A 72,089-nucleotide genomic window follows, 5' to 3' on the forward strand; every position below is an offset into this window, starting at 1 on the left:
GAGACGATAGGGATGTTTGAGTTTCAACTAGATACTATCTTAAATCTGAAAATCCACTATTATATGTGTGAGGTTGTCTGCCGCCTTACTTATGTCCCATGCACATATGTTGTATCCACTGAGACTGAATATGGTGTCCCTATGGTACTGCCATATGGTGCCTCATGTCATAAGTGAGGTACCTACTCACAGTTTTTATGACTTTATTTGAAGTCAGGAAAAGCACTTTTTAAACAAACACTATGTACACATTGTACCAAAAGTAGATACCAAATTGATGCCATGTTATCCCAGTCCAGTGTTAGCTTCCATGAAATTGCTGGTGTCCGCTAATAGTAGGTGGGTGGATCCTGAGAAAGTCAAGAGTGCATGACCTTGAAAGCCATCTCCTCCCAATAGTTGCAGAACCACTGACACTCCCAAATTTAGGGAGATCAAGGGTCAGGGATATGTTCTAATTTCAACTCTATCTGGTACCTTAGGACATAGATACAGTTGAACACAATAATAGAACAGGGAACCATCAGATCCATAGTACACCAGTTTTTTTTATAGTTTTTAAAGTTGAAGGGAGACTCTAAGTCCATCTAGTTCAACCCGTAGCCTAACATGTTGATCCAGAGGAAGGCAAAAAACCCCAATGTGTCAAATAAGCTCCAATGGGGAAAAAAATTCCTTCCTGACTCCACATCCGGCAATCAGACTAGTTCCCTGGATCAACACCCTGTCATAAAATCTAATATACATAACTGGTAATATTATATTTTTTAAGAAAGGCATGCAGGCTCTGCTTAAATGTTAGTAGTGAATCACTCATTACAACATCATGCGGCAGAGAGTTCCATAGTCTCACTGCTCGTACAGTAAAGAATCCTCGTCTGTGATTATGATTAAACCTTCTTTCCTCAAGACGTAGCGGATGCTCCCGTGTTCCAGTCGCAGGCCTAGGTGTAAAGAGATCTTTGGAAAGGTCTCTGCACTGTCCCCTCATATGTTTATACATTGTGATTAGATCCCCCCTAAGCCTTTGTTTTTCCAAACTAAATAACCCCAAGTTTAATAACCTGTCTTGGTGTTGCAGCCCACCCATTCCTCTAATAATCTAGGTCGCTCTTCTATCTACCTGTAAGATTATGCTATTTATAACCTTCTATACTGTTGCTTTCTAGAAAAGCATCCATTCCTCTCTTAAATTCATTCAGTGAGTTGGCCATCACCACTTCCTCAGGAAGAGAGTTCCAGAGCCTCACTGCTCTTACCGTGAAGAACCCTCTTCTATGCTGATGTAGGAATTTTCTTTCCTCCAATCGAAGAGAATGCCCCCTTGTTCTTGTCCTTGGTACAAACAGATCATGGGAGAGATCTCTATATGGCCCTCTGATATATTTGTATATATTTATTAGGTCTCCCCTAAGTCTTCTCTTTTCTATAGTAAATAGACCTAATTTTGATAACCTTTCCGTGTATTGTAATGCACCCACTCCATTTATTATTTTAGTAGCCCGCCTCTGAACCCTTTCAAGTTCAGTAATATCTTTCTTGAGCACCGGTGCCCAAAATTGCACACAATACTCCAAGTGTGGTCTGACGAGTGATTTGTACAGAGGGAGAATGAGGTTTTCATCTCGTGCCCCCAGACCTCTTCTAATGCATCCCATCACCCTATTTGCTTTGGTGGCTGCTGCCTGACACTGGGCACTCCAATTTAGATTCTTATTGACTAAGATGCCTAAGTCTTTTTCCATGTCTGATTTCCCCAGCGGTTTCCCAGTTCATCCATGTACAGACTGGAGGATTTTCAGGTCACGTGACATTCACAGGTTGCATGATCGGGCAACATAGGCTATTCCAATTGCTTAGGAGCAGTCATTCAGGCAAGTGGGATGCTTGTGTGAGTATCATTAAGGAGACCTTGCAGACTTTGTACTATGTGTGTGGATGGGGCTGTGGGGCCATTATGCTATGTGGGTATGTAGTGTGGTCATTATATTGTAAGAGATTGATGGTGTGGCCCTGTGGGGGCATTGTGCGTTGCTCTTTTTTGTGGGGGCATCATACTGGTTTGGAGGACTTTGGAGGCATCATACTACATGTAGGATCTTATATCATGTAGGGCTGTAATGGAACATAATGTGTGGGGGGCTGTAGGAGCAGCATAATGTGTGGGGACTTTAGTGACATTTTACTTTGTGGAAGTGCTGTTGGGGCATCATACTTTATGGGGTGCTGTTGCAGTTGTATAATGTCAGTGTGAGGTGGATGGGGGGTAATAGTAGTGTGAAGGGAAGTGGGGCTATCATACTGGATATAGGGGGTCTGTAAGGGCATCATACTTTATGGGGCAAATATACGCACATAAGGCTGTGTGGGGTGCTGTGAAAGCACTGTACGGTGTGGTGCTGATATGGGGGCAGTATTCTGTATGGGGTGGACTATGAGGGCATCACACTGTTGGAAAAGCATTCAGGGGCACCAAACTATGGTATGTGGAAGGGGTTGTTGTGATATCATACTATATTGGGGAACTTTGAAGTCATCATACTGTGTTTGTGATGTTGTGGGGAGGTTCTTACTACGGTATGTGGGACAACAGTAGTAGCATCATTCTATATCCGAGCTTCAACTGTATCTGTGTTTTTAGGACAAAAATAAAGTTGAACACAAAAGGGGAATAGGGGAGTTATCAGGTCCTTATTACACCACTCTATCTATGTAGACACTAAAGGACTTTTAGGTCATGTGACTGGGCTAGCAGAGGTCATCGAAGAGCAGCCATACAGACATGTGGGATACTTGTGTCAATGCCACTATCTGGAGGAGACTATGGTGTTAGTATACAGTGATGGGGTACTGTAGGGGCAGTGTACCTTGCATTCGGGGGCTGTGTGGGAGTTATAATGTGTAGGGGTCTGTGAGGGCATCATACTGTGTGGGGGGCTCTTAGGGGCATTACAATATGTGTGGTCATCATAATCTGTGGGGGGCATCATGCTGTGTGTGTGGGCTTCACACTGTGCGAGGGCATTATACGGTCTGACCTTATGTCTGTATAAAGAGGTCTGGTCTCGGGCCTATATCTTTTTAGCGGGTTTGGTGTGTGGTCTATATTTATTCAGGGGTGGAGATCAGTGAACCAGAGCTCCAGTGTTTGTACTAAGCACAGACTTAAAAAAAGAAAACAGAGTTTGGGTTCGGAGTTTGGGTGCTTTACGTAAGCAAACCGTGTGCATTGTTGTGCTTAGGTACGCTCGATGCTAAGCCCAGTGCGAGATGCTTGCAGTGTTTGAACGGCTTGCCCTGGGGGTAACAACAGCATGATCGGATATAGTGTACACCAAATGAAAAAAAAAGGCAAAAACCCTCCCTCCGGAAGTGATTTGTTCATGGCTGGCTGCATGTGGGTGGAGAACTGCCCAATTGGTGACTTCCATTGGGGTTCAGGTCAAGTCTGGATCCCAACCGAACTTTATCTAAAGTCTGGCTGAACCTACCGAACTGAACTTCCACGGATCCACTCATCTCTATTCAGGGGTCAACTCAACGGTTTGAATATCTTTTATATTTTAGATTTATTATTTTTGTATTTTGTGTGGATTTGTATTATTTGGGTTTAAAAAAAATGGCGATTGTAGGATGTCCTATATAAATAGGTGGAGCATATATCCAAATATTTTGTGCAGGATGTAAATCGGACCACTTTATACATTTCTTTTCAGAATCCACTAATGACTACAAAACTTGACAATTATGTTTAACTTTAAATTTGTCTTTTTGAACTACATTTTTTTCTTTTCTTCTTTTTCCCTCGACGTTTTTCATGGAAAAAATTTTTTATTTGTAAGTGAAATATTAATGTTTGAAATATATATCTATCATCCATCCTTGAATCCTAATGTTTAGGAAAAAAAAAGACCAAAGAAATCTATGTGTTCAGCAATTATTCCTTTTTATCTTTCTTCCATTACATCTTAAGATAAATATGTGTATATGAAAAGAAAACTTTCTTGTGAAGCTTTTTTCCCCCCAATATTTATTTTAAGTACAGATTTGATGTTGGGCAAATTAGTTATGATCTTAGTTATTTCCTTTCTCCTTCAGGGTCTCCTCTTGTGTGACTTTCAGATATAATTGGCTCTTTGTGCCCTAACCTGCTAGAGCTCTGACGAGACTCAATGCTATAAAAAAATCCTTTGGACAGTCTGCTGTGTGATTCCCTAAGGAAAATGTCTCCTTATTCTTTATGTGCAGACTTAATAAGAAGAAGGTGGAATGAACTTCCATACAGATAAAGCAATTAGGGTAATTTTTCAACCATATAGAATGAAGAGGTATACTGTTATATTATTAGTTCCAAATTAAAGGAGGAACACAGATAATTTGAAAAATTTGGTTTGAGATCCTAACCAGGTCAAGGACCAAAGGTCGTATGCACAAACGAGGAGATTGTTGTGGGTTTTGTTTTGTGGAAGCGCCATAGCTGCCAATCGATTCAATTTATTTTAATTGGCACCAATTGTGTTCCAGAGAAAAGCTCAATTCAGTAATCTGTAGGTCCATTTACACTGCAGAATTATCCTAGGAATGTTCATTTCAGGATAATTTTTCAGTCTAAACAGGCTACTGATCATTTAACAAATAAACAAACTGCTCGGTTGTCTGGTGAAATGATTTTTTGTGCTGTGCCCAAAAGATCCTTTCTCGGCAACGCATCATCCAGTGTAAAAAGGATTTGTGCTGCTGAGAATAATGGCAGCCTATGTGCAGTGAATAATCTGTTACTGATGCCCGGTTTACCGATGTAAACAGGCAGTTAAGCAATTGCCGTTTAGTAAACAAGTAGCTAATTGGCAGTTATTTAGTGCCACCGATCAGTTCGATAAACCATCCCTAATACTTAATTGGCAAACTTGTAACAAGACATTTCATATGTTGTCAAAAACAAAAAAATTTGCATCACGCACTATGTAACAATGGAGCAGGGGCTCCTAGGCTGACCCATAACACTGGGGCCCCTTCACTGTCCCTTATCTCGAATGTAGGCTTGATGGTAGCCAGGTAAGAGCCCCCAGTGTGACCCTGTCTCCTGTCTGAGCCCTGATACTCCTCCTCTCCCTCCCAGGGAGTGGGCTGGAAACCCAGCAAAGAAAACCCCACAAATAGGCACAGACTAAGGTAAACGAAAACTCATGCACACTGCACTCAAACACAGAGGAGGGACAGTCTGTGAACTGGGGAGCAACACAAAAAGGGAGAACTCACATATCATGCAGAACTGAAGCTGTAGATCACTATAGGACTGGATAACCACTGGAACCAAGGAAGCAAAGCTATATCTGGCAAACAGACCCAAATCCAGAACCTTATAAAGGCTGGAGATGGTGATCAGCAGCCTGAGCTCCTAGCAGCTGATCACAGGCCAGCAGAAATTAACTCCCTCTATACTGGAGAGCAGTGAAGCCAGAACCAGCCGACACTCATGACAGGCTGTGCAACTAAAGAATCCTAGGCAGTTTGTCGGACTCTGACCAGAGTCCATGACACCCAGTGAGTGCAACACAGAACACAGCACAACATCTAGTTTGCCATGGGGTAGGGTTCCCTCAGGTGTAAGGGCGACTTTCCACGTTGCAACAACGCACGTGCGATGTTGGTGGGGTCAAATTAAAAGGTGATGCACATCCGGCATCACTTTCGACATCGTTGTGTGTAAATTCTAGATGATACGATTAACGAGCGCAAAAGCGTCGTTATCGCATCATCGGTGCAGGCTCCAACTTTTCCATAATTACGCTGCCACGACAGGTACAATGCTGTTCCTCGTTCCTGCGGCAGCACACATCGCTGTGTGTTACGCCGCAGGAGCGAGGAAGATCACCTTACCTGCCGCCGGCGGCTCTACGGAAGGAAGGAGGTGGGCGGGATGTTTACATCCTGCTCATCTCCGCTCCTCCGCCGCTATTGGCCGCCTGCCGTGTGACGTCGCTATGACGCCGCACGACCCGCCCCCTTAGGAAGGAGGCGGGTCGCCGGCCAGAGCGACGGTCGCAGGGCAGGTGAGTGCATGTGAAGCTGGCATAGCGATAATTTTCGCTAAGCCAGCTATCACAAGATATTGTACTTGCGACGGGGGCGGGGACTATCGCGTGCGACATCGCAGCATCGGCTAGCGATGTAGCAACGTGCAAAGCCCGCCTAAGGCTTGTTCACACCACTGTATTTTGTGCCCGAGTGTTATTCAACAAAATAGCTTACACTTGGACCAATATTGGTCTATGGGATGGTTCATATCTCAGATCCAGGGAAAAAAGTCACAACATGCCCAAGTTTGATCCGATGTTTGGATCGCACTTGGCAATGCAAGTCAATGAGTGCATGGAAATCATCGGACTGCACTCGGATGACATTTTAGGTCTGATTTCCATCCACACACACAATGAAAATGATTAAGAAATCTGTTTCTCTATCTTCTCCTCATCCGAGAGAATCGGATCACACTATGTGGACACTTGGATCAAACTCTGATTAGAGTTTGCTCATAGAGTCATTAACAAAATCGACCCAATGCTTTCGGAAGAGAGATTCCATGGTCATGTGACCCTGCATTTAGAATTTATGGGATAAAAGACTTCAATTGCTTCATTTTTTACTCCAATGTTGGAAACATCTATCTCCTGGAAAAATGAAGCAATGGCCTAATTTATAGAAGTTTGGAACGATCCCTTTGAGCGTAATTTCCAACGATGAATTCAAACAGAAATCTTGAAAATGATGAAAAATGTTAACACTGTTGATCATAAAGTTAAAATATATATTTATTTAATATACAATGGTTTATTTTTATTGACCTATTAGAAAGCAAAGCTATGGTCCTGCCTTAAGTAATATTGGGTCTCTAAGGTGCTGGTTGGTTACATTTGTTTTGGCCCAAAATGACTTACCTTTTTCCATAATGAATTCAGTGAATGAATGAATGAATACATAAAAAAGTTAACAATAAATTAAAAATAATAAGTAGTGATGTCGGGAAGGGCTGTTCCATTTACTAAAAAATTATTCCTATCTCTACAGTTTCACAATGATCACCTTGCCCAAGGCCTCGGCTAGGCGACATCTAACCGAAAAAACTAAAGTCTAGCAGGAAACTCCAGATATAGAACTTCCTATACTCGTGGGGCACCTCTCTTCCATAACAAGTCAGTGGGAAATGATTTGTGAAATGAATGAGCTCGGAGGCCCGTGTGATGTTAAGCAGATTCTGCGGCAGTCATTCCTAAAATCTCTTGTTAAAATACTGCACTTTGGGACGATGAGGATTAATTGTCAGTGCCAATATTCTGTGTGATGATGCCAGGAAACAGCGAGTAACTGACAACCAGAAAAGGACTATGGCTAATGAACACTTTATTGCGCTTGACTCTGATTCAAAGTCTTGTTTAGCGGACGCCCTCAGCGAAAATGTGTCTTTTAAGATTTTTCAAGTTGTATTGTTGCATTTCTGTTTCCTGTATATTAGTAGTATTCAGTTATTACTGTTATAGAGTGTTAAAGAACTCCTTGGTAATTACCATTGGATATCATGGTTGTCAGAACTAGATGTTTTTGTTTTTTTTTTCTTTCTCAGTGTTACTATCCATAATTAGAGGGATTGTTCAGCTAATACAAACTTTGTTTAATGGGTTAAAAGTGAAAAGTACGTTCGTTACTCAATCGAGTATCGTTGGTGCTCAAGCGTCATGCTCGTGTCCCCTCAACGTATGTTTTGCAGCTGTTAGACACCCATACAACAAGACGGGATTGAGCCATCGGTGGGATAATAAATGACAGACACCTCTGCCTGTCAACTGAAAATGCTAATCTAAATAGGAGAGAGAAGGCGCAATAGGGTCTTACCCGATATATTGGGTGGGAAAGATCATGTAAAAGTGATGCACTCACCTGATCGAGTTGTGCCAGTCACAACTCCTTTAACAGCATAACGTGAGCGCCAAAAAGGTCCAGCAGCAGCCCTGTTGCACAAGTAGAATATCAAAAGAAGAAAAAAGACAGGTATTTTGCCGCGCTTGAAGACCATAGACTATGATGTCAGGCAAATGATTCTTTTTATTTCATCCTACGCGTTTCGGAGACCACATCTGTCTCCTTCTGTTCCTTTCCCTGAAGAAGGAGACAGATGTGGTCTCCGAAACGCGTAGGATGAAATAAAAAGAATCATTTGCCTGACATCATAGTCTATGGTCTTCAAGCGCGGCAAAATACCTGTCTTTTTTCTTCTTTTGATATTCAACTGAAAATGCTGACAGGCTGATTTTTATCAAATTGACCAAGGCCTGAATTGGCCCAGACCAAATATAAAGCCAAGTCAAGAGTTGCTTTTCTTTTTAGTGTATTCTATGCACCCTTTCTCACCCAAAAAAGGGTATACAGTTCATGGTTTCATCTTTTTTTGAGGTCCTTCTCCTCCTCCACCATATCAGCATTATCATCATGCAGCCCTAGATCTAAAAAACAATAGAGGGTCATCAGGTGGCCTTTGCTGCAAATTTTAAAAGGGTAAACAGGCAGCCCTCACCCATTACTTTTAGAGGGTCATCATGTAACCCTCGTTCTTAATTTTTCCAAGGTTTGTATGATGCCCTCCTTCATAATTTGTTCTCTTTTACATATATATATGTATATCCCCCAGGGATAAATGTTTTTCATCCCTTTCACTTGCATAGGATTTACCAGCCTAGGAGTCCCACTCCTCTATGTATCTTCTGTATTGCAGTTCCTCCTTCTAATCTTTGTCAGCCCTTGCACTTAGGGTATAAGCTTTATGAGTCTTGGAGCCACACTAACTAACAATTTTAACAAAAAGTGTACAAGACCCTTTTTTATGTCTAATTAAGGGTGTATCAGAGTGCCTATTCCTTCTCATTTTTGCCAGTTCTTGCATTGTCTGTATAGGCTTTGTGAGGTTCAGAGTCCCCCTTCATTATTTAAACAGGATGTGTCTGATCCTGTTACACACACTGCATGACCAGATAAAGTAGTAAAATGTCAAAATTACATTCAACGGTGACTACCGGGGGTGTAGTTTTATTCCCTCCTCTACTATGTTTTCTACCGTAGTCATAGGCGAAGGGGAAATATGGTAAGAGATGTCTTGGCTATTAACGGATAGAGGAGGCATTTTTTTCTCTTTTTAATTTTGCCTTATATACAAGTCATTATACAGAAAATAATGTTTTCTAACATTTTTTCCTGTGAAAGCCATTTTATCTTTGGTTTTGTATGTTTTATTGTTAGTCCGTAAGAGTGTCATAATAATCTGACATCACTGTTCCCAGCAGCGACCGGGGAGTCAGAGATGCGTCCAGGCATCTTCCCCATACTGGTCCTATACCATTTGATTGCTGTTTCCATCCATATCAGCAATTTTCCTTCCTACACATCCCTCTTGCTAGGGTTGTCTATAAAAATGTTTGAGTTTCCCATTGGCTTCCATTATACTTGGTACTTGAGTCAAGTCTGTCCGAGAGTCTGACCCACTCGATTCGAGTACCAAGCACTCAAGCATTTTAGTGCTTGCTCATCACTAATTACCTCCTCTTTCTGTGTCGGCGAGGTATGTCAAGATATCTGGCTAATTTAAATTATTGAGCCATCCCATTTATTGCTTAGAATCCTGAATCTCTATTTTCATTTTGACCAGATGAAGAGCCTCTTTAAAAGTATCAAAGGGGTTATTCCCTTATTTATAAATAGGTATTCATGGATAGTGTATGTGACGCGCCCACGGGGTCTGTGGGGGAGGGTTACCCGTCACCGGGCCGGTTTGGGGATTTCACAGCGGTCTGGCTCGGTTCCGTGACCCCATCGGTGTCAATAAAAGATGGGGAGATGGAGATGATGGGAGTTGTAGTTATTCGTGACGCCACCTGTGGTGTGCGGCCATAATATGGGAGCTACTGCTGCAAGGATTTTCCTCTGAGGGCCAGTGGTAGTGCAGCTAGGCTGGTACAGCTCTCCACAGGCAGAGCTCAGGGCCACAAGGAGGTTGGGAGTAGTAGTCCACTCCTGCTGGTGGGCAGCTAAGGAATTGGAAGAAAGGTACAACACAGGGGTTGCAGTTAAGGTTCTTTACTCACTGAGATGTCACCGCCTTTGGACTGCCGGACTCCGCTGTCATGGGCTCCAGCCGTTCCCGGATAGTTCAGAGATCAGAACTGGTGTTTATTTCAGTGAGTCCTTTCTCCCTGCGCCATGTTGTGTGTGAGTCCCTAAAGCTTGAAGCTACACTGGGGCCCAAGTCCTGGGAATGGTTTCTTGCGTATCCGTAGATGGGGCCGCCCTACGGTCCCGACTCCTGGCTCTATATGCTGCAGTGCCCTGGGCACTGTGTGTGGGTCAGAAGACTTGAAATTCTCTGCCCGGCAGATTATGCTGGCGGGACTTGCAGTGCCCACCAGCCTAGGGCTCCGCACCCTGTTCTATGGGCGCTCGGTCCTGAGGGAGCTATGGTGCAGCTCTCCCCTCAGCGACCGTGTTATCCTGCATCTCACTTGTTTCCTGGTTGTTGGCTAACTGACTGTGTGAGTATGTGTCGCCTTCCTCCCCAAGTCTGTACTCACTCCTGGTGCTGGAACAAATTCCTCCAGCCTCTCGTCCCCAGGACTTCTCTCCTGCAGCACTGCTTCCTTCTTCCTCCTCAGACTGTCTGCCCAGAAAAACCTGCTGACTCACCACTTCCCTCTCTGTGTGCTGCTCACCCCTCCCCCCCAGGTTCCCAAACTAGTGAGCAGAAGGTCTAAAATATTAGTGATGGCCACCTTCCAATGTCTCCACCCAAGCCCAGTTCCAGTGAGAGGGCATCTAAGTCTGCATTGTGGTGGATTGTGGTTGTTTACCGACAATGACCTCCTCCTTACCCAGGATGAATACTGCACCTCTGGTGAGGTGCAGTACCCTGCCGTGATTGAAGCCTCAGGGGTGCCACATATGTAAAAACAAGAAGTTTTGCAATTTACTTACTGCTTATATAAAATTTCAGCTGCTTTTTAGATAGTAACTATTCTTTTGTTTATAGCTTGTTGTCTTGGAGACCGACCACCACTGCTAGACAGCAGAACATGTATTGTGCTTACATGCTCTTTTTTATTGAGCTTGTGAGCACTGTTTTGAAGCTGGCAAGAATTACTGCAACAAGCTGTTACCTATTAATTCTGGCCAGCTTCACTGCAGTGCTAAAAAGCTAGACAGCAGCAGTGGTCAGTCTCCAAGGCAACAAGCTGTAAACAGAAGGAGTTGATAATTATTGCTAACTTACATTTATCACAAAAAATTGATTGTATCTGACTAGAGCCCTTGTTTCACATGCCTGTGTAGGGGACAAAAATAGCATGTGGAAAAAAGCGCTCTGGTCAGATGAAACCAAAATTGACTTTTTTTGCTAAATGCAAAATGCTACACAAGAGGACGTGCGACATGGAAGCCAGAAAAGGTGAGTACAATGTTGTTGTTTTTTGCATTAGACAGAACGGATACATATTTACCAGGATGGGACATGTATACCAGGAGGGGGACAGTAGATACCAGGAAGGGGACAGTATATACCAGGAGGGGGACAGTATATACCAGAAGGGTTTCAGCAGCGGGACATTATACACCAGGAGGGCACCGGGAGGGGGACAGTAGATAACAGAAGGGGGACAGTAGATACCAAGAGGGGCCCAGGATGGGGACATATACTGTATACCAGGATGGTGATATATATACCAGGATGGAGACATTTTTACCAGGATGGGGTTATATGTACACCAAACTGTGGGCTTGAATGGGGAACATATATACTAGGATGGGAGACATATATGTAAGGATGGGGGACATACCTACGAGAATAGAGGGCATATATAGCAGGATGGGGAACATAGTTATGAGGAAGGAGCCCAGAATGGGGAACATTAGAACAGGGTTGGGGACATTACTATATAATTGAGGAGGGGGGGCAACTCGTATGTCTTTTAAGGATTTAGAATTCTAAAGGTATACTGTACATCCATTTGTTATTCCAAAAATCGTCACATGGGGTGGGATTGACATTATTTTGGTACATCATGCTACGTGTTGTCATGTGGGGTGTGAGGAAAGAAAATAATGTCACTTTATGCCAAATATGATGACGTTGGGTCTACTGAATGGAAGACCACAAGGAGGATAGAGGAAAGAAAATAGAAGATAGGAGTACAGGCAGCGAGAAAGGTATGGTGGAGGGCAAAAGAGAGGTGAGTGTTAGATTTTATTTTTTCTTTATACCTTCCAGGCTGATTCAGTTTACATTGAATTTGTTTCTCCCTTGAATAGAGCGATTCTGCCCAAATTGAATTTTGGGGGATTTGCTCAACTCCATTGACAACTTATCATAAGAATGAGTTTATGCCTATTGGATATATTGAAGTAACATCATTTGATCTTTATAATTCCCTGTCTAATGAGAGTGTGAAGGGGGCATCTACCCAGACCTTTATACCAGGCTGCAAAATATATATATATAGTTTGGACTAAAGCGGGCTTTACATGCAACGACATCGCTAACGAGATGTCATTGGGGTCACGGAATTTGTGACGCACATCCGGCCTCGTTAGCGATGTTGTTGCGTGTGAAATGCAGAAACGACCGTTGACAATGAAAAATATTCACCATATCGTTGATTGTTGACACATTGTTCTAATCCCAATTATCGTTGCTGTTGCAGGACGCAGGTTGTTCGTCGTTCCTGCGGCAGCACACATCGCTACGTGTGACACCGCAGGAACGAGGAACATCACCGTACCTGCGGCCGCCCGCAATGAGGAAGGAAGAAGGTGGGCGGAATGTTCGGCCCGCTCATCTCCGCCCCTCCGCTTCTATTGGGCGGCCGCTTAGTGATGCCGCTGTGACGCCGAACGAACCGCCCCCTTAGAAAGGAGGCGGTTTGCCGGCCACAGCGACATCGCTAGGCAGGTAAGTCCGTCTGACGGGTGTTAGCGATGTTGTGTGTCACGGGCAGCGATTTGCCCGTGACGCCCAACCGACGGGGGCGGGTGCTTTCACCAGCGACATCGCTAGCGATGTCACTGTGTGTAAAGCCCGCTTTAGTGTCACTGTTTGTTTTAGGAAGAGCCATTGATTGGTGCATTATATAAATGGCACTTCTGAGGAGCACCGTGCAGGAGATACTATGAAAAGAATTTGGAGATTTGCTACCGGATTATGGCTGAGCATCACAGCCTTTCTTTTCTGGGAATAGGTGTAAATATATCTCTCCAATTCCTTACACATAAGCCCAGAAACAAGCCACTTATTAAATATCAGGACTAGTGGATTTACTCTGTGTTATATAGGAAACATTGTGACAAAATCCATTTTGCTGCCTGTATGGCACAATGTTCTCTATGTAATCTCAATTCAATTCCTTCCATTGTACAGTTCAGAACATTATGTGTCATTGTACCGATGTACATAACGATTATTACAAAATGTGTGAGATACGTGGGAAGTATAGAAAAACCTTCCACCTTGCCCTCCATATTTTTATTTATAGTATATTGGTTATGCCAATTAGGATGAACTTGGAGAATCTACAGCCGGGAAACTAACATATGTGAATTGTAAAAGATGGCAATTATATTTCACCTTCTTCGTAAAATGTACATTGGGTTTAGTTTTTCTTTCCCTAATAGTTAGGCCTGTTAAGTGGTTGATGTTCTCAGTAGAGATCATTAAAGGGGTATTCCCATCTCCAAGATCCTATTCTAATATGTAATACGTGTAATAATAATAATAATAATAATAATATTAACAAATACCTCTAATTAGAAATGTAGTATAGTTCTTCAGCTTTAGCCATGTTTCTTACCTCATGTGCAGGGCATTGCAGGACCTTAGGTGTCCATGGTTTTGACCATGAGCAACTAACTGACTAAGTATCTGTCACTGTATAAGTGGTCGCAATCATGGATACCTAAGCTGCAGTGCCTTGCACATGAGATAAGAGACATGGCTATATCAGGAGTAGTGATGGGCGGACCTGGGCTGTAAAAGTCGGGACTTGCGTGGGTTGAAAAGTACCCGAACACCGACCCTGGGCCCGGAGTTATTAGGGAACTCTGGGTAATGATGCAGGTCCGGCAACTCAAATAATTTAAAAAAATAAAGGAAAAATGAAGAAATAAAGGTAAAAGCAAGCACGTTATACTTACCAAGCACTGCTTCCGGGCCACTCATACTACTTCCTGGGCAGCTCATTAACCTCAAACATATGCACTGCTTCACCTGCCAAGCAGCAGTCTTGGCATCTCTGACTGGCTGCAGTCAGACAGAACCCCCACCCTGTCCGCTTTCTGCATCTATATATATATCGGTGTAAAAATCTAATATATAAAGCTGAATGTGTGTGTGTGTGTGTGTGTATGTATGTCCGCTAAAGGAATCCGCACTGTCATATTTACAATCACAAAATTTGGTACAGACACCTTATTTGAATCAGGGAACGTCGTAGACTATGTTTTTAGGGGAAAATGTAGCCATGCACTTTACAGTTATTTCCCAAAAAATTGCTTACATTAAAGTCAATGGAGCTGGGAACAGATCTGTTATTATAGGCTCCTATTATGGCCAGAGAAGAAGACACACAGAGAGACCTACACACACAGTAAAAGACATACACACAGAAAGAGACACAGACAAAGACACACATACACATAGAAAGAGACACACCAAAAGACACACACAGAAAGAGACACACACAGAAACACGCACAGGACAGACATACACAGAAAGACACACAGAAAGAGACTCACAGAAAGAGACACACACATAAAGAAATACAGATACAGAAAGAGACACAGAAAGACATACACACACACACACACACACACTAAGAGACACATATACACAGAAAGACACACATGCAGAAATAGACACACACAGATATATACACACAAAAAGAAACAGACAGAAAGACACACACAAAAAGAAAGAGACACATACACAGAAAGAGACACACAGAAAGAGACACACAGAAACTGTTTGGATTTTTCAGGTAATATATTGACTGTTTTGACAGTTACCTGGATATTTATCAGGTGGCCTATAGCAACTAATCACAGGTATTTTGTTACAGGTCAAGGAGCTCTGGTTGGTTGCTATAGGCAATGAAGAAAACAAAAAGACAACTAACAGAAAAGCGCTTCCACATGAACGTGAGCCCAGCTGATAGTTAATAAAAAATGGAATCTTAATTACTTTAAATAATTTTAATTTTTTTTTATTAATTATCGGCTGGGCTCACATTCATGTGGAAGCGCTTTTCTGGGAATTGTCCTTTTTTTTGTTCATTTTGGCCTGTGGAGATCCAAGGGAGGAATTGATCCACACATCACTCTGCAAAGCTGCATACCACATTACATCAACTTGGACACAGTTCAGGAAGGGATTCAATCAAGTCGCGCAAGGTAACAACATGTTGTGAGCCCCGGGAGAGTGAGGGTAACGCTGTTGGAACGTCACCTCCACCAGAGGGGAAAATAAGTGTCATTATAATGGGGGCAAACAAGAAAATTGAGACGGGGCTGTTTGAGTTGTGGATAACCGCTTTAGAGTCTTTTTAGGAAACCTTTTGCTGTGCCATGCATTGGAAGCAATGAAAATAATAAAAATACAATGATAACCAAAGCAGCAGCAGGTAGCAATTCGCAGCCACTCAGTGCCGAAGCTCCTTTCTGATTCACCACCACAGCCAACGGATCACAGTACCTCGTGGAGCCACCGCCGGACAGAGCCTACAGGCAGGAGACACTGCTCCACATCCCACATGCGGAGTCCTCACTGGAGCCTTCATCCTGTCAGGTGGTAGATATCATAGCAGCATATATGCGGGGATGCCCTGGGACCAACAGCCTGAAGTGACATGGATCCCCTGCCACCAACAGTTAGCATGGTGGATCAGGCACAACCATCATAGGTGAGTGAGTCTCACCTATTGTCTTAATCCAACTGTCTTACCTTTACACACAGAAGCACTCCTGTCCTCTTTTTCTATTGCTTAATTTGGAAGAAGCAATCCTTTAACAAACCTTACCATATGACTTAGGATAAAAGCCAAGCCAGAATCTCAATTTGCAGTCATGGTGTTTCGGGTGTATTTCCCCTCGTCAGTGCAAATTATGAAATCTAATATGGCAGTATGAGAGGCTAAGGCGGGCTTTGCACACTACGACATCGCAGGTGCGATGTCGGTGGGGTCAAATTGAAAATGACGTACTTCCGGCATCGCATGCGACATCGTAGTGTGTAAAGGCTCGATGATACGATTAACGACTGCAAAAGCGTCGTAATCGTATCATCGGTGCAGCGTCGCCGTAATCCATGATTACGCTGACGCGACGGTCTGATGTAGTTCCTCGCTCCTGCGGCAGCACACATCGCTGTGTGTGAAGCCACAGGAGCGAGGAACATCTCCTACCGGCGTCACTGCGGCTTCCATAGGATATGCGGAAGGAAGGAGGTGGGCGGGATGTTTACATCCCGCTCATCTCCGCCCCTCCACTCCTATTGGCCGCCTGCCGTGTGGCGTCGCAGTGACGCTGCACGACCCGCCCCCTTAATAAGGAGGCAGGTCGCCGGCCAGAGCGACGGTCGCAGGACAGGTGAGTCCATGTGAAGCTGCCGTAGCGATAATGTTCGCTACGGCAGCTATCACAAGGATATCGCAGTTGCGGGCGGGGATGGGGGCGGGCACTATCGCGCTCGGCATCGCAGCATCGGCCTGCGATGTCGCAGCGTGCAAAGTGCCCCTAAGGGTTGCTACTTCCAATAGGTGGAAGTAGAGAAAGAGGTCAAGTCCTCTTCCTCTCTAAAGAGGCAATTTGTATATTTAGCTTCCCAAATGAGCACTGCATGGCTCATAAGTCTCCTTACCCAAGAATATTAGACATGTCACACGTCACAAGGAGAAACATTACCCCTTAGATCATAGGAAACCTTTTGAATGGGACAATTGTGTCCTCCATGACAGCCTTGATATAATCTAATAGAAATGGCTTCCTTATAACAGATTTTAATATAAATCATAATTTATGGAGATTATGGTTATTTTATTATGAATACTTTTCCAAATATGGGAAGAATTATTTTCTAAAATATTTAAATATGGCATCTCATTTCCTTAATATTTGGTATTCTTAATTTTTTCTCAAAACTGTTGAGCTTTTTTAGAAACATGATATCACAAACTGAATAGAAAACCTATTCCATAAGTTGGTCTTCTAATGGATAGGTTTCACTGTACGTGTGTTAAGGAGGTCAGAACATAGTCCAGACTTTGTGGGAACCCCCTGATTATAGATGTAATTATATTATTTTGTATGATTAATCTTTCCGCACAAAAAAGGTGAGAGTCAGACCACCACAAGATTGAAGGACAGGATAACTGCTTCATTGCCGATGGTTATCAGCAAAGTGGTGATTTTGCAGGACTGATAGCAGCTCTGGCAGGAGCTAAAAAGGAAGGGGAAGTGAGCAATTAACTGCTGAATGGTTGACACAAGCTATAAAGCTGGGTTTACACACTGCAACATCTCAAACGACATCGCTGTAACGTCACCGGTTTTGTGACGCAATAGCGATGTTGTTTGCGATGTTGCGGTGTGTGAAACCTATCAGCGACCCGGCCCCTGCTGTGAAGTTGTAATCGTTACAAATTGTTCAGGACCATTCCTAGGTCCTTTGTTTCCCGCTGTGCAGCATGAAGTTTCAGTGTGTGAAGACTTTGCAGCGACTTTGTTAGCAACTTCCCTTTCAAAAGGCTGCTTATCAACGTCCCCAACAACCAGCTAGGTCGCTCTGCAGGTCCGGATCGCTGTTGCGTTGTTGGCCAGGTTTGCCTGTTTGAACGCTCACCAGAGACTTAACAGAGACTTAGGGAGGTCGCTATTGCGTCACAAAACCGGTGACGTTACAGCGATGTCCTTTGCGATGTTGCAGTGTGTAAACCCAGCTTAAGACACTTGTTAAGGAAAAGACATGACTTAACCCTTAACTAACCTAATTAAACAAATAGTAGGGGTTCTAAATTTGAATAAAACTTTGCACAGGTGAGGACTGGGTACTGACATTCAACTTCCAAAGTTGTCTTTGACTTAATGTGATACACATTTACTATTCTCAATTCTTTAACTTTTCTTCATTCTTTTTGACAACGTTCTTGAAAATTTCTGATTTGTACCTCTTTAATAAATCTGAAATGGAATGGAATGATTTTATTACCTTCTTTTGCATAATTATAAATAAAAACCCCAAGGGATTAATCAGGTTTAATAACAATTAAAAATGTTGACGTCAGACGTGTACGCCTATGATTTGCGGAACCTGCACCGCTGAGAGCCATTGACATTTCAAGGTCGACATATAACAAAACATTTTCATTAGTAATAAATGCAGTTAAGTTAATAGACAATTTACTTGTTAATTAGAAGATTCTTAATGCCGTCTTATTCCACACTGCAGTGAGCACCAAGTTTTTGAGACAGGTGCTGTCGGAGAACTTTAACAGGGCACCAACCTCCGTATTGAAAAATGATGAATAGTACACCAGGGAGCTCTGTTTTAGATGAGTCTTTGTTTTTGTGGATTTGTTGTAACCAACATATTAACGGAAAATACCAAGGTGATTTTGAAAAGTAGACAGAAAAATTAAATGAAAAATTTGCAAAGTACAGATACTAAGGTCCGATGTTACACCAAACCATAAATTTTAAATTTCTCAGGTCCTTAATACTACAATCAATATGGAACACAGGAAAAATGACTGAATATTATTGAACAAGGTGGAAAAGTTGCAAACTTGAGTTCTCACAACCGGATATCATTTTGTCATGATCCAGGCCGGCTTTTCCCTGCTGCTGGTTAAACCCAGCTCCGGCCTGGTCATGTCAGGGGTTAACTTCCCTTGCCTCGTTCATGATCCCAGGATGCTATATCTTGCAGCTGCACCTATGGTTCAGTGCCAATGATATTTCTGCCTTGCAGTATGTATACTGTCTCTGGTAAGTGTTCTTGATCTGTCCTGCCTCCCTTGTACCCTCCCTTGTTCGTCTGCCTGTTCTAGTTCCTGACTACCCGTTCCTGTCTGCTGTTTTTCCCTGTCCTAACCAGTTTGTCCTCCTCCCTTATCTTTATTTGGACTTCCCGGCCGCTGACCTATATCCTCGCTCCTGACTCCAGCATTCGTCTCTCTCTTTTGGTTTGTACGCTTCTCTTCGGCTCCTGACTCCTTGCTAGCTCCTGATCACGATTTGTCTCTCCCCGGGCTTCAGTCTTAGACCTCTTGCTGCTGACTCGGATTACTGACTACTCTGCTGACCCCCAGTGGTTGCTTGCTAAACTGCACTCTGAAGCTATACTACCTGTGGCTTCAGTAACTTCAGTAGTGCAACGTGACAGATTTCTTATTTGGCAGCTATTAGCTGAAGCTCTATTTCGCAGATGTCCTCTGCTCTGCTCATCACCTTCATCCACTTTGCACATGCTACTTGTAATATTGAAAGTTCTCTGCAACATTTCACTTATTTCCTTTTGAATTTGACCCATAATCAGAGATAAATACTTGAAAGTTAGCATAGACCTATTGGAATTACAAGTATTAATAGTATAAAGTAGTCAATAACTAAGAGGAAAAAGAAATTTCAGACCAAGGTGTATTATTTCTTGTTGTATATCACAATAGCCTATAGACTTTTGTAACTTGCAGTCATTTATATTATTTATTACTATTTCCAGTGCATTTGAGGGTTTGCAAGGGACTTTTGTATAAAAGATGCATAGCCAGGGGCATACGAGTTTACCATGGCACTTTATAGCTAAATTCAAAGGGTTAATTTCAAGTTGAATCTTGAGTGGCACAGTGCTCTCCAGTTGCTTGGGGGAGGGGCAGGATGGACACTCCTCCTTGAGTGACAGTTCCCATCTTTTTCCTTCTTCTGAGTAGAGCAGTTTCGTTGAGGCTCGGTTCGCCAGCAGTAAACAAGCCTAGCTTCATAGGCTTGATGTTGACCCGAACCCCAGATCAAGTCACTGATTGGCAGTTTGAGTCTCCACCAACATACAGCCAGCCATGAGCAGATCACTTCCGGAGGAGGGTGGGCGAGCTTTTTCAAATTTTTTTGTTTGTTGCACACTACATCTGATCACGCTGTTGTTAACCACAGTGTGTGCTGATCAAACACTGCAGCAGTTCGCACAGGGCTGAGCACCGAGAGTACCAGAGCACTCTTCCCAGTGTGAGCCATTTGCAGTGTTTGAACAGTTTGCACTAGGGCTAACCACAGCATTATCAGATGTAGTAGAAAAACTCTGAAAACCCACCTCAAGAGTAATCTACTTAAGGTTGGCTGCCTGTGGCGGAGACCCGAATTGCCCAATTAGTGACTTCCATTGTGGTTCGGGCCAAGTCCAAACCCGTGGAGGTATGGTTCAGCTACATGCACCGAACTGATCTTCCAAGGATTCCTCATCTCTAGTTAAGAGTAGTTGGATGCTTGGATGGGCAAGACTTAGGTTTCCGAGTTTAATGGAAGTCAATGGGGAACTTTTCTAGAAAAATGCTCAAGCTCCCCATTGACCTTCATTTGTGCCTATAAGAGCATTCAACTGCTCTTAATGAGTACTGAGCATCCAAGCATGATAGTGCCCACTCATCACTAGTTACAAGTACTGAGCACCCGATGCCCACTCATCACTAGTTATGATTAACAACCACCCGAGCATAGTAGTGCTCACTCATCACTAGTTACAAGTACTGAGCACCCGAGCATGGTAGTGCCCGCTCATCACTAGTTACGAGTACCGATCACCCGAGCATGGTAGTGCTCGCTCATCACTAGTTATGAGTACCAAGCACCCGTGCATGGTAGTGCTCGCTCATCACTAGTTATGAGTAAAGAACACCCGAGCATGGTAGTGCCTGCTCATCACTAGTTACAAGTACCGAGCACCTGAGCATGGTAGTGCTCGCTCATCACTAGTTACAAGTACTGAGCCCCCAAGCATGGTAGTGCTCGCCCATCACTAGTTACAAGTACAGAGCATCCGAGTATGGTAGTGCTCGCTCATGATTAGTTATGAGTACCGGACCCCAGAGCATGGCAGTGCTCACTCATCACTAGTTATGAGTATTAAGCACCCGAGCATGGCAGTGCTCACTCATCACTAGTTATGAGTACCAAGCACCCGAGTATGGTAGTGCTCACTCATCACTAGTTATGAGTACCAAGCACCCGAGTATGGCAGTGCTCGCTCATCACTAGTTAAGAGTACTGAGCACCTGAGCATGGTAGTGCTCACTCATCACTAGTTATGAGTATCAACCACCCGAGCATGGTAGTGCTCACTCATCACTAGTTATGAGTATCAACCACCCGAGCATGGTAGTGCTCGCTCATCACTAGTTATGAGTATCAACCACACGAGCATGGTAGTGTCCGCTCATCATCACTACCTCTGATCCAAACTCAAAAGTCTTTTAAGTGAGGCGGTCTAGCTCAAATCACAAGACCTGCGGCTGATCATTGTTGTCTATACTTGGAGCAAGAAACACCGATATGTGAATCTGGCCTAAGTGTTAATAGCATTACTAGTATTTTCTTTACTTGTCCCATTTTATTTTGCAACAATAATCATTCCTTTAACATATTGCCGCTTGTACCCAAATTTCAGATAACCTTTCATGTCACCTGGATCCTGGCCAACGCTTACAGTTTTACAGCTGTTCTTATCTGAAATTTTCAGCAGAATGAAAAGTTACTAATACCTCAGCACCTCTTCTGCCTGGAAGCAACTGGTAATATCAGGAGAATCACATTATGACCTTGTCTTGTCAAAACGAATGTGTCTGCGCTCGGCTGTATTCCGCTGTGCGGGTGGGCAGACCAGCTGTCAGATCCGCAGTTAAATATATCTGCAAACTACAGAAATGTTAGTAGAACAAAAAGAGAGTAAGTGGTGCATAGATCAACAGACAACAGGGAATATGTATTCCTGCAAGGAGCGTTGTAGGAACTAAGACACCGACTATTTTTGAGCAAATGTTTATCTCTGGATTAAAGAAAGGGATCCTGAGGGAAGACCCTAACTTCATGACTTCTCTATGGCCTCGAAGAGTTCATGGATAGAGTTGGCTTTATGGAACAACTCCATTAAAGAGTCTAAAGTGACTTGATGACTTTTCATGGAATTTGTGTAGCACCTTGGTTGTTTTCTTAGTGCCCCAGGTCTCTTGGCGCCAAGAATCATTATCTTTACTTGTATGTGCGTTCTTCTCAGTGCTTCATGGTGTCTAAGGTATTGTATGGGTCATCCAACTTCCCAACTACTGTGACCTAACATTGATAGATAAATCCTTGATGAATTACCGTTTCTGAGCAAAATATGTTACCATATATAACAGGATATATTGATAGATAAATACATGATACTCGTAGATATACAGAAATATATAGGATAGAAGAGGCAAAACCCACAAGAGATGATTCTGAGATGATCATATACAGATGTGCAAAATCTGTATTAGGCCGTAATATGCTGGTACACATAACATACCAATATAGGATATGAACTAATGATGACTTTTTCTAAAATGGAAAAATCGTTTTGACATCATAGCAGTTGTGATGTCACGTCAGTTTCAGAATCTAATGGGAATAAAATTGTGGAATAGCATACCTGATAGAAAGGCAACATGTGATGTCACACAAGCTGGCAGCTGAAAAGAGAGGGAAAGAGACAGACAGGGAAAGAGACAGACAGAGACAAACGGTGAAAGAGACAGACAGAGACAGACGGTGAAAAAGAGAGACATACCTGGAAAGAGACAGACCTGGAGACAGACCTGAAAAGAGGCAGATGGGGAAAGACACAGACCTGGAAAGAGACAGACCTGGAAAGAGACAGATGGAGCACATTACTTGGCCAATTTAGTTAAATCTGTGTGGAATATCTGTGGTGTTGAAATATATGTTGTGAAATGCTTTTATTAGCTTAGTTTTTGCCTTTTAATAATTACATTTCTATCTATTTGTTCTGTGTTTTTTGTGTGCAGAATACATTTTTGTCAATACATTCTATTTTGTTAACAGCAGTTATTGACCCGGGCGAAGCGGGGTAGTACAGCTAGTAGCTTATATAAAGTGAATCTTTCTGAAGGTTTTTCCTATCTCATTTGAGAGCAACAAAATGTAGGAAAAGAGACCCTGACTCCAGAGATATATCACTTAGATTACGGGGTGCAACGGTTGTAGCACAATCAAGGTACTTAGATGTAGCATTTAGTAGAGCTCAGAAAGCTACAGTGCATGTGAAAGTATTCACCCCCTTGGCTTTTTATCTATTTTGTTACATCTCAACCCATCCTGTGTTTAAATATTTTTGTATTCCGATTTGTGTGTGATGCATCAGCACTAAATAGTCTAAGTTGGGGAAGTGAAGTGAGGAAAATATAGGCAAAAATTACATTCATAGGATAAAATAAATAAAAATTGCTTTGTGCATAATAATTCACCCCTTTTGCTATGAAGCCCCAAACAATTTCTGGTGCAAACAATTACCTTCCCAAGTCCCATGCTTAGTGAAAGGAAGTCCACTTGTGTACAAACTAAGTGTCCCGGAATCTTTCAGTATATACACACCATTTCTAAAAGGCCACAGAGGCTACACCATTAAGCAAGAGGCACTGCTAACCAAACAACACCATGAAGACTAAGGACATCCCCAAAAATCACCATGAAGACCAAGAAGATCTCCAACAATCACTATGAAGACAAAGTAGATCTCCAAACATCATGATGAAGACCATGAAGATCTCCAACAACACCATGAAGACCAAGGAGATCTCCATACAACACCATGAAGACCAAGGAGATCTCGAAACACCACCATAAAGACCAAGGAGATTTCCAAACAAGTTAAAGACAAAGTTGAATAGAAGTACAAGTTAGGGTTGGGTTCTGAAAAAATATCCTAATCTCTGATGATCACCCATAGCACCATCAAATCTGTTATCATCAAATGGAAAGAATATGGTACTACGACAAACCTGGTAAGAGAGGGCGGCCAACCAAAACTCTCAGCCTGGCCGAGGTGATCCTTAATAAGATGCAGCATAGAGACCAAAGGTAAGCTTCAAAGAGCTGCTTAGTTACCAAGCAGAGACTGGAGTATCTGTCCATATAACCACAATAAGCCGTACACTGCATAGAGCTGGCCTTTATGGAAGAGTGAGCAGAAAAAAGTCTTTACTTACAGACAAAAATTGGAGGCTCATTTTGAGTTTGCTAAATAATATGTAGGAGACTCCATCACTTGACATCATAGGTAGACCACAACTATGAGAGACAAAATGTGAAAACAAATCCAGAAAATCACCTTGTATGACTTGGCAAGATTTTTTTGTAAAATTATAGTGGAAAATAAGTATTTGGTCAATAACAAAAGTTTATCTCAATATTTTATTATATATCCTTTGTTGGCAATGACAGAGGTCAAACGTTTTCTGTAAGTCTTCACAAGGTTGGCACACACTGTTGGTGGTATGTTATCCAAGTCCTCCATGCAGATCTCCTCTAGAGCAGTCCTGTTTTGGGCCTGTCGCTGGGCAACACGGACTTTCAACTCCTTTCAAAGGTTTTCTATGGGGTTGAGATCTGGAAACTAGCTAGGCCACTCTAGGACCTTCATATGCTTCTTACGAAGCCCCTCCTTCATTGCCCTGGCGATGTGCTTGTGATCATTATCATGCTGAAAGACCCAGCCACGTTTCATCTTCAACAGGAAAAGACAAAAATAGAAAGAACGATGAGCACCTCCGTTATGGTAAATATAAACAATTCTTTTTGATATAGTGATGTTATGTCTTATTCAGGAACCAACAATTGGGACATTTAGGGATTATATTCTGGTGGAGACTTTAAAGTTCCTTTTGGCTAACCATGAGTGGGATGTGACTTTCACTGTGGTCACTGGATGTCTTAATACTGTTTTCTTACTTATGTTCTCCACATGTACCTTATCCCAGAATTATTGCTTCCAGTTTTATGTTCGCTGATTATGACCTCTAACATTACATGGATGATTGCCAGTTGCCACCTGCTGTTTTTCCTCCTTCTGGTTTGATTTTTTACTGTGGAATTCATTTTTTATTTTTTTTATTTTACTTGTCAACTACTATGGATTTTATATGCTAAATATTAAAATATATAAGTTATTTACTTTTATTTGTGGGTTCCATGACTCGATATGCTTATAAGATATATTCAGTATTTTGTTTAAAGTTTTCGTCACATATTTTCACGATTTATAAACAAATTTGTTGACCCTCTAATTTTATGATTAATTTGTGTTTAGTTAATCTTACGGTCATTAAAAGAAGAGTCTAAGATGCTGTCAGTTAAGAATCTAAAGAGTGGTTTACACGCTGCGACATCGCTAGCGATCTCATTAGCGATGTGACACGCCAGGTCGCAGATATGATTGCCGAGATCGCACATGCGACCGGCGCTACAAAATGACCTATGTGCAATCTCGGCAAGTCTTATCTGCGATCTGGCGTGTAACATCGCTAACTAGATCGCTAGCGATGTCGCAGCATGTAAAGCACCCTTAAGAGTCTAAAGCAGGCTTTACACGCTACAACATATCTAATGATGTGTTGGTGGGGTCACATCATAAGTGATGCACATCCGGCATCGTTAGTGACGTAGTAGCGTGTGATAGCTACGTGCGATTGCGATTGAACGTAAAACCGCTCATCGCATACATGTCGTTCATTTGCTAAAAATTGCATGTCGGGTTGTTCAATGTTCCCGAGGCAGCACACATCGCAGTGTGTGACACCCCGGGAATGATGAACAGATATTACCTGCGTCCCGCCTGCAATGCGGAAGGAAGGAGGTGGGCGGGATGTTTACGTCCCGTTCATCTCCGCCCCTCCGCTTCTATTGGCCAGCTGCCGTGTGACGTCACTGCGACGCTGAACGTCCCTCCCACTCCAGGAAGTGGATGTTCGCCGCCCACATCGAGGTCGTATGAAACGGTAAGTACGTGTGCTGGCAAATAATCGTTTGTGCTACACGGTCAACAAATTGAACGTGTCGCACATACGATGGAGGCGGGTCACATCGCATACGATATCGTATACTTAATTGTAAGGTGTAAAGCAGGCTTATGTTAAGAATCTAAGATGCCACCAGTTAAGAGTCTAAAGCCTGCTTTACACCTCACAATTAGGTGTGCGATCTCGTGTGCGATGTGCCACGCCCAGGTCGCATATATGATCTGCCGAGATCGTAGATAGGTCGTATATTTGCCGTCACACGTGAGTTATGAAATCTATGCAAAATTGATCAATATGTTGTACGATCTTTTAGATCATGTGTGCTATGACGTCAGCATAGCCCACCCCTTTTTTCCAGAATGGACGAGGCGTTTTTTTTTTCCTCTTGGTTAAACCATTTTTTTTTTCTCTTTATCACGCAAATACAATATTAAAAACAAGTGAAGCAAACTTAGCTAAAAAAAACAGAATCAAAAAGAAAAATATTAAAGAATTAAAACCTACCGTCAAAAACAAAACAAAATCAAATTGCAATGTGTGTCACACCAAAAAAATGCACAAAGGACACAGAAGCGCAGGCAAAAGTGTCAACCACAGGACCAGATACATGCATAAATTCAGTATTTTAACGCAGTAGCGAAAGCCTATTAAAGACAGAACAAGCCGAAACAAAGGTGCGAACAATTAGCTTAGGGGGGGGCCTGAGTCATGTCGTGTCACGACACACGCCCATAGCATATGACGTTGATAATTTCAATTAGGCAAATCATTAGTAGGGTGCCACACGTTACAATATACTCGTTTCGTACAACAAAACGTACAATATTTAGGAACTGAATGACATGTATGCGATCAACGTTTTTGCGTTCAATCTTGATCACACGAAGGTGTCACATGCAACTACGTCACTAACGATGCCAGATGTGCGTCACTTACAACGTGAGCCCGCCGACACATTGTAAGATCTATTGAAGCGTGTAAAGCCCGCTTAAGGGGTACTTTGCACGCTGCGACATCGCTAGCCGGTGCTAGTGATGCTGAGCGAGATAGTCCCCGCCCCAGTCGCAGATGCAATATCTTGTGACAGCTGCCGTTGCAAACTTTATCGCTATGGCAGCTTCACACGGACTTACCTGCCCTGCGACGTCGCTCTGGCCGGCGACCCGCCTCCTTCCTAAGGGCACGGGTCGTGCGGCGTCACAGCGATGTCACACGGCAGGTGGCCAATAGAAGCGGAGGGGCGGAGATGAGCGGGACATAACATCCTGCTCTCCTCCTTCCTTCCGCATAGCCGGTGGAGGCAGGTAAGGAGATGTTCCTTGCTCCTGCGGCTTCACACACAGCGATGTGTGCTGCCGCAGGAACGAGAAACAACATCGTATCTCCTATTGGTGCGCATCTAGGCTTTACACGTTGTGACGTTGTTACCGACGCCAGATGTGCGTCACGTTCGATTTGACCCCGATGATATCGCAGTAGTGATGTCGCAACATACAAAGTACCCCTAAGAGTCTAAGTTAAGAGTCTGTTAAGAGTCTAAGATACTGTCAGGTAAGAGTCTAAAGGCCCCGTTACACGCAACGACGGATCTAACGATATATCGCCCGGATTACGGATTCCGTGACGCACATCCAGCTTTGTTAGTGACGTCGTTGCATGTGACAACAAGAAACGACCGTTAACGATGGAAAATACTCACCTTATCGTCCATCGTTGACACGTCGTTCCTTTATAAAAAATCGTTGATTGCTGCAGGACGGAGGTTGTTCTTCGTTCCCAAGGCAGCACACATCGCTACGTGTGACACCTCGGGAATGACGACCTACAGCTTACCTGCGGCCGCCGCCAATGAGGAAGGAAAGAGATGGGCGGGATGTTACGTCCCGTCCATCTCCGCCCCTCCGCTTCTATTGGGCGGCCACTTAGTGACGCTGCTGTGATGCCGCACGAAAGGAGGCGGTTCGCCGGCAACAGCGACGTCGCTAGCCAGGTAAGTATGTGTGACGGCTCCAAACGATTTTGTGCGCCACGGGTAGCGATTTGCCCGTGACGAACAAACGACGGGGGCGGGTGCTTTCACCAGCAATATCGCTAGCGATATCAGTGCGTGTAACACCCCCTTTAGAGTCTAAGTTAAGAGTTTAAGTTAAGAGTCCAAGATGCTTTCAGTTAAGAGTCCAAGGGGTACTTTCCACGCTGCGACATCGCAAGCCGATGCTGCGATGTGGAGCGAGATAGTTTCCGCCCCCGTCGCAGCAGCCATATCTTGTGATAGCTGGCGTAGCGAACATTATCGCTACGCCAGCTTCACATGCACTTACCTGTCCTGCGACGTCGCTCTGGCCGGCTATCCGCCTCCTTCCTAAGGGGGCGAGTCGTGCGGCGTCACAGCGACGTCACACGGCAGGCGGCCAATAGCAGCGGAGGGGCGAAGATGAGCATGATGTAAACACCCCGCCCACCTCCTTCCTCCCGCATTGCAGCCGGGACGCAGTTAGGATATGTTATGGAAATGTCGGACCCTACACCGATGATACGTTAACGACGCTTTTGCGCTCGTTAATCGTATCAAAAAGGATTTGCACACTACGATATCGACTGCGCCGCCGGATGTGCGTCACTTTCGATTTGACCCCACCAACATCGCACCTGCGATGTCGTAGTGTGCAAAGTGCCCCTAAGTTAAGAATCTAAGATGCTTTCAGTTAACAGTCTAGGTTAAAAGTCTAAGCTAAGAGTCTAAAGCCTGCTTTATACCTTACGATATCACATATGATATCATATGCGATCGTACCTGCCCCCATCGTATGTGCGGCACGTTCAATTTGTTGACCGTGTCGCACAAACGATTATTTCCCGTCACACGTACTTACCCTTCCATATGACCTCGATGTGGGCGGCGAACATCCACTTCCTGGAGTGGGAGGGACGTTCGGTGTCACAGCAACGTCACGCGGCAGCCGGCCAATAGAAGCGGAGGGCCGGAGATGAGCGGGATGTAAACATCCCGCCCACCTCCTTACTTCCGCATAGCTGGCGGGAGCCGCGGGATGCAGGTAAGATCTGTTCATCGTTCCCGAGGTGTCACACACTGCGATGTGTAGTACCTCGGGAACATTGAACAACCCACGTGCAATTTTAAGGAAATGAACGACGTGTATGCGATGAACGGTTTTACGTTCAATCGCAATCGCACATAGCTGTCACACGCTACAACAACACTAACGATGCCGGATGTGCGTCACATACGACGTGACCCCGCTGACACATCGTTAGATTTGTTGTAGCGTGTAAAGCGGGCTTTAGATGCCATGAGTTAAGAGCATAAAGGCCCTGTCACACACAAAGATAAATCTTTGGCAGATCTGTGGTTGCAGTAAAATCATGGACATATTGTTTCATTTGTGCACAGCCACAAACCTGGCACTGATTGTCCACAATTTCACTGCAACCACAGATCTACCACAGATCTACCACAGATCTACCACAGATCTACCACAGATCTACCACAGATCTACCACAGATCTACCACAGATTTATCTCTATGTGTGACAGGGCCTTTAGGCGGGCTTTGCACGTTGCGACATCGCAAGCCGATGCTGCGATGTCGCATGCGCTAGTCCCCGCCCCCGTCGCAGGTACGATATCTTGTGATAGCTGGCGTAGCGAAAATTATCGCTACGCCAGCTTCACATGCACTCACCTGCCCTGCGACCGTCGCTCTGGCCGGCGACCCGCCTCCTTCCTAAGGGGGCCGGTCGTGCGGCGTCATAGCGACGTCACACGGCAGGCGGCCAATAGCGGCGGAGGGGCGGAGATGAGCAGGATGTAAACATCCCGCCCACCTCCTTCCTTCCGCATTGTGGCCGGCGGCAGGTAAGGAGATGTTCCTCGCTCCTGCGGCTTCACACACAGCGATGTGTGCTGCCACAGGAACGAGGACCAACATCGTACCTGTTGCGGCTACGTCATTATGGAAATGTAGGAGCCTGCACCGATGATACGATAACGACGCTTTTGCGCTTGTTCATCGTATCATCTAGGATTTACACACTACAACATCGCAAGTGACGCCGGATGTGCGTCACTTTCGATTTGACCCCACCGACATCGCACCTGAAAACTAGTGCAAACACTAGTGTGCAAAGCCGCCCTAAAGCCTGCTTTACACACTTCAATAAATCCTTCAATCCGTCGTCGGGGTCAAGTTGTAAGTGACGCACATCCGGCATCGTTCGTGACGTGTTTGCGTGTGAAACCTACATGCGATCGATATTGAACGAAAATACGGTGATCGCATACACGTCGTTTATTCCTCATACATTGGACGTTTGGTAGTACAAAACTAGTCAATTGTAACGTGTGACATCCCTCATACGATTTTGGTGTCTGATGCTATGTGCGCAGGTGTGCGCTCTGCACCGCAGCTTCAAAAAGGTCCGCTTCAGAGCGCAGCTGAAAAGCTGCGTTCTGAAGCGCCTCACAATGTCTGTCATGCACTAATCTCTGTCAGTCCGTCACTATCTCTGTCCCTCTCTCTCTGTCCATGTCAGTCTATCCCTCTTACCCCCTCTCTCATATACTCACCGATCCCCGATCTCCAGCGCAGCGCTGCACGGCGTTCACACTGCTCCGGCGGCTTTTACTGTTTTGAAAAAGCCGGCCGCCCATTAAACAATCTCGTATTCCCTGCTTACCCCGCCCACCGGCGCCTGTGATTGGTTACAGTGAGACACGCCCCCACGCTGAGTGACAGGTGTCACACTGCACCCAATCACAGCAGCCGGTGGGCGGGTCTATACTGTGTATTGAAATAAATAATTAAATAATTAAAAAAAACGGCGTGCGGTCCCCCCCAATTTTAAAACCAGCCAGATAAAGCCATACGGCTGAAGGCTGGTATTCTCAGGATGGGGAGCTCCACGTTATGGGGAGCCCCCCAGCCTAACAATATCAGCCAACAGCCGCCCAGAATTGCCGCATACATTATATGCGACAGTTCTGGGACAGTACCCGGCTCTTCCCGATTTGCCCTGGTGCGTTGACAAATCGGGGTAATAAGGAGTTATTGGCAGCCCATAGCTGCCAATAAGTCCTAGATTAATCATGTCAGGCGTCTATGAGACACCTTCCATGATTAATCTGTAAGTGACAGTAAAAAAACACACACACCCGAAAAATCCTTTATTAGAAATAAAAAACACAAACACATTCCCTCATTACCAATTTATTAACCCCCGACAAACCCTCCATGTCCGGCGTACTCCACAGTCCTCCAGCGTCGCGTCCAGCTCTGCTGCATGGAGGTGACCGGAGCTGCAGCAGACACCGCCGCTCCGGTCACCTCCACGCAGGTAATGAAGACAGCCGCGAGATCAGTTGATCTGTCACTGAGGTTACCCGCTGTCACTGGATCCAGCGGTGGATGCAGCGGTGGCCGCGGGTAACCTCAGTGACAGCTCAGCTGATCGCGCTACTCACCTCAGTTTCTGACTGGAGCTGACCGGAGCGGAGGTGAGTAGCGCGATCAGCTGAGCTGTAACTGAGGTTACCCGCTGTCACTGGATCCAGCGGTGGCCGCGGGTAACCTCAGTGACAGATCAGCTGATCGCGCGGCTGTCTTCATTACCTGCGTGGAGGTGACCGGAGCGGCGGTGTCTTCTGCAGCTCCGGTCACCTCCATGCAGCAGAGCTGGACGCGACGCTGGAGGACTGTGGAGTACGCCGGACATGGAGGGTTTGTCGGGGGTTAATAAATTGGTAATGAGGGAATGTGTTTGTGTTTTTTATTTCTAATAAAGGATTTTTTTCGGGTGTGTGTGTTTTTTTTACTGTCACTTACAGATTAATCATGGAAGGTGTCTCATAGACGCCTGACATGATTAATCTAGGACTTATTGGCAGCTATGGGCTGCCAATAACTCCTTATTACCCCGATTTGCCAACGCACCAGGGCAAATCGGGAAGAGCCGGGTACAGTCCCAGAACTGTCGCATATAATGTATGCGGCAATTCTGGGAGGCTGTTGGCTGATATTGTTAGGCTGGGGGGCTCCACATAACGTGGAGCTCCCCATCCTGAGAATACCAGCCTTCAGCCGTATGGCTTTATCTGGCTGGTTTTAAAATTGGGGGGGACCGCACACCGTTTTTTTTAATTATTTAATTATTTATTTCAATACACAGTATAGACACGCCCACCGGCTGCTGTGATTGGGTGCAGTGTGACACCTGTCACTCAGCGTGGGGGGCGTGTCTCACTGTAACCAATCATAGGCGCCGGTGGGCGGGGTAAGCAGGGAATACCAGATTGTTTAATGGGCGGCCGGCTTTTTCAAAACAGTAAAAGCCGCCGAAGCAGTGTGAATGCCGTGCAGCGCCGGGGAACGGGGATCGGTGAGTATGAGAGAGGGCTGCTCAATTCAGTCACTCAGGGGATTAGCGGTCACCGGTGAGCCCTTCACTGGTGACCGCTAATCAGGACGCGACACAGACAGAGCCACAGCATGACAATGAAGTCGGGTGAAGTTCACCCGAGTTCATTCTGACAGTGCGGCTCTGTCTGTGTCTGCTGTCATCTGCCATTCAGCTCTGCTACATGGCTGTCTGTGGCTGCTGTTAGCGGCCATGTAGCAGAGCTGAATGGCAGATGACATAGTAAAAACGCATCCCTACACATTACACACGCTTGTCAAGTCAATAAATAAAAAAAAAGGGTGCCCGATGCATACGTCACAGATCACATGATCTAAAGGATCACACACAAAATTGATCAATTTAAGGGTATGTGCGCACGTTGCTTTTTACCTGCTTTTTACCTGCTTTTTTGCTGCTTTTTCTTCTGCGCTGTTTAATGCCAAAATGGATGTGTTCTTCTATTCAAGCAAAGTCTATGGGAATTTGGGTTTCTTGTTCACACTATGTTGTTCAAAATGCTGCCTTTTTGTGGCAGAACTTTGGTCAAAAACTCAGCTTTTCAAAGAAGCAACATGTCAATTGTTTTTGCCATTTGGGTTTTGCACTGCAAAGCTGAGTTTTTGACCAAAGTTCTGCCACAAAAAGGCAGCATTTTGAACAACATAGTGTGAACAAGAAACCCAAATTCCCATAGACTTTGCTTGAATAGAAGAACACATCCATTTTGGCATTAAACAGCGCAGAAGAAAAAGCAGCAAAAAAGCAGGTAAAAAGCAGGTAAAAAGCAACGTGCGCACATACCCTTACATAGACTACTAACGCACGTGTGACAGCAAATGAACGACCTATGTGCAATCTCATTCAATCGCATATGCGACCTGGGCGTGTCACATCGCATATGAGATCGCATCCCTAATTGTAAGGTGTAAAGCTGGCTTTAGAGTCTAAAGCCAGCTTTACACCTTACAATTAGGGATGCGATCTCGTATGCGATGTGACACGCCCAGGTCGCATATGCGATCTAATGAGATTGCACATAGGTCGTTAATTTGCTGTCACACGTGCGTTAGTAGTCTATGTTAAATTGATCAATTTTGTGTGCGATCCTTTAGATCATGTGTTCCGTGACGTATGCTTTGTACACCCTTTTTTTTTTTTATTTATTGACTTGACAAGCGTGTGTAATGTGTAGGGATGCGTTTTTACTATGCCATCTGCCATTCAGCTCTGCTACATGGCCGCTGACAGCAGACACAGACAGCCATGTAGCAGAGCTGAATGGCAGATGACAGCAGACACAGACAGAGCCGCACTGTCAGAATGAACTCGGGTGAACTTCACCCGACTTCACGGTCATGCTGCGGCTCCGTCTGTGTCGCGTCCTGATTAGCGGTCACCAGTGAAGGACTCACCGGTGACCGCTAATCTCCTAAATTACTGAAGTTAGCAGCCCTCTCTCATACTCACCGATCCTCGATCCCCGGCGCTGCACGGCATTCACACTGCTCCGGCGGCTTTTACTGTTTGGAAAAAGCCGGCCGCCCATTAAACAATCTCATATTCCCTGCTTACCCCGCCCACCGGCGCCTGTGATTGGTTACAGTGAGACACGCCCCCCACGCTGAGTGACAGGTGTCACACTGCACCCAATCACAGCAGCCGGTGGGCGTGTCTATACTGTGTATTGAAATAAATAATTAAATAATTAAAAAAAATGGCGTGCGGTCCCCCCCAATTTAAAAACCAGCCAGATAAAGCCATACGGCTGAAGGCTGGTATTCTCAGGATGGGGAGCTCCACGTTATGGGGAGCCCCCCAGCCTAACAATATCAGCCAACAGCCGCCCAGAATTGCCGCATACATTATATGCGACAGTTCTGGGACAGTACCCGGCTCTTCCCGATTTGCCCTGGTGCGTTGGCAAATCGGGGTAATAAGGAGTTATTGGCAGCCCATAGGTGCCAATAAGTCCTAGATTAATCATGTCAGGCGTCTATGAGACACCTTCCATGATTAATCTGTAAGTGACAGTAAAAAAACACACACACCCGAAAAAAATCCTTTATTAGAAATAAAAAACACAAACAAATTCCCTCATTACCAATTTATTAACCCCGACAAACCCTCCATGTCCGGCGTACTCCACAGTCCTCCAGCGTCGCGTCCAGCTCTGCTGCATGGAGGTGACAGGAGCAGCAGAAGACACCGCCGCTCCGGTCACCTCCACGCAGGTAATGAAGACAGCCGGCGATCAGCTGAGATGTCACTGAGGTTACCCGCTGTCACTGGATCCAGCGGTGGATGCAGCGGTGGCCGCGGGTAACCTCAGTGACAGCTCAGCTGATCGCGCTACTCACCTCAGTTGCTGACTGGAGCTGACCGGAGCGGAGGTGAGTAGCGCGATCAGCTGAGCTGTCACTGAGGTTACCCGCGGCCACCGCTGCATCCACCGCTGGATCCAGTGACAGCGGGTAACCTCAGTGACAGCTCAGCTGATCGCACGGCTGTCTTCATTACCTGCGTGGAGGTGACCGGAGCGGCGGTGTCTTCTGCTGCTCCTGTCACCTCCATGCAGCAGAGCTGGACGCGACGCTGGAGGACTGTGGAGTACGCCGGACATGGAGGGTTTGTCGGGGTTAATAAATTGGTAATGAGGTAATTTGTTTGTGTTTTTTATTTCTAATAAAGGATTTTTTTCGGGTGTGTGTTTTTTTACTGTCACTTACAGATTAATCATGGAAGGTGTCTCATAGACGCCTGACATGATTAATCTAGGACTTATTGGCAGCTATGGGCTGCCATTAACTCCTTATTACCCCGATTTGCCAACGCACCAGGGCAAATCGGGAAGAGCCGGGTACAGTCCCAGAACTGTCGCATATAATGTATGCGGCAATTCTGGGCGGCTGTTGGCTGATATTGTTAGGCTGGGGGGCTCCCCATAACGTGGAGCTCCCCATCCTGAGAATACCAGCCTTCAGCCGCCGTATGGCTTTATCTGGCTGGTTTTAAAATTGGGGGGGACCGCACGCCGTTTTTTTTAATTATTTAATTATTTATTTCAATACACAGTATAGACACGCCCACCGGCTGCTGTGATTGGGTGCAGTGTGACACCTGTCACTCAGCGTGGGGGCGTGTCTCACTGTAACCAATCATAGGCACCGGTGGGCGGGGTAAGCAGGGAATACGAGATTGTTTAATGGGCGGCCGGCTTTTTCAAAACAGTAAAAGACGCCGGAGCAGTGTGAATGCCGTGCAGCGCTGCGCTGGAGATCGGGGATCGGTGAGTATATGAGAGAGGGGGTAAGAGGGATAGACTGACATGGACAGAGAGAGAGGGACAGAGATAGTGACGGACTGACAGAGATTAGTGAATGACAGACATTGTGAGGCGCTTCAGAACGCAGCTTTTCAGCTGCGCTCTGAAGCGGACCTTTTTTAAGCTGCGGTGCAGAGCGCACACCTGCGCTCATAGCATCAGACAACGAAATCGTATGAGGGATGTCACACGTTACAATTGACTAGTTTCGTACTACCAAACGTCCAATGTATGAGGAATAAACGACGTGTACGCGATCACCGTATTTTCGTTCAATATCGATCGCATGTAGGTTTCACACGCAAATACATCACGAACGATGCCGGATGTGCGTCACTTACAACTTGACCCCAACGACGGATTGAAAGATCTATTGAAGTGTGTAAAGCAGGCTTTAGTTAAGAGTTTGTTAAGAGTCTAAAGCGGGCTTTACACGCTACAATATATATTACGATGTGTCAGCGGGGTCACGTCGTAAGTGATGCACATCCGGCATCGTAAGTCATATTGTAGCGTGTGACAGCTACGTGCAATTGCGATTGAACGTTAAAAGGTTCATCGCATGCACGTCGTTCAATTGCTAAAAATTGAACGTGAGGTTGTTCAATGTTCCCGAGGCAGCACACATCGCAGTGTCTGACACCTCAGGAATGATGAACAGATCTTACCTGCGTCCCGCGGCTCCCGCCGGCAATGCGGACGGAAGGAGGTGGGCGGGATGTTTACGTCCCACTCATCTCCGCCCCGCCGCTTCTATTGGCCGGCTGCCGCGTGACGTCGATGTGACGCCGAACATCCCTCCCACTCCAGGAAGTGGACATTCGCTGCACACATCGAGGTCGTATGGAAGGGTAAGTACGTGTGACGGCAAATAATCGTTTGTGCGACACGTTCAACAAATTGAACGTGCCGCACATACGATGGGGGCGGTTACGATCGCATACGATATCGTATGCTTAATCGTAACGTGTAAAGCAGGCTTTAGATACTGTCAGTTAAGAGTCTAATGCCAGCGTCACACGGTACGACGGTATATCTGGCGATATGTCGTCAGGGTCACGTCGTTAGTGACGCACATCCGGCATCGTCAGAGATATCGTACCGTGTGACACCTCCGAACGACTGTGAACGAACAAAAATACTCACCTTATCATTGCTCGTTGACATGTTGCTCATGTTCCTAATCTCGTTCCTCCTTCTGCGGGCCGGTTGTTCGACGCTCCCGTGGCAGCACACATCACTCCGTGTGACACCCTGAGAGCGACGAACACAGCTTACCTGCGCACAGCTTACCCGCCGGCAATGCGGAAGGAAGGAGGTCGGCGGGATGTTACCTCCCGCTCATCTCCACCCCTCCGCTCCTATTGGCCGGCTGCCGCGTGACATTGCTGTGACGCCGAACGACCCTCCCCCTTCAGGAAGAGGATGTTCGCCGCCCACAGCGACGTCGTCCGGGAGGTAAGTGCGTGTGACAGGGGGTTAACGACTTTGTGCGACACGGGCAACTAATTGCCCGTGACGCACAAACGACGGGGGCGGGTGCAATCGCTTATGCGGTCGCACGATTTATCGTCCCGTGTGACGCCCGCATGAGTCTAAGTTAAGAGTCTAAGTTAGGAGTCTAAGATGCTTTCAGTTAAGAGTCTGAGAGTCTAAGTTAAGAGTCTTAAGGCCGCTTTACATGCTACGACATCGCTAGCAATTGCTCACAGGCCTGGAGGCTGGAAAAGACACACGTTTAGAGGAGTCTAGAAAGTAGCCTTGACAGTGAAGGAGGAAGGACGAGTTCAAGGGCAGACCTGGGACCAGGCCTGCCAACAGACTACTCCGGTGGCCGCCTGCAGAAGCTGGGATTACAGCCGGTGGAACCGTAGGGACTGGGGTCGGGCGGTGGCCCGCTGGTACCGAACCAGGGAACCGATTGGAAACCAGAGCACTAGGAGGGGTACTGAGACCCAGTACAAAGCCCTGAACCGACAGGGCCGAGTCAAATCAACTGATTGTGGACTGGACTTAAGGACCTATCCCACACAAGACCTGTTAGAAGACAACAGCCCAACCATACGGGGTAAAGCCAATGCCAAGGCATAGAGATCCAAAGGGCCAGCGTCTGTGGGCAAACGGGCTCCTACGGCATATACCAGTCGGGGAGCGGACTACGGTTGCTTAGGCATAGGAGTCAAACATTCATACAAAGAGGTGCAGGAGAAAGGCGGAAACCACCAACCTATTCTGGGACTACCGGCTGCGTGCCCCGTTCATCACCCCGTTTGGTTTACCAGAGACTCCAGTGTATTGTGTCATAGTGAGTTCACCAGTGCCTTCGGGCCGCGCACGGCGCCACACAGCATCAGCACCAAGCACGCACCCTCTCCCACGCCTCAGCACCTCCCTCGGGCCCATCGCTCCCCTACCCACAGAGGGGTCAACACCAAGCTGCGCAACACCGTCCCGGGAGGCCTAGTTAACGGCAGTGGTGGTGTCCATCTATTCACCACAACCCGTGGGTGGCGTCACGAACTTACATCCCCCTTACAAACTACCGAGGCCCCGGCCGTGGAACTCCCCGTCAAGTCCCTGCGTGTAGCGCCAACTTCCTTGCAGAGCGATGTGACCCCCGGGTCCGTCAGCGGCTCGAGCCACCACCCACCATACGAGCACGGATCCGAGCGGCTCGGTGGTCGCAGCCGAGCCCGCGGGGCGGTACACTAGCGATGTCGAGCGCTAAAGCACCCGCCCCCATCGTACATGCGATATCGTGTGATCGCTGCTGTAGCGAACATTATCGCTACGGCAGCATCACATGCACATACCTGCTCTGCGACGTCGCTGTGACCGGCGAACTGCCTCCTTTCTAAGGGGGCGGTTCATTCAGCGTCACAGCGACGTCACAGTAGCGTCACTGAACCGCCGTCCAATAGAAGCGGAGGGGCGGAGATGAGCGGGACTTAACATCCCGCCCACCTCCTTCCTTCCGCATTGCGGGTGGCAGCAGGTAAGGTGAGGTTCCTCGTTCCTGCAGCGTCATACATAGCGATGTGTGCTGCCACAGGAGCAACGAACTACTTCGTACACCGAGCAGCAGCGATATTCGAGAATAGGGGGGCATGTCACCGATGAGCGATTTTGACCGTTTTTGCGACGATTCAAAAACGTTCATAGGTGTCACACACAAAGACATCGCTAAAGCGACCGGATGTGCATCACAAATTCCGTGACCCCAACGAGATCGCTTGAGCGATGTCGCAGTATGTAAAGCGGCCTTAAATTAAGAGTTTAAGATGCCATCTGTGAAGAGCCTAAAGGCCCTGTCACACACAGAGATAAAGCTGCCAAAAATCTGTGGTTGTAGTGAAATTGTGGACAATCAGTTCCAGGTTTGTGGCTGTGTACAAATGGAACAATATGTCCATGATTTCACTGCAACCACAGATCTGCCAAAGATTTATCTCTGTGTGTGACGGTGCCTTAAGTTAAGAGTCTAAGAGACTGTCAGTTAAGAGCCTAAGGGGTACGTTGCACGCTGCGACATCGCTAGCCGATTGTAGCGATGCCGAGTGCGATAGTCCCCGCCCCCGTCGCAGATGCAATCTCTTGTGATAGCTGCCGTAGCGAACATTATCGCTACGGCAGCTTCACACGCACTTGCCTGCCCTGCGACGTCACTCTGGCCGGCGACCCGCCTCCTTCCTAAGGGGGCGGGCCGTGCGGCGTAACAGCAACGTCACACGGCAGGCGGCCAATAGCAACGGAGGGGCGGAGATGAGCAGGATGTAAACATCCCGCCCATCTCCTTCCTTCACATAGCAGCCAGGACGCAGGTAAGGTGATGTTCCTCGCTCCTGCGGCTTCACACACAGCGATGTGTGCTGCCGCAGGAACGAGGAACAACATCGTACCTGTCGCTGCACCGGCATTATGGAAATGTCGGAGACTACACCGATGATACGATAACGACGCTTTTGCTCTCGTTCATCGTATCAAAAAGGTTTTACACACTACGACATCGCAAGTGACGCCGGATGTGCGTCACTTTCGATTTGACCCCACCGACATCGCACCTGCGATGTCGTAGTGTGTAAAGCCGGCCTAAGAGTCTAAGTTAAGAGTCTAAGATGCTGGAAGTTGAGTCAATTTTCCCTCTTCCATGCAGTGACCCCAGACCGCTGTCGTGACTGATGGAATGGGACAGGTTAATTGATTTGCGCTGTCAAGGAAAATATCAGCACCAGCTCCAATAATAAATATTTATTATGAGGAAGATGAATAATCTGTTTATTCTGGCGCCAGTGAATTTTATAACATATGCTTAATTTAATCATCTGCACACGGATTCTGGCAGTGCCTGAGAACAGAGGTGCAGAATGAAAACCAAATGATGGTTTTCCACTTTCACGTGTATGCCTCAGGACCACCGCAGACAATGGAAAATATATATTTGATGTAATTTTGAGCTCTGCGTGCATACAAAACAGTTTTAGATAGATATTCCAGATTATTTCCGGTCTTCCTCCATACAATGCTGTTATATGACCATTGCTGCTGTTTAGACGTGCTTTATAAATATTGAGAGTCATTCATCGTATCTCAGTGGGACATTATGGAGACAGAATAAAAGATCACCGCTGTCTTTGTGTTCTTTAAACTAACAAGGTTCTGCATTGTCATGGAATACATAAATATATTAATGGATATTTTTTCAATTTTTCTTTTTACATAAAGAGACCAAAGGCTGATTATTCAGGCCTGGGCTATTATATGTGTTCATAATGGTAAGATAACTACCCAAAGAAAAGGAGGAAAGTGAAACATATTAAAATGAAATTCAGTCAAAAAATTCCTAATTAGTGAATTGGCTCTACTAGGGTTATATAGCACAAAAGAGCTTTTAATTATTTAAAGAGTTACCATCAATTTAATTTATTTCATAAATTAATAGAACACATGAAAATAGGAAACTTTGGAATATAGGAGTTGGCAATTGTTACTGATTAGGTTCTACAGTATGTATACAGAAGGAGAAGGTGGAGCTCTGTCTCTAGCTCCTTCCTCTGCTTCTAGCTTCTCCCTCTAGCACCTCCCTGTGCCTCTAGCCCCTCCCTCTGCCTATAACTCCTCCTTTTTCTGTCTCTAGCTCATCCCTCTGCATCTAGCTCCTTCTTCTGCCTCTAGCTCCTCCCTGTTCCTGTAGCTCCTACCTCTTCTGCCTCTAGCTCCAACTTCTGCATATAGCTCCTCCCTTGCCTCTAGCTCCTCCGTTTGCCTCTAGCTACTCCCCCTTCTGTCTCTAGCTTCTCCCTTGGCATCTAGTTCCTCCCCTGCCTCTAGTTCCTCACTCTTCTGTCTCTAGCTCCTCCCTCTGTATCTAATTCCTACTTCTAGCTCCTCCTCTGATTAAAAAATGTAGTAAAATGTACTAACTTATACTGTAGTTGACAGCATGTATGTATAGAGAAGGCTGTCAGTTAATGTTCGGGGGAGTGATCACAACGTGCTCATTGTGTAGTGAGTGGTGACTGTAACCAATCCCAGCACTGCATCGATGACTGGAAGCAAGCGGCTGCAGGGAGAATAAAATTTAATTTTCTCCCTGTAGCCAATGCTTCAGAAGTCAGTCAGACATAATGTAAACACTATTTACCTATAGATTTTCACTATATCTGAAGGTAAGTAATATTTTTAGGATGACAGGTTCCCTTTAAATAAAACAAGACTTTTCAGAGAGGTATATCTGTAACTGGACTTGTTACCCTGATTTTGGTGTTTTACTTTTCTTTTCGGATTACTCAGCTTAGAGGGCACACTGGTTACATTGGTGTTTTGATGTTTCAATATAATCAGTGTTATATCAGCAGGGGTTTATCACTAGAGGACAAGGTGGCTCTACCTTCTTGTTCAACTCGACCTAAAGCACTGATTTGCAGCTCTCTGACAATATCCCGGAGGTATATCTGGCTATTTTCTGTGTCGAGACTCCTAACAGAGGCTCCACGGACCTTTTTGATTTGCATACTTCCCAGGGGGCAATGCACTTAGTTTTTCACTGTTTTGAGCGCCTTTGCTGGCTGCCGACGTTGTTTTCTCTGGCTGGCCTCCCCGTGATAGGTGATTGTTTTGTCTTGTTGGTCTACTAGGGATTGCTCCCACATGGCCAGAATCCTACTCCACACTGATGAGGGGCAATACCCCGAAACAGCTGTCTGTGGATGGATACCTGGCCTTGGTATCCCCTTGTCATATCTTTAAATTCGTCAAGAGTTGGATATTGAGTAAAAGGGTCACTTAATATGGTGGTTATGGTGGTCTCCTAAAAAGAGCCACTCCATGGCTAGGTCCTTCCCGGAGGGATATCTGGCTATTTTCCGTGTCGAGACTCCTAACAGAGGCTCCACTGACGTTTTTGATTGCATACTTCCCAGGGGGCAATGTACCTAGGATCGAGGCTCCACGGACCTTTTTGATATTAATATACAATGTATACAGAAGTCTGTCAATCAGTTTTGTGGGTGGGGACATACATGACTCAGAATTCTGAGCTCTACAGCAGAGAACTGTGATTGCATCAGAACTGCTGCATCTAGTAAACTAAGTTATACATCACTGTAATCAGGATTACATACCAAAAATCTGCTGACAGATTTCCTTTTAGTGGTGAATAGCCCCCTTAAGGATTTTTCCCTAAATAGGAGTACATTTTCGGTATTTCGCTTTCTCTCCTGATAAAAAGAGCAGAGAATGTTTTTGTATGATCTATATTTGTATTTCAGAGCTGGCCATTTATATCAATTTACTATACAACACTTGTGCATGTCCATAGTTCAGATTGCATTATATGTCATAATTAAGGAGAAATTGAATTGTGGTTCTGTAAAATTCGGAGACATATGCTCCTTTCCGTGTCACACATTGCAATGAATATTGTAAACAAATATAAACTATTAGAACAGATTTAGAACAGATGATCAGCATTCTGGGGTTCAGAAGTGATCCAGCACTGCAAATATCTTGGGAACTCATCTCTGAAGACGAAAAAAGAAAAAAATCAAGGTAATTAGAGGCAACACCTGCTTTGGAGCACCTCAGGTAAGAGTTATAATAACACAGGGCTATGACATTCTGTCAAGTGTCTTCACTGATGAAGTAGCCCTACAGCAGATGGATAGCTTCAATTATTTGGCTTCGCGACAAATATAAATTGCCTGCTCCTTTGAGATCTTTTTGCATCCTGGCAGTGGCTCAATCAACAATAGCACAAATGGTAAAGATGTGGATAGTTTTAGGTTTTGTCCTATCAACAATGCAAAAATGTATTCCTGTGCTAAACAAAGCCAGATTGGCATTCACGGTGAAAACGAGGAAGAACAGATGTCTGTACAGAGGTGGGGGACGGTTTGCAATGAGTTACATAAGCCCAAGCTTTAGGGATTTCTGCATTGGACAGTCCGTACCTGCTAAAAGGGTCCCCCTGCCTTGTGTAGGACGGTGTATTAAACTTTTGTCCATGTAAATCTCTCTAATATATTAGACAGCATTTATATAATGCTTAAACTTCAGGGTGGCCACTTCTTTTACATTGTTGGCCTATACTTAGGATAGGTCATCAATGTCTGATCGATCTGGGTCCAGCACACCGCACCCCTCCTGATCAGCTGGTTTCGGTGCCGGGGGCCGGAAATGTTCAGTTATGGAGCTGCCCTCTCTTCTGATAGCTCTCATGGCCGGGTACTGCACATGCTCCTCCCACTAAAATCAATAGGCAGTGGGTGTGCACGTCCAGCTGCTATCAGTTGACGGGCAGCTCTGGAACTGAGCATTTCTAGCCGCCAGCACTGAAATCAGCTGATCAGGGGGGTGCGGGGTGTCGGACTCCAGCTGATCAGGCATTGATGACCCTTCTTATAGATAGGCCACCAATGGAAAAGTAGTGGCCAACCTCTTTCAAGGGATTGTCTTAAAGGGGCTGGCCACTACTAGATCAACCCCTTCTAATTCCACTTGTTTACCCCACCCCATAAAAGACCCTGTACTCACCTCCCATTCTGGCACTAGTCCAGTGCTGCCTGTAAGCATGGATCAGAGTTCAGGTGGGGTTGTGATGTCACGAGAACCCCACATCCAATCACCTCCAGCTTCTTTCTCCCCGCCTTTGGACCAAATTAGTTAATTAACAGGAATTGACTCTGTAGCTAGCACTCACTTCCTCATGAAGTTCGAAGGCGTGGCAAGGTAATTTGGTGGTGATTGGATGCAGGGCTCTTGTGATGTTACAATAAGCCCAAAACAAAATTAAAGACAGCGCTGGAACGGCACCAGAACGGAAGGTGAGTACAGGGTCTTTTTCTTTAACCGGGGTAAAGTACTGGAATCAGAAGAGCTTTTCCTAGTAATGGACAACCCCTTTAGGCTAGGGCTACATGGTGTCAGGTGCCATGCGACACTTAAATCACAGTGTTGTGTTTTGAAAACACATTTGATAATTTCCTATCGTGACCTGCGACCTTGTGCTACTGTGACGCCCTGGGGAAGCCAGGGGTCACAGGTCATTGCACCACCACACCCTACACCCCAGATAGGCACATCAGCTAACCTAAAAATCCTTGTTGCCTTCCTCCAGAGGCTGATGTTCACACCAGGGGGTGGGCCAGGCGGTTGGCTCCGCCCACCGAGGAGTTCACAGCTCTGGAGGCGGGAAGAAACAGGCAGATCAGTTAGGGAAGGAAAGGAGTAAACAAGTAGTGAAGGAAGTGAAAGTGAAGTGAAGTGGTAGAGGAGCTTAAGAGAAAAGCTGAAGTAAGGTGCAAGGGACAGTTGGACAAGCCTGAAGTGAACCCGGGTGTGTACCCCGAGCTAAGTGACAGCAAGGTCAGCAGACGGCGGTGATTGTCCACAGGGGTGACTGCTCGGAGGTCACTGGAAGGACCGCAGACGGGTGGTGACCCGGCGGTTTGGAGCAGTTTACAAGGAACAGTCAGCACCAGGGCAGGGGCCTCTCGGACCCCGGCAAGGCTAGGAGTCGCCATAATTTGCCAAATCCGTCAGTGAAGGGGACGACCGTCTCCAAACAGCCAAGTCCCGATTGAAGGCAACCGTCCAACCAGTAACGGAGAGACACTGCCACCGCCAGGGCACCAGTTTGTCAGGGCCAGCGCCTGCGGGCAAAGAGTAGGGCTCCTCCGGCCCATAACCACGCCGGGGAGCGGGTTACCGGTGGGAACCCATCGCAACCACAACCATCATAGGTGCAGGACAAAGGGATCATCACCGTCACCTTCTGGGGAAAGCAAGTGCAGCCGTCCGTGGGAACCGTCTTCCCAGCCGTATGGTTTACCGAGAACTGTGTCACCGTCTCAGGCTGAGTGAGTACCACAGTGCCGCAAGGCACAGCGCTGCCCCCCCGCGTCCCTGCGCCCACCGGGCCCTGCATCTCCCACCTCATCACTGGGCCCCGGGATCACCAACCCCTACCCACGGAGGGGCAACACAACAACTCGCTGCTTCACACCATCACTCCCGGGATCCCCATACAGAGCAGCGGTGGTGTCAACAAATCACCATAACCGTGGGTGGCGTCACGGACAATAGACTATATCCCAAATCCAATCCCCTTTCACTCACGGGCGAGGAGCGCCGCTCGAGAACCCCCGGGACCTGGCCCACAGCTCGAGCCACCACTGAGCAGCAGCAGCCGGACCCGAGCAGAGGGGTGAGCGCAGTGCTGACACCCTCCTCCCCGCCCGCAACAACTTGGCGTCACAAACAGGATCTTACCGCTCTGCCGTCTGGTAGAGGTGCGCCTTGTTACCGCCGGAGGTGTCCGGCAGAAAAATTTCAGAAGCCCCCATCTTTGGCGCGAAAAGTCCCCGCTCGAGCGTCTTCTCGAGTAGCAGAGGCGCGAAGGCCAAAACCCCGCCCCGATAGAGGAGTGGCGGAAGATAAGCTAAGGGGGACGCGATGGCGGCTGGCTGCATGTAACAGCAGCTATAAAAGCAGGGACGCCAGGACTCTGCAGACATCTTATTCCTGGGAAAAGCTGCCAGCAACATGTGGATGCCGTCCCGCGACACCGTAGCCCCCGCGCCTGGAACCGCGGCGTGGGTGGAGATCCGGACCGCGCAGCTCTACCAACGGCTGCAGGTCAAGATGCAGCTCCTCATGGAGGAGTGGGAGACCGACATAGCGGACGTTATAGCAGCCGTGCGGAGACGCGAGGAGGAAGCGGAGGAAGGGAGGGTGAGTGACCCATGCCCCGATGCCCTGGAAGGGCCGGTCATCGCGGCTGCGGGACCCGGTCCAAGCCCTCTCCCCCCGCTGCCTCCCTCGCCACCCGTCCCGGAGGCCGTGACCCCGCCATTAGGCCTGCTACCACCGCAACCGGTAGCAAAACCCAGCGTCCCCGCCCAGGCGGGCCGACCTGTAGCCGGAGCCCGTAGTCGACCGGAGGTGTTGCCATGGAAGGTCCCAAAGACTGAACCGGAGGCATCCCCTGAAAAGTCCCCCGAGCCGGAGCTGATGACCCGCTCCGAGCCGAAGGCCCAGCAGCGGAAAGCCCCTGTGCCCATCCCCCACACCTCGGCTGAGGTGGCGCCGGGTTGCAGCTGTAAGGCAGCGCCCAAGGCCAAGACACCGCGGGACCTGCCGCCCAGATTCCTGACAGTGGGCAACGTCCAGGATGTCCCGCGGGGCCCGACCCGTGCGCCGGAGCTCGCAGCAGCGCCATATTGGGATAGGGAGCCGGTACCGCTGGGCCTAGAGATCGGTGAACGGGAGAGGAAGAAGGCCGAGCTGGTGGCCCGAGCGATAAGGGAGAAGGAGAATCTCCACCAGGCCACGTTCCGTGTCCGGGGCCCGCTGTACGTGGGGCAGGTGAGGCGGTTTGATGTCCGTCGGGCTATGGGTTTATATTTGAACCTGGAGGCCGAAGTGTTTGTAGCCCGGCGGGATGTAAATGCCCACCTGCCTGAAGAGCATCCCGGCCGTAACCTGATGCCGGGCGACATTGTACAGTACACCCGGCACTGTGGGGAGAGGGGGTGGTTTGCGCTGGACGCTAAGCTGAGGGGCAGCCAGGAGTCCCGAGTGAGCGCCGCGCCCCCTCCCTCGGATGCAGCGGAAGCCGATTATCCGGAGTAAGGGCAGCGGATGCACGCTGCAGCACTCCCCGTTGGGACCACCACCGAGTTTATGTTTGAAAAAGTTTTGCAAGTTGAAAAAATGATGATAAGATGATTACCGAAGTTTTACCTGATTGTCTACACTGTGATTTGCAACCGGCCGTTGCCGGCACCGTTGTCCCCGTGGGGACCGTTTCAAAAAGTTAGCATGAGGGACTGCTCATGGACAAGCCCGTGAACTTGCAGGGCAACCACAAACGTTAAGTGGCTTGTAAATAAGTTGTTTACCGTTACCGTTTCCGCATTGCCGCCTCCGAAGAGGCAGGTTGGAGGGAGGGCCCGCAGTAGAGCCGGCTGGGGGCCAGCCACCACAGGAACCGGTGGCTACCCTCTGGAGGGGAAGGACAGATCCCGCTCGGGTAACTTGTGCTGGACTGTGGGTCAAGGGGTGCTGCCTTTAGGGGCAGCATCAGGGCCAGGTTGCTTGGGTGGGAGAGAGCGGAAACCGTAACCGTAAACCGTTTGTAACGTTTAAGTAAAGTGCCTCCCGTTATGGGAAAAAGTAATAAAAATGTACATATGTTATTGTTTTTACAATGTTATACATTTTTCAGAAAAATAAAACCGGTGTTGGACGGGCAGCCCGCGGACGGTCTGCATTTTGCTAAGGGGGAATGTGACGCCCTGGGCAAGCCAGGGGTCACAGGTCATTGCACCACCACACCCTACACCCCAGATAGGCACATCAGCTAACCTAAAAATCCTTGTTGCCTTCCTCCAGAGGCTGATGTTCACACCAGGGGGTGGGCCAGGTGGTTGGCTCCGCCCAACGAGGAGTTCACAGCTCTGGAGGCGGGAAGAACCAGGCAGATCAGTTAGGGAAGGAAAGGAGTAAACAAGTAGTGAAGTAAAGTGAAGGAAGTGAAAGTGAAGTGAAGTGGTAGAGGAGCTTAAGAGAAAAGCTGAAGTAAGGTGCAAGGGACAGTTGGACAAGCCTGAAGTGAACCCGGGTGTGTACCCCGGGCTAAGTGACAGCAAGGTCAGCAGACGGCGGTGATTGTCCACAGGGGTGACTGCTCGGAGGTCACTGGAGAGACACCGCCACCGCCAGGGCACCAGTTTCTCAGGGCCAGCGCCTGCGGGCAAAGAGTAGGGCTCCTCCGGCCCATAACCACGCCGGGGAGCGGGTTACCGGTGGGAACCCATTGCAACCACAACCATCATAGGTGCAGGACAAAGGGATCATCACCGTCACCTTCTGGGGAAAGCAAGTGCAGCCGTCCATGGGAACCGTCTTCCCAGCCGTGTGGTTTACCGAGAACTGTGTCACCGTCTCAGGCTGAGTGAGTACCACAGTGCCGCAAGGCACAGCGCTGCCCCCTGCGTCCCTGCGCCCACCAGGCCCTGCATCTCCCACCTCATCACTGGGCCCCGGGATCACCAACCCCTACCCACGGAGGGGCAACACAACAACTCGCTGCTTCACACCATCACTCCCGGGATCCCCATACAGAGCAGCGGTGGTGTCAACAAATCACCACAACCGTGGGTGGCGTCACGGACAATAGACTATATCCCAAATCCAATCCCCTTTCACTCACGGGCGAGGAGCGCCGCTCGAGAACCCCCGGGATCCGGCCCACAGCTCGAGCCACCACTGAGCAGCAGCAGCCGGACCCGAGCAGAGGGGTGAGCGCAGTGCTGACACCCTCCTCCCCGCCCGTGACACTACCGCAGTGGTTGAGAACCTATGGCTTGCGACTCAGATGTGCTTCTTTAGATGGCTGCATCTGACTCACAGCAAATCTTTAATAAAAACAATACCATATTTTCCAGTTTGTAGGATGCAATTTTTCCCCCCAAAGCTGTGCATCTCACAAACCGAATATGGCTTACTAGGGTGGCAGTAGTGGCGCAGGGTCAACAATACTGCATGCTCAAAGGGTGTTGCGGCGGCGAGCCCACAGTAACCGGTGGAATGTGGACTGCTTTGAATCTACTGCAGTTGACGAGATTGACTTCAAGAAAATGGCCGCGGAGGTGGTGCGTGCCCAGATAGGACTCCATGGCCATTTTCTTGAAGTCCATTGCACTGATTTGAGCACACGCCGCAGCCAATTTCTTGAAGTCCATCTCGTCAACTGCGGGAGATTCAAAGCAGCCGGCTAGCAGATCAATGGTGCCCGCTGCCGTGACACCCCACGACCCCGCAGTATCGCCTACTCTCCACACACTGACCCATGACACCACCTCCTCCGTGCCTGCCGCACCGCCTACCCTGCCTCCTGGAACCTTCTGAACTGCTCCACCACCACCGCTCCCCCCTGGTGAGTATGGCTCTCACGGAATTACATTTTAAAATATGTGGCGTTCAAGACTCTCTCAGCCAAAAAGGTTCCCAACACCTGCGCTACAGAGTTGCATATGTTTCCAAATATCTTGGGTTTTCTGTTGCTCGTAAACAGTCATGAAAGAGCAAATCGCGGACAAGTTGCACAAATATTTTTCGTCACACGACTTGTCTGAGAATGGCTGTTGAAGAACATATGTCACCAGTTATTAGTCCTTTTAGGTTAGGTCCAGACAGTCGAATTTCACATTCTCTGTATAAAGCACAATGCCTGGACTTACTGCAGGTCGCCAATCGCCAGACCCCAACTTCATTCTCACATATGCCTATGTGGCTCTAGGTAGTCAGTCCAGGCATTGCGGTCTCTATATGGTTCATGAAATCCTTTTGTTAATGCACTATTTATAATTTTATGAATAATTTGGTCTTTTTCTTGCTTCATCGGTCTACTGTGTATTTGCTTAGTGCTGCAGGTGCTCGGTTTATCAATACAATCTTCTGCACTTTTTGTATATTGATTTTTCACTCACCTTGCAGGAAACTACTCACCCTTGACTTTTTTAACACGTAGAGATTCTTTTCACCTTAACACTTGACTTACCAGTTCGAAGAAATCCTGAATACTGAAATCAGGCGTTTAGTGAATTCTCATTTAGGCTCGGGCTACTCTACAACTTTGGCCGTGACACAGGTCTCACGATTGTTGTTATATCACAGTACAAGCGAGTGGTTTATAAGGCTATGTGTCCACGCTGCGGAAAATGCGCGGATTTTGCCGCGGATTTCTCGCGGAAAAGCCGCGGATTTCCCGAAAATCTGCAGCTCAGGCACTTCCCAGCCATTTCTATGGCATTTTGGAAATGCTGTGCCCATGCTACGGATTGTTCCGCAGCGGATTTCGTGCGGATTTTGATCCGGAAAAATCTGCAACATGTCAATTATTGTTGTGGATTTTCATCCGGATTTTGGCTTTAAAATTGGGAAAAAAAAAAAATCCGCACCAAAATCCGCAGCAATTCCGCGGTAAATCCGCACCTTTGAAAAGGTGCGGATTTTGCGGGAAAGCCGCGGATTTTGATGCAGAAAAATCCGCAGCTACATTCTCCCGTGGACACATAGCCTAATAGTTATCCAAAAGGTGCAACAAACAAGTCGCAAATAATCCAAGTTTTTTCGTCTTGCTTGTCGTGGTATCTTATGGACTGTAATGTGAGCCCTATCATTGGCACCATACAATATGTAGCAGTGGCATCTTTGACTGTGAGATCTGTGTCACTGCAAAAGTTGCTATGTAGCCCCAGCATTAAATATAAGGTGAATTAAAGGGAATCGGTCATCATGTTTTTGCTATGTAATCTGACAGCAGTATGATGTATGATTCCACTGATTCCAGTGGTGTCACTTAGTTTACTAGCTGTAGCGGTTCTGATACAACACAGTTCTCTGCTGCAAATCTAGCAGAGCTGAGAATACTGAGCCATGTATAACCCCACCCACATTACTGATTGGCAGATTGCTGTATACATTGTATATTATTAGAGAGCTGCTAATCAGTGCTGGGGGCGGGATTAGACCAGGAAGTACGAACCACCTAGTCCTCAAGATAAAATCAGTTTTCTCTGCTGCAGATCTACTAGTTCTCTGAGCTTTAAGGCCTGTACGTATAACCCTGCCCACACACCATTGATTGACAGATTTCTGTGCACACTGTACAGTCATGGCCAAAAGCTTTGAGAATGCTACAAATATTAATTTTTAAAGTCTACTGCTTAAGTTTTTCTAATGGCAATTTGCATATACTCCAGAATGTCATAAAGAGTGATCAGTTTAACAGCAATTACTTGCAAAGTCAATATTGTCTAAGAAAATTAACTTCAACCCCCAAAACACATTTCAACATCATTGCATTCCTGCCTTAAAAGGAGCAGCTAACATTGTTTTAGTGATTGTTCCATTAACACAGGTGTGGGTGTTGATGAGGACAGGGCTGGCGATCAGTCATGATTAAGTAAGAATGACACCACTGGACACTTTAAAAGGAGGCTGGTGCTTGGTATCATTGTTTCTCTTCAGTTAACCATGGTTATCTCTAAAGAAACACGTGCAGCCATCATTGCTCTGCACTTAAATGGCCTAACAGGGAAGAGTATCGCAGCTACAAAGATTGCACCTCAGTCAACAATCTATCGCATCATCAAGAACTTCAAGGAGAGAGCTTCCATTGTTGCCAAAAAGACTCCAGGGCGCCCAAGAAGGACCAGCAAACTCCAGGACCGTATCTTAAAACTGTTTCAGCTGCGGGATCGGACTACCAGCAGTGCCGAGGTAGCTCAGCAATGGCAGCAGGCTGGTGTGAGTGCTTCTGCACGCACTGTGAGGCGGAGACTGCTTGAGCAAGGCCTGGTTTCAAGAAGGGCAGCAAAGAAGCCACTTCTCTCCAGGAAAAACATCAGGGACTGACTGATATTCTGCAAAAGGTACAGGGAGTGGACTGCTGAGGACTGGGGTAAAGTCATTTTCTCAGATGAATCCCCTTTTCGATTGTTTGAGACATCTGGAAAACAGCTTATTAGGAGAAGAAGAGGTGAGCGCTACCACCAGTCTTGTCTCATGCCAACTGTTAAGCATCCTGAAACGATTCATGTGTGGGGTTGCTTCTCAGCCAAGGGAATCGGCTCACTCACAGTCTTGCCTAAAAACACAGCCATAAATAAAGAATGGTACCAGAATGTCCTCCAAGAGCAACTTCTCCCAACTGTCCAAGAGCAGTTTGGCGCCCAACAATGCCTTTTCCAGCATGATGGAGCACCTTGCCATAAAGCAAAGGTGATCACTAAATGGCTCATGGAACAAAACATAGAGATTTTGGGTCCATGGCCTGGAAACTCCCCAGATCTTAATCCCATTGAGAACTTGTGGGCAATCATCAAGAGACGGGTGGACAAACAAAAACCAACAAATTCTGGCAAAATGCAAGCATTGCTTATGCAAGAATGGACAGCTATCAGTCAGGATTTGCTCCAGAAGTTGATTGAGAGCATGCCAGGGAGAATTGCAGAGGTCCTGAAGAAGAAGGGTCAACACTGCAAATATTGACTTGCTGCATTAACTCATTCTAACTGTCAATATAACCTTTTGGTCTCATAATATGATTGCAATTATATTTCTGTATGTGATGTAAACATCAGACAAACACAATTAAAAACCAGAGGGCAACAGATCATGTGAAAATATCATTTTGGTGTCATTCTCAAAACTTTTAGCCATGACTGTACATTGACAGAAAGCTGCTAATCAGTTGAGGGGGTGGGTTACACAGAGTAGTTGACTAAGTGGCATTAATTACACACAGCCTAGGAAGTGACACATTTCTGAATTTAGGGTATCTGCCCTTACATCATTATTCTCTCAGATTACATAGCAAAAATCTGCTTACAGATTCCCGTGAAATTCAAGTAATTTTGGATCATGCTTAAAAAGCATGTGGCAGTTTGTATGTTTTTGACAGTTTTTTTTCTATGTATTACATTGAGGTAATGAAAACATATTAGAACAGCATGTAATTATACAATACTAATAAAAAAAATGCATTATATTAATAAATTTATATATACTGTATATATACTGTATATATACTGTATATATATATATATATATATATATATATATAAAAGAAAAAAAAGATTTTCAAAAAGCGCATATATTTTGGAAGCACATAAAAAATAAACAGTTGCAAAGTATGTAGATAGACCATGTGCCGCCATATGATGCTTATAACAGTGTGCTACTAGGAAAGAAAAAAATCTGCAATATTGCATATGACGTAAAATATCACCGTTCCTTTTTCTGTGGATTTATGTGCAGTCTTCCCTATAAATGAAAGTGCACAGACATGCAGAATGTACGTGGAGTTAAATTTGGCCACGTGCATATATAGCCTAAAACCAACGATGATATTAATTCCAAACTATAAATATTTCACATCCTTCCTACATAAAATTAAAATTCACCATAATTGGATTTTTTTTCCAATTCAATTTGGGAAAATCCATCAAAATGGCGTAATGCAGGAATGCTGATGGATTAGAAGGAGCCGGCCCACCTCCGATCGGCTCATCATTCATCTGTCTGCTGTGTTCTTTCGTGTGTTCTCCTTCTGGTGTTCACTAGACCCAAGATTGTCATGTGGGGCGGGACTGATGTTATTTTTATATATCACGCTAAGGGCTGGCACGTGGCGCAAGAAAATAATGTCACTTTACCCCCTACGTGACGATGTGGGGGTCTACTGAATGGAAGACCAGACGGAGGATAGAGGAAAGAGAACAAAATATAGAAAAGAGAGCATAGGAGAACTAGCATGAGGAGGGGAGGTGACTATAAGATTTTTTTTCTTTATAACTTTCAGGCTGATTCACTTTACATCAAATGTGTTCCTTACAAATTCAGTTTCTCCTCTGAATAGAGGAAAAACTACCCAAATTGAATTTCGAGAGATTTGCTGAACTCCATTGAAAACTTATTGTAAGAATGGATGAAGCGTCTGTGACAATGCCTTTATTGTTTTGCTTATTGGAGACATTGAAGTAACATCATTCGATCTTTATGATCCTCTCTTTAATGATAGTGTGAAGAGGTCATCTACCCAAACCTTTTTAAGGCCAAGTACACACGTTGAGTGTATGGTGAGCTTTTTTTACCTCAGTATTTGTAACTTTTCCATTTTACTTTTTCTTTGTTTTGGCTTACAAATTCTGAGGTAAAAAACGCACCAAAGGCTCAACATGTGCACGTGGCCTAAGAGTTCAATTTCCAGTTCCATCTTAGACCCTGTGCACACGTTGAGTATTTGGTGAGTTTTTTACCTCAGTATTTGTAGCCAAAACCAGAAGTGGAATAAACAGAGGAAAAGTATAATAGAAACACGGGCACCACTTCTGTATTTATCACCCACTCCTGGTTTTGGCTACAAATACTGAGGTAAAAACCTCCACAAATACCCTACGTGTACACATGGTCTAAATATTTAGGAGAACCGAGTTCTGCTAAGGCCACATGCACACATTGAGCTTTTGGTGAGTTTTTTACCTCACTATTTGTAGCCAAAACCAGGAGTGGGTGATAAATACAGAAGTGGTGCCCGTGTTTCAATTATACTTTTCCTCTGATTGTTCCTTTCTTGGTTTTGGCTACAAATACTGAGGTGAAAAAGTCACCAAATACTCAATGAGTGCACGAGGCCTCAATGTTATCAGGTATGATGGCGTAACCATAGGGCCACAAGCACACATTAAGTATGTGGTCAATTTTTTACCTCAGTATTTGTAGCCAAAGCCAGGAGTGGATGATAAATACAGAAGTGGTGCCCGTGTTTCTATTATACTTTTCCTCTGATTGTCCCACTCCTGGTTTTGGTTATAAATATTGAGGTTAAAAACTCACCAAATATGCAACGCGTGCACGTGGCCTAAGGCGGGCTTTGCACGCTGCGACATCGGTAACAATGTGTTACCGATGCTGCAGCGATAGTCCCGCCCCCGTCGCACGTGCAATATCTAGTGAAAGCTGCCGTAGCGATTATTATCGCTACGGCAGTTTCACACGCACATACCTGCCGTGCGACGTCCCTCTGGCCGGCGACCCGCCTCCTTCCTAAGGGGGCGGGTCGTGCGGCGTCACAGCGACGTCACACGGCAGGCGGCCAATTGAAGTGGAGGGGCGGAGATGAGCAGGATGTAAACATCCCGCCCACCTCTGTCCTTCTCATTGCAGCCGGCGGCAGGTAAGGAGATGTTCCTCGCTCCTGCGGCTTCACACACAGCGATGTGTGCTGCCGCAGGAGCGAGGAACAACATCGCACCTGTCGCTGCACCGGCATTATGGAAATGTCGGAGGCTGCAGCGATGATACGATAACGACGCTTTTGCGCTCGTTCATCGTATCAAAAAGGATTTGCATGTTGCGATATCGACTGCGACGCCGGATGTGCGTCACTTTCGATTTGACCCCATCGACTTCGCACGTGCAATGTCGCAACGTGCAAAGCCGCCCTTAGGCTCTGTGCGCACTTGCCGGTTTTTGCCGCGGATTTCCTGCATGTTTCGCTGCATGTTTCGCTGCTTGTTATGTTCATAACATCTGTGCAGTGATTCACCAGCAAAACCTGTGGGAAAAAAAATGCTGTGCGCACTATGCGGATTTTGACAGCTGCATGTTTTGCTGCGGGATTCCCGCAGCAAAAACAATTGCATGTCACTTCTTTTCCGCACGTCGCTGCGGCATTTCACTCCATTGACTGCAATGTAATCGTGAAATCCCGCAGGGAATAACGCAGGCAGCAAATTCTGTGCGGTTCATTGCGTTTTCATGCGTTATTCCCTCTGGTATTTTGCGGTTTCGGGACATAATGTTCATCGCTGTCCTGCGGTTTGCAGGGAAGTGATGTCATTATGACAGAAAGAGGAAGCGGAGCAGAGAGTAAACACGCACATATCACAGACACAGACATATAGTAAACACACACACATCGCACTCACAAAGACATAAGGAATACACATACAAATCAAACGGACATATAGAAAAAAAAACACGTGGGCTCCGCTGTATTTTTACCTTCCAGCCGAGGTAAACACACAGCGGCGGCCCAGTATTCTCAGGCTGGGGAGGGTGAGGGCCAGGGTTAATCCCGCCCCCTCCTGCAGCCGAGAATATCAGCCCGCAGCTGCCCCGGGACTGTCACATCCATTATGCGGCAGTACCGGAGTGTCCCCGGCTCTTCCTGTGGCCATGATGCGGTGGCAATCAGGGTAATACCGTATAAGGAGTTAGTCCAGGCTTGATCATGGCAGCGTCTATGTGACAGCTGACATTATCAACCCGTAAGTAAAGTGAAAAAACCACACACACCGAAAAATCCTTTATTTTAAATAAAACACAAAAAAGCCCGTTTCACCCCTTTATTAACCCCTCCCAAACACACAGCTCCGGCGTAATCCACGTCCTGCATGCTTGCATCCAGCCGCGACTGACACACAGCGCTGAATGCAGCCTTGCAACGAGACAGACTGCAGAGAGGTAACCACATGTCATTTCCCACGGCCGGTAATGTGAACACACTACCGCCAGGAGAAATGCAGCGTGTGCTCACAGGGACTCTATCTATCTATCTATCGATCCCTCTATCTATTCTTCTATCTATTCTTCTATCTATTCTTCTATCTGTCTTCTATTCGTCTATCTGTCTATTTATCTATTTATCTGTCTGCTATCTATCTCAGAAGGAAATTACTTTTTTTTTTCTTTTTTTTTTTTTCAATGTGCTTTATTGCATTGAATGCATTAAAACACATGTACCAACCCGCACGCGGCAAAACCGCGGTAATACCGCGAACAATACCGCCGTAAAACCGCGGCAAACCGCATGCGGTTTTCCGGTGCGGTTTGCCGCGGTTATTAACCGCGGGTGCAGTAATTTTTCAGACCCTGTGGAATTTTCTTAAGAAAATTCCGTTTTCCAGTGCGCACAGGGCCTTACAGGGTTTTTTCAGCAGGGTTCTGCAATATGTTTGGGTATGGAATCCACACACTTTTATGTCCAACCATAAATGCAAGGTTTGAATGTATTTTTTTTTAAACATATAAAGGTCTAATATTCTGTCTTAAGTATTTTCTTAAAATATCTTATCTTTGAAGCAGTTACTGTTGAATTTCATTTTCTAGGAATTTCCTTGTAGAGGGAGTTAAGGGGATTGTTTTTGATTTTTTCAAAAACAGGCTTAGGGCAAGAAATGGTATAAAACAATAGAAAAAGTCAATTTTCTTCTCTTCGCTGTTCCATCACTACTCCCGTGTTCCCCACCGGTCCTACAGCAGCCACGTGATGTTTAACATTGATGTGACTGCTCCATCCAATCATTGACCTTAGAGGTGCAGTAGGCATGTACGGTATGTCATGAGACTGCTGAGGTCAGTGATTGTCTGCAGTTGTCTCATAAATGCCTATTGTTTGGAAGAATTAAATAGATATAGTTTTATTTTATTATTTCATACTATTTCCTAACTTTAGTACATTTTTAAAAACATCTGCACATTTAAATAATATTGCGTTGTCTGCCTGCCATCAGTAGTTGGAGCTTACAAGTTGACTGCATAGTGTATTATTATTGATGTCAGTATATAACTCTAAACCATTTTCAGTACTCTCCTAACCTTAACTAGGACAAATCTTTACAGTCCATGTATATTTCTAATATATCCAGTATTAAAGGAAAGAAATGTGAGGCACTCACCTACGAGAGCGAAAATCCTTTTATTAAAACAGGTCACACAGAGGGTACTGAATCTCAATCCTACAGAGGGTACTGAATCTCTGTCCCAGGGTACTGAATCTCTGTCCCAGGGTACTGAATCTCTGTCCCACAAAGGGTACTGAATCTCTGTCCCACAGAGAGTACTGAATCTCCATCCTACAGAGGGTACTGAATCTCTGTCCCACAAAGGGTACTGAATCTCTGTCCCACAGAGAGTACTGAGTCTCCATCCTACAGAGGGTACTGAATCTCTGTCCCACAAAGGGTACTGAATCTCTGTCCCACAGAGGGTACTGAATCTCTGTCCCACAGAGAGTACTGAATCTGTCCCACAGAGGGTACTGAATCTCTGTCCCACAGATGTTACTGAATTTCTGGCCCACAGAGAGTGATGAATCTCTGTCACATAGAGGGTACTGAATCTCTGTCCCACAGAGGGTATTGAATCTATTTCTCACAGAGGGTACTGCATCTGTGTCCCATAGAGGGTACTGAATATACAACCCACAGAGGGTACTGAATCTTCATCCCACAGAGGGTACTGAATCTACAGTCATATGAAAAAGTTTGGGCACCCCTATTTATGTTAACCTTTTTTCTTTATAACAATTTGGGTTTTTGCAACAGCTATTTCAGTTTCATATGTCTAATAACTGATGGACTGAGTAATATTTCTGGATTGAAATGAGGTTTATTGTACTAACAGAAAATGTGCAATCCGCATTTAAACAAAATTTGACCGGTTGAAAAGTATGGGCACCTCAACATAAAAGTGACATTAATATTTTGTAGATCCTCCTTTTGCAAAAATCACAGCCTCTGGTCGCTTTCTGTAGCTTTTAATGAGTTCCTGGATCCTGGATGAAGGTATATTTGACCATTCCTGTTTACAAAACAATTCCAGTTCAGTTAAGTTTGATGGTCGCCGAGCATGGACAGCACGCTTCAAATCATGCCACAGATGTTCAATGATATTCAGGTCCGGGGACTGGGATGGCCATTCCAGAACATTGTTCCTCTGCATGAATGCCTGAGTAGATTTGGAGCGGTGTTTTGGATCATTGTCTTGCTGAAATATTCATCCCCTGCGTAACTTCAACTTCGTCACTGATTCTTGCACATTATTGTCAAGAATCTGCTGGTACTGAGTTGAATCCATGCGACCCTCAACTTTAACAAGAATCCCGGTGCCGGCATTGGCCACACAGCCCCAAAGCATGATGGAACCTCCACCAAATTTTACTGTGGGTAGCAAGTGCTTTTCTTGGAATGCCGTGTTTTTTTGCCTCCATGCATAACGCCTTTTTGTATGACCAAACAACTCAATCTTTGTTTCATCAGTCCACAGGACCTTCTTCCAAAATGTAACTGGCTTGTCCAAATGTGCCTTTGCATACCTCAGGCGACTCTGTTTGTGGCATGCTTGAAGAAACGGCTTCTTTTGCATCACTCTCCCATACAGCTTCTCCTTGTGCAACGTGCGCTGTATTGTTGACCGATGCACATTGACACCATCTGAAGCAAGATGAAGCTGCAGGTCTTTGGAGGTGGTCTGTGGATTGTCCTTGACTGTTCTCACCATTCTTCTTCTCTTCCTTTCTGATATTTTTCTTGGCCTGCCACTTCTGGGCTTAACAAGAACTGTACCTGTGTTCTTCCATATCCTTACTATGTTCCTCACAGTGGAAACTGACAGTTTAAATCTCTGAGACAACTCTTTGTATCCTTCCCCTTAACAACTATGTTGAATTATCTTTGTTTTCAGATCATTTGAGAGTTGTTTTGAGGAGCCCATGATGTCACACTTCATAGGAGATTCAAATAGGAGAACAACTTGCAAGTGGCCACCTTAAATACCTTTTCTCATGATTGGATACACCTGCCTAAGAAGTTCAAAGCTCAATGAGGTTGCAAAACCAATTTAGTGCTTTAGTAAGTCATAGTTTTGCACCGGTCACATTTTGTTTAAATGCGGATTGCACATTTTCTGTTAGTACAATAAACCTCATTTCAATCCAGAAATATTACTCAGTCCATCAGTTATTAGACATATGAAACTGAAATAGCTGTTGCAAAAACCCAAATTGTTATAAAGAAAAAAGGTTAACATTAATAGGGGTGCCCAAACATTTTCATATGACTGTATATCCCACAGAGAGTGCTGAATCTCTGTCCTACAAACAGTACTGAATCCCTATCACATAGAGGGTACTGAATCTGTTTCCCAAAGAGGGCATTGAATCTACATCCCACAGAGGGTACTGAATCTCTGTCACAGAGGGGGTACTAAATCTCAGTGCCACAGAGGGTACTGAATCTCTGTCCCACAGAGGGTACTGAATCTCTTTTCCAGAGGGGGTACTATATCTCGGTCCAACAGAGGGTACTGAATCTCGATCCCAGAGGGGATACTGAATCTCAGTCCCAGAGGTAGTACTAAATCTCAGTCCCACAGAGGCTACTGAATCTCCGTCCCACCTGTTGGAATAAAGAATTTGTACCATTGTTGGTGAGTGCCGCACATTTTCTCCTATCATTTCTGAATTGTATAGGTTTTTACAGTTTAGTTTAACACTTTACATACATATACGTAGTATACATAACATCTACATTGACCTTGCATGATCTCCCTGTGTCCGGATACTCCAGTTTCCTCTAACCCTTCAAAAGATATACCGAGAGGATAGTTGTGTTCCTTTGCAATTGTGTGTGTCTAAAATAGGGAAAAGGGTAGACTGTGAGTCCTGTTGGAGACAAAATGTGAAGGACAATCCCTGTACATCAGTAAGGCGAGGCACCTTGTTTTTGGCTCATAGGTGGACATCCCAAAGCAGATGACCTCTTTCTATAAAGTCTACATATCCTAATGGGACTTCTTACTAGTAAATGTTCTCAAGAGAACAGAGTTGTGGAACCCAAGATCCAACTAAGAATCTTCTTTAAACTGAACTAGGCCTCACATGACTTATCTCAGGTCAATGGAGAACTGTACAATGGATAGCTACTACATTGCTGATTTTAATAAGGAGCTGGTGTTGGTATAGGAAACTATTGTTCATGTTGAACGTGAAGCATCATGTTCTACTGAGAATATGTTTCTTAAAGACCAAATCGATGGATTCATTCAGTCATTGAGCAGAGTTTTCCCTGGTCGTAGTAGACGGATGAAGAAGACATTCACAGTCTGACAGTTCACAATAAGAGATTGTCCAATGCAAGGAAAATATTGAAGTCTTAAAACCTTAATCCAGCTTTCTTGATGTGTTGTCTCTAAAGGAGGCACATTAACCTAAACACTGGATTATAGTCTTCAGGCTTTATTACTTGAAGTTTCTCAGATAATATATTCCAAGAGCAAAAGGCGTCCATCGCTAATCCTGATGAAGGTTTCATTCTTATGAGGCAGGTTCTGCCATAAAAAACAGACCTGTCACCAGATTTCACAATAGAAAATATCTACATGATTAAATAGATCTCTAAAACCTGGTGGTACTGGTATGCTGCCTATGAAAATGCATATAATAAGGTATAATGCCGCAAATTACAGTGAGCAGCATTAATTTATGAAGTGTGCATTGTGAAATCCAGTGACAGATCTGCTCTATTTTACCTCCTAGAATTTGCACTAATCAGTAGAGTTGAACAAAATATTCAGTCTGAGGTCGCCGGACCAGATCGCTGCGGATGTCTTATTACTACCTGCCAGCAGCCCTGTCTTCTCTCCTGATTAGTAAGCATGGTAAAGCGATGGTTGAGGAACCATATACTAAGAAAAGAGGAGGGCACCAACCCCTGGGATCACCCTTGGCACTAGAAGCATGTAATCAGAATAAGGAGAAAAGAAGTGCCATAAATGAGGGATCACCAAACAAATAAATCAATAATTATAAATAAGTTTATTGCATATCAAAAACTTTGTTGTGTTACACAGCACCTATGGTGTGAAACAACCATAGCCAAACCATTAAAAACATTTAAAACATGCAAAAGCACTCAAGAAACCAGGTGATCCCCAATATAAAATGGACCAGAATTGAATAAGCTGGCTAGTATATAAAACCAACACACAATAAATGTTTTGAGGAAATACAAAACACACAATGAATTAGCAAAAAATACATTACAATAAATGCGTTTAGATTTTTCCAAATAGTTATGGTGTGTTTAGGCTTTAGTCACAGCTAGACTTAAGGTCACGATAAACCGTGATGTTATAAGATGAAACAGCCTAGTAAAAAAATAAAGAGACCCCAACGTCTCCAGGAGACAACACCCCAGGCTGTGCTGATGCAAGTGTGCACAAGAATTCTGGATTTAGAGCATATGTTGCGGGCGGAGGGGACGCGTTCGCCACGCTCGGGTCCGGGGCTTCTGCTGCTGCTGCTCGGCTCGAGCGGTGGGCCGGACCTGGGGACTCGAGCAGCGTTCCTCACCCGTGAGTGAAAAGGGATGGTTTGTTTGGGGAGAGAGTTTGTGACGCCACCCACGGGACGTGGTGATGATGGCACCACCGCTGCTGGTGACGGGGATCCCGGGAGAGATGGTAGGGAGCAGCTAGGATGTTGTCCCCTCCGTGGGTAGGGGGTTGGTGATCCCGGGGCCCGGTGGTGTAACGGAGAGGCTGGATGGCTGGGGTGCAGGGTTGCAGGGACAGCGCGGCGCGGTGCCGGACGGCACTGGTGTACTCACTCAGACAATCAATGCCAGAGTCTCTGGTAAACCAAACGGCCGGATGGACGGGTCCCGCAGCCGGCTGCAGTGTTGTTGTCCTCTCCCCAGATGGTGTGATGGTGGCTGTCTTTCCCTGCACCCTTTAGAATGTTCTGACTCCTGTGGTTGCCCACCGGTAGTCTGCTCCCCGGCATATAGGTGCTGTAGGAGCCCGTTTTGCCCGCAGGCGCTGGCCCTTGGATCTCTAGCCTGTGGCAGTGGCTGTATATCCTCACGGTGTGAGCGGTTGCCTTCTGTCGGGACTTGGTTGTTGGGAAACCCCTGGGGTTCCTGTAACACTCAGATTTGACTATTGATGGCGGCTCAAAGCCTGGTCGGGGTCCGATGGCCCTGCCTGTGTGCTTAGCTTCACTCCGCTCCCCGGTTCGGTACCGGCGGGCCAATGCCCGACCCCAGTCCTTACGGCTCTGCAGAGTTCCACCAACTCCTGCAGACGGCCATCACCGTCTGCCAACCTTGCTGTCAGTGCCTGGGCTCCTACCCAGGCACACGCAGACGTTTCACTCCTCTCACTTTCACCTCCTAAACTGATCTGTCTCCTTTTCCCGCCTTCAGGCCTGTGAACTCCTCGGTGGGTGGGGCCAACTGCCTGGTTCCGCCCCACCTGGTGTGGACATCAGACCCTGGAGGGAGGCAACAAGGGTTTTTGTCTGACTGTTGTTACTGCCTAGGGTGGGATGTGTGTGCATGTTGTTATGTATGTGACTACCTGGCTAGTCCAGGGCGTCACAGATACTGATAGTTTGCCCTAGATATATTTGAGGGCCATATGAAATCTCACCCCAGACCCCGATATCCCAGGCTATACTCAAAAAACGGGCACACCATAGTAACTATGGCTAGAAAATGATGGTACAAAACACATGGCTGAATCAGAGGTCCAGGGGATCACCGTTACCCGACACGTATCGTCACACTAAGGTGACTTTCTCAAGGGCACTTAATTTTTGCCCTTGAGAAAGTCACCTTAGTGTGATGATACACGTCGGGTAACGGTGATCCCCTGGACCTCTGAGTCAGCCATGTGTTTTGTACCATCATTTTCTAGCCCCAGTTACTATGGTGTGCCCGTTTTTTGAGTATAGCCTGGGATATTGGCGTCTGGGGTGAGATTTCCCATGGCCCTTTATGGCACTTCTTTTCTCCTTAATCTGATCAGATGGTTGAGGAACCACCGCGGTGCAGAGTACAGCTATGGTACACAAGACGAGGTCGCAGAAACAAAGGTGCAGCTTTATGTATAAGCAGTCGGTGTAAGTAGTAATGCAAGCAAAACGGGGTACAATGCGGCAAAAGTGCAGTTTAGGAATTTCATATTCTAGCTGGAGCATACTAAAAGTGTGTCACCCAAACTAATACTAACACTGGTAGGCAGCAAACAAGACAGTCAAAATATGTTAGCAACTGCTCTACACTATGACTTAGCTGGCCTCTGCTACCTATGCTGCGTGGATGTCGCGCTCTGGCTACTGAGGCCTATACTATGCCCTATTAAGCAAGCATGATGATTGAGACTCATGGTACCGCTGAGGCGAAATCACTCCACTCCCGGTGGTTCGGTCCCATGATGTTCGTTTGTCTGCACTTCTTCCGGCAGGGCAGGGGGAGCCTTTTTTCTAACAAGGACCCCGGAATCTCTTGAGTCTAACGTACAATGCCTTCTATTTGGTTTTGGACGTTAGCCTTGGGAACATCTTCTCCTCAGTTCAGTACTCGCCCAGTGGTGACAATGGGACTCTCATGGTCCAGCTTGCGGTAAGGCTCTCGCAGCCGGCACCATACCTCTTCCCACACTATGGCTCTCAAACTCCAAACCAGCAGCATCTCCTCTCTCTGCACACACAGGCCCAACTTGTCCTTTCCACACCCTAAGCTCTTCTGACTCTTCTTCTCCCTTTCCTGCACTTTTTACTGGATTAGTCCAAAAGCTCTCAGTTCAGAGGGGAGGCACTGCCTGAAGCGGCCAATCCATAGTACACAGGAAACAGTGGAGCACTGTCTCTTCAAGGCAACGTGCTTTGTACTATGTCGACATGCCACAGGGATGGAGGTCAGGGAATGGAACGCAAGGGAACGGGTTTGTAAACTTTTTTATTATGTTGTGTGCTGCCCCCGTGGAAGCAGCCAAGCTGCTCAGATCCGGATTCTGGGTGGCTCAAGGGTCTCCGGACCCGGGGGTCGTGTGGCCGCTCAAATGAAGGGGGTATTTACAAGGGATTATAGAGTTCGTGACGTGACGCCACCCGTGGGGCATGGTAACTGGGGTGAATACCGCCGCTGCCGTTGGGGAGTACCCGGGGTGATGACGGGGGGCAGCGAGGTGTTGTGACCTCCACGGGTAGGGAGGCTGCCCCGGGACTCGGTGTGGGGATAAGGCCGTGGGATGCAGGGGTCACTCTCGTACTCACTCAGTCCATTAAGAAGACACCGACAACCGTGTAAACCAAGTCTCTGGACACCGCTGCCGCTGAGGGGAGCAAGTTCGGGTCCCGTCCCCAATGGTGCTGCATGGTGATCCGTGACCTGCCTTCTGGCACTATGTTTACTTCTCTGGTGGTTCTGGTAGTGTGAAACTTGCCGGGTCCCGCTCCCCACTGTGGCTAAGTGTGGGAGCTTGCTCTCAGGGCTCACGTTTGGGATTTCCTGGACCGTTTTGGGTGGAAAGTCCTATTCCCCTCGTTGTGCTAGTGCTCCGAGTCTGGAGCGGTTGGGAATGAATCTTGAAGGCTCCGTTCTCCATGGGTAACTTATCGGGTTGCCTACAGCTACTCCCTGACCTAGGGTCCACGTACCCCGTCGTGCCTCGTCCCGGACCGGTGATGGTGCAAGGCCGCTGGCTGTCCTGCTCAACAGATCCGAGCCCCTTGCCACAATCCCCAGTCCGACTCCTCTAGGCCCAGCCCACCGTCTGCAACCTAGACAGTTTCCTTATGGGAGTCACCGCTCCCGACCTCCTCAGAGCTCCTCACAGCTTGAGGGCTTCTCTCCGAATTCCTGACTAACTCACACTGACTACACTCCTCACCTCCCCTCCCTGACCCCCCAAGTAGGTGGGTGACTCTATTCATCTGAAACCATCCACTGGTGTGTCTGGTGGGTGTGGTGCAGGGTGTATCTAGGATTTGATTTGCTGTTGTAGGCAACACCATCTGGTTAGGGACCCATAACCAAGAGGGAGGTGGATACTGCACAGGAGGGTAGATTGTGCAATACCCTGTGACGACCTGATAGTCCAGGGGCATCACAGTTGCGTACCATGGACAAAGGAACTTCAAGATCTTGTAACCTTGAGAACAATTTTGCTGGTCAAGTCCTCAAACAGTTATCATCTTTCTGTTCTCCATGCTTAGTGTGGCACACAATGCAAAGATTGAGTGTACTTCTCCCTTTTTTATCTGATTTCAGATGTGATTTTCATATTGCCCATGCGTTATTTATCACAGAGGAGTTGGAATGAGCATCACATGCTTGAAACAAAGTTGTTTACCCACAATTTTCGAAAGATGCACACAATTTTGGCCTGCCATTTTTTAGGGTTTTGTGTAAAGTTATGTCCAATTTGCCATTTTTTCAACTATTTTTTGTGTTGTTCCAATACACACAAGGGAAATAAACATGTGTATGACAAAAGGTGCAATTGCAATAATTTTCTGGCAGAAATACTTCATTTTTTGGAACAAATTCAAGGGTGCCAACACTTTGACCATGGCGGTAAGCTACTTTCTTATATCCATTGATTACTTGGATGAGACTGATTGACAGGTGTGATAACATGTCCTTTCATCAGCATCAAGTTTGAACATTTGAGAGTTGTTCATTTATTAACATAAAAATAAAGTGACAACCCCTTTAAAGGGGGTGTCCATAATTAAAAAAAACACGTCAGTTTTCTTTGAGTAATAAAACAGCACTTGTCCATGGGTTGCATTTGATATTTTAGCATGGCTCTATAAAAGTGAATGGGGCAGAGATACAATATGTCCTCTTTACCAGTTGGCAGCTGTTTTTGAAAGGAGTAAAGAAGATAAAAAGGAGATAATAGAGAAGTGCTTGTACTATGTAGATGCTGTACAATTCTGACTGCAAAGCCTAGCTAATCTGCCAATACAAACTATGTGAAAGTATTTTTTACCAGAACTTTCCTTTACCTAAAGTTACTTTTCTTTATATTCTGTACACTATTTTTTTTTGTTTGTAAATAATCAACTTGACCTTGTTTCTTCTGAATTCGAAAAATGTTCTTTCGGAACAATCTCACATACTTTATCCTTAAGAATCTAAAGAAATATTGCACTTGTTTGTTATTATGGAAGCAAAAAAAACTTTATACATTGTGGAATATTAAGACTTTAATGAAGCTAAAATTCAAGCCAAATTATCTCAGCAAAACCTTGTATCTTAGAAGACGACAAAGAATATTAAGGAGGCATCACGACTTAGGATTTCAGGAGGACTCTACTATTTCATTATTTTACCACTTTATTAATTTTTGTTACTAAAACCATCATTCTAAAATAAGTTTAAGGAGCATACAGTAAATGGGAATTAGATATCCAAACTATTGGATAGCCCCTCAATATAAAAGTGTGGTTGGGTTGGGGGGGGGGGGGGTCTAACCCTCAGGGGAACTAGAATTATTAGAAGGGTTAGATAGGAGGTTTACCTTGCTGATTTTCAAACACAGCAGCAGATCTGTTTTTAGTTTATATGGTTTTACCTGGTAATAAGTTCAGCCCCACTGAAGTCACCGATGAGAAAAATATACTACAATAATGCTGCCACTTTCATAAAAGAATAAAACTGTTATAAGGAAGGTTGAACTAGATGGACTTAGGTCTTTTTTAGCCTATGTAACTATGTAACTATTGATGTCTAATTAATATAAAACCACCCCATTGAATATAAGTACATGATTAAAAGTACTAAAATACTGCCCCTTATGTACAGTGCCTTGCGAAAGTATTCGGCCCCCTTGAATTTATCAACCTTTTCCCACATTTCAGGCTTCAAACATAAAAGATAAAAATTTTAATGTTCTGGTGAAGAATCAACAACAAGTGGGACACAATTGTGAAGTTGAATGATATTTATTGCTTATTTTAAACTGTTATAAAAAATAATAAACTGAAAATTGGGGCGTGTAATATTATTCATCCCCTTTAAGTTAATACTTTGTAGCGCCACCTTTTGCTGCGATTACAGCTGCAGTCTCTTGGGGTATGTGTCTATCAGTTTTGCACATCGAGAGGCTGAAATTCTTGCCCATTCTTCCTTTGTAAACAGCTGGAGCTGAGTGAGGTTGGATGGAGGCGTTTGTGAACAGCAGTTTTCAGCTCTTTCCACAGATTTTCGATTGGATTCAGGTCTGGACTGTGACTTGGCCATTCTAACACCTGGATACGTTTATTTGTGAACCATTCCATTGTAGATTTTGCTTGATGTTTGGGATCATTGTCTTGTTGGAAGACAAATCTCCGTCCCAGTCTCAGGTCTTTTGCAGACTCCAACAGATTTTCTTCAAGAATGGTCCTGTATTTAGCTCCATCGATCTTCCCATCAATTTTAAACCATCTTCACTGTCCCTGCTGAAGAAAAGCAGGCCCAAACCATGATGCTGTCACCACCATGCTTGACAGTGGGGATGGTGTGTTCAGGGTGATAGGCTGTGTCTCTTTTACACCAGACATATCATGTGGCATTGTGCCCAAATAGTTGGATTTTGGTTTCATCTGACCAGAGCACCTTCTACCAGATGTTTGGTGTCTCCCAGGTGGCTTGTGGCAAACTTTAAACAACACTTTTTATGGATATCTTTGAGAAATGGCTTTCTTCTTGCCACTCTTCCATAAAGGCCAGATTTGTGTAGTGTACGACTGATTGTTGTCCAATGGACAGACTCTCCCACCTCAGCTGTAGATCTCTGCAGTTCATCCAGAGTGATCGTGGGCCTCTTGGCTGCATCTCTGATCAGTCTTCTCCTTGTTTGAGATGAAAGTTTGGATGGACAGCCGGAGCTTGGTAGATTTGCAGTGGTATGATAGTTCTTTCATTTCAATATAATCGCTTTCACAGTGCTTGTTGGGAAGTGTAAAGTTGTGGAAATCTTTTTGTAACCAAATCCGGCTTTAAATTTCTCCACAACAGTATCACGGACCTGCCTGTTGTGTTCCTTGGTCTTCATGATGCTATCTGCGCTTTAAACAGAACACTAAGACTATCACAGAGCAGGTACATTTATACGGAGACTTGGTTACACACAGGGGCTTATATTTATCATCATCAGTCATTTAGGACAACATTGGATCATTCAGAGATCCTCAATCAACTTCTGGAGTGAGTTTGCTGCACTGAAAGTAAAGGGGATGAATAATATTGCACGCCCCAATTTTCAGTTTATTATTTTTTACAAAAGTTTAAAAAAAGCAATAAATTTTGTTCCACTTCACAATTGTGTCCCGCTTGTTGCTGATTCTTCACCATAACATTAACATTTTTATCTTTTATGTTTGAAATGTGGGAAAAGGTTGAAAAATTCAAGGGGGCCAAATACTTTCGCAAGGCACTATACAAAAATTTAACTGCAATATTACTGCAACCTACAGTATTTAGAAGAATATAAATACTATATTATGCCTTCCTATATAAAAGATTATAACGGTAATACTACTCCTATGTTCAAGAATAGAACTACTATAATACTGCCCCTATGTACAAGAATAGAACTATTATAATACTGCTCCTATATACAATAATATAACTACTATAATACCGCCCCTATTTACAAAAATATAACTACTATAATACTGCCCCTATGTACAAGAATATAACTACTATAATACTGCCTCTATGTACAAGAATATAACTACTATAATACTACCCCTATGTATAAGAATATAACTACTATAATACTGCCCCTATGTACAAGAATATAACTACTATAATACTGCCCCTATGTACAAGAATATAACTACTATAATACTACCCCTATGTATAAGAATATAACTACTATAATACTGCCCCTATGTACAAGAATATAACTACTATAATACTACCCCTATGTACAAGAATATAACTACTATAATACTGCCCCTATGTACAAGAATATAACTACTATAATACTGCCTCTATGTACAAGAATATAACTACTATAATACTGCCCCCTATGTACAAGAATATAACTACTGTAATACTGCCCTCTATGTACAAGAATATAACAACTATACTACTGCCCCTATGTACAAGAATATAACTACTATAATACTGCCCCCTATGTACAAGAATATAACTACTATAATACTGCCTCTATGTACAAGAATATAACAACTATAATACTGCCCCCTATGTACAAGAATATAACTACTGTAATACTGCCCTCTATGTACAAGAATATAACAACTATACTACTGCCCCTATGTACAAGAATATAACTACTATAATACTGCTCCTATGTACAAGAATATAACTACTATAATACTGCTCCTTTGTACAAGAATATAACTACTATAATATTGCCACCTACATATAAGAATATAACTACTATAATACTGCTCTTATGTACAAGAATATAACTACTATAATACTGCTCCTATGTACAAGAATATAACTACTATAATACTGCCTCTATGTACAAGAATATAACTACTATAATACTGCCTCTATGTACAAGAATATAACTACTATAATACTGCCCCTATGTACAAGAATATAACTACTATAATACTGCTCCTATGTACAAGAATATAACTACTATAATACTGCCCCTATGTACAAGAATATAACTACTATAATACTGTCCCTATGTACAAGAATATAACTACTATAATACTGCCCCTATGTACAAGAATATAACTACTATAATACTGCTCCTATATACAAGAATATAACTACTATAATACTGCCTCTATGTACAAGAATATAACTACTATAATACTGCCTCTATGTACAAGAATATAACAACTATACTACTGCCCCTATGTACAAGAATATAACTACTATAATACTGCTCCTATGTACAAGAATATATCTACTATAATACTGCTCCTATGTGCAAGAATATAACTACTATAATACTGCCTCTATGTACAAGAATATAACAACTATAATACTGCTCCTGTGTACAAGAATATAACTACTATAATACTGCCCCTATGTACAAGAATATAACTACTATAATACTGCCCCTATGTACAAGAATATAACTACTATAATACTACCCCTATGTATAAGAATATAACTACTATAATACTGCCCCTATGTACAAGAATATAACTACTATAATACTACCCCTATGTACAAGAATATAACTATTATAATACTGCCCCTATGTACAAGAATATAACTACTATAATACTGCCTCTATGTACAAGAATATAACTACTATAATACTGCCCCCTATGTACAAGAATATAACTACTATAATACTGCCTCTATGTACAAGAATATAACAACTATAATACTGTTCCTATGTACAAGAATATAACTACTGTAATACTGCCCCTATGTACAAGAATATAACTACTATAATACTGCTCCTATGTACAAGAATATAACTACTATAATACTGCCTCTATGTACAAGAATATAACTACTATAATACTGCCTCTATGTACAAGAATATAACTACTATAATACTGCCCCTATGTACAAGAATATAACTACTATAATACTGCTCCTATGTACAAGAATATAACTACTATAATACTGCCCCTATGTACAAGAATATAACTACTATAATACTGTCCCTATGTACAAGAATATAACTACTATAATACTGCCTCTATGTACAAGAATATAACTACTATAATACTGCCTCTATGTACAAGAATATAACAACTATACTACTGCCCCTATGTACAAGAATATAACTACTATAATACTGCTCCTATGTACAAGAATATATCTACTATAATACTGCTCCTATGTGCAAGAATATAACTACTATAATACTGCCTCTATGTACAAGAATATAACAACTATAATACTGCTCCTGTGTACAAGAATATAACTACTATAATACTGCCCCTATGTACAAGAATATAACTACTATAATACTGCCCCTATGTACAAGAATATAACTACTATAATACTACCCCTATGTATAAGAATATAACTACTATAATACTGCCCCTATGTACAAGAATATAACTACTATAATACTACCCCTATGTACAAGAATATAACTACTATAATACTGCCCCTATGTACAAGAATATAACTACTATAATACTGCCTCTATGTACAAGAATATAACTACTATAATACTGCCCCCTATGTACAAGAATATAACTACTATAATACTGCCTCTATGTACAAGAATATAACAACTATAATACTGTTCCTATGTACAAGAATATAACTACTGTAATACTGCCCCTATGTACAAGAATATAACTACTATAATACTGCTCCTATGTACAAGAATATAACTACTATAATACTGCCTCTATGTACAAGAATATAACAACTATAATACTGCTCCTGTGTACAAGAATATAACTACTATAATACTGCCCCTATGTACAAGAATATAACTACTATAATACTGCCCCTATGTACAAGAATATAACTACTATAATACTACCCCTATGTATAAGAATATAACTACTATAATACTGCCCCTATGTACAAAAATATAACTACTATAATACTACCCCTATGTACAAGAATATAACTACTATAATACTGCCCCTATGTACAAGAATATAACAACTATACTACTGCCCCTATG

The sequence above is a fragment of the Anomaloglossus baeobatrachus genome, chromosome 11 (assembly GCF_048569485.1).
Source record: "Anomaloglossus baeobatrachus isolate aAnoBae1 chromosome 11, aAnoBae1.hap1, whole genome shotgun sequence".
NCBI lineage: Eukaryota > Metazoa > Chordata > Amphibia > Anura > Aromobatidae > Anomaloglossus > Anomaloglossus baeobatrachus.